General features: G+C 38.1%; 4 protein-coding genes and 2 pseudogenes across 6 annotated transcripts; 3 read left to right on the forward strand and 3 right to left on the reverse strand.

Moving 5' to 3' along the window:
* The first annotated feature begins 10,611 nt into the window (after positions 1-10,611).
* Positions 10,612-15,142, forward strand: LOC103940126 (putative disease resistance RPP13-like protein 1). The gene has a single exon (XM_018645710.2). The coding sequence runs from the start codon at positions 10,693-10,695 to the stop codon at positions 14,935-14,937; it is 4,245 nt and encodes a 1,414-aa protein (XP_018501226.2). The 5' UTR covers positions 10,612-10,692; the 3' UTR covers positions 14,938-15,142.
* Positions 15,143-16,612: 1,470 nt separating this feature from the next.
* On the reverse strand, positions 16,613-18,758 carry LOC125475537 (plasma membrane ATPase 4-like). 3 transcript variants are annotated; one of them, XM_048580380.1, is made up of 5 exons: positions 18,473-18,753; positions 18,081-18,184; positions 17,491-17,667; positions 17,225-17,388; positions 16,613-17,046 (listed from the first exon to the last, which is right to left on the reverse strand). In XM_048580380.1, the coding sequence occupies exons 2-5, from the start codon at positions 18,105-18,107 to the stop codon at positions 16,950-16,952; spliced, it is 465 nt and encodes a 154-aa protein (XP_048436337.1). In that variant the 5' UTR covers positions 18,108-18,184; positions 18,473-18,753; the 3' UTR covers positions 16,613-16,949. The 3 variants fall into 3 exon arrangements, with proteins under 3 accessions (XP_048436337.1, XP_048436336.1, XP_048436338.1); XM_048580379.1 differs by lacking the exon at positions 18,081-18,184 and having other exon boundaries at positions 18,473-18,746; XM_048580381.1 differs by lacking the exons at positions 16,613-17,046; positions 18,081-18,184 and having other exon boundaries at positions 17,053-17,384; positions 18,473-18,758.
* Positions 18,759-20,826: 2,068 nt separating this feature from the next.
* LOC125475575 lies at positions 20,827-24,667 on the reverse strand (annotated as a pseudogene).
* Positions 24,668-29,726: 5,059 nt separating this feature from the next.
* On the forward strand, positions 29,727-33,987 carry LOC103928530 (putative disease resistance RPP13-like protein 1). Its single transcript, XM_018642863.2, has one exon. The coding sequence runs from the start codon at positions 30,192-30,194 to the stop codon at positions 33,672-33,674; it is 3,483 nt and encodes a 1,160-aa protein (XP_018498379.2). The 5' UTR covers positions 29,727-30,191; the 3' UTR covers positions 33,675-33,987.
* An 876-nt stretch (positions 33,988-34,863) lies between these two features.
* LOC125475576 (putative disease resistance protein At3g14460) lies at positions 34,864-36,318 on the forward strand. Its single transcript, XM_048580547.1, has 3 exons — positions 34,864-35,869; positions 35,958-36,064; positions 36,190-36,318. The coding sequence occupies exons 1-3, from the start codon at positions 34,864-34,866 to the stop codon at positions 36,316-36,318; spliced, it is 1,242 nt and encodes a 413-aa protein (XP_048436504.1).
* Positions 36,319-38,238: 1,920 nt separating this feature from the next.
* LOC125475577 lies at positions 38,239-39,241 on the reverse strand (annotated as a pseudogene).
* Between the last annotated feature and the right edge of the window lie 22,789 nt (positions 39,242-62,030).

Here is a 62,030-nt window from a genome sequence, read left to right on the forward strand (position 1 = left end):
AAATTGAATGTTAAAAGGAGCTTCTGATTGAAAAGAGTCCCTTGCGTACAGAAGAACGTGTATTTGAATAAACTAGCTATTTGTCGTTGAGAATGGACTTGCAGATGAGAAAGCGCATGCGAAAAAAATTAGTTATTGGTTATTGAGAATGCAGTTGAAGAAAGAAAACCAAGAGTGCAGTTAAAGAAGGAAACCGCATGGGAAACACTTGTACATGAGAGAGCGCGTGCAAAAAAACTAGTTATTTGTTATCGAGAATGCAGTTAAAGAAGGAAAAGTGGGTGGGAAATACTAACGAGTGGCGGAGCCCATAAAATGCATCTTGTGGATTACTTTTTTCGTCTTTTGAAAATTTGGGACGTTTTTGCCATGATTTTAAGCTTGTTTGGATGTACTTTTAAAATGACTAAAAAGCCTTTTTGTTGAAAATGTTTTTAGAACCTATCTTTAGTAAAAATGCAAGTGAATTCTGGAAAAACACTTAAAGTGCTTCTTGAAAGAAGCATATAACTGGTGTTTCTTGCAGAAAACACTTCAAATACTTTTGAAACACAAAACCATTCTCTAAAATTAGTTTTCAAAAATGCAATTAAGGAAAAATTAATTATTACTCATCGAAAATGCACTTGTACATAAGAGAGCATGTGCGAAAAAAACTAGTTATTAGTTATCGAGAACGCAGTTAAAGAAGGAAAAATAGGTGAGAAACATTGGAGAGTGGCAGTGTCCATAAAACGCTTCGTCTGAATTACTCTTTTTTTGTCATTTGAAAATTTGAAACGTCTTTGTCATGATTTTGTCCACAAGGGAAAAACACTTCTCTCCTGGGCTTATTTTCAACAACGCACTACCTGAAACTCGATTTTAATCTCACTTTGTCCCTTGTAACTCAAAAATCGTTATTTTATTTCTCGAAACTCAAAATTCGCTCGATTTTGTCTCATGAAACCTGATTTTGGATCCTATTTTGCTCCCTAAAAGTCAAAAGTTGTCATTTTACTCTATAAAACTTAAAATTCATTCCACATTGCCTCAATTATGTTAATTCTGCTATGTGGGATGTTAACATGTAGTGGTGATTTATAATATTTTTTGTTAATTTCATCATTTTACTCTATAAAATTCAATTTTAATATTTTTGGATTGTTGGATGCTGACATGTTATTTCATTAGCACATGCAATATAGTCTTATTGAATTGTGAGTTCCACATATGTTTAAGAGACAACTTTTGAGTTTCAGGGAAAAGAGGGAGTCCACAAGTCAAGTGGAAAGAATTTTGAGAGTAAAATGGTGATTTTGATTTGCAGAGAATAAAGTAAGATTAAAATTAAATTTGGTAGCTAAAAATAAGCATTTCCTTTGATCAAATATAAAATTAAATTAATAAACTCCATTATTGCTCCACTATTGAAATTAGCTTACAAAATTCAACGTTTAAAGAAGCGTGTGATTGAAAAAGCCCCTTGCACTTGAGAGAGCGAGAGCGTGCAGAGAAATGAGTTTTTGATCAGCAATGTGGACGTTATTACAAGTGATCGAGTTTATAAACATTCTAGCCGGATCCAACCTAATGATCGCATTATGGAAGTTTCAAGCTGAAGAAAAGTTTTAAATTTTTAGGATTCTTTTTTTTTTTTCTTCCAAATCCCTATTAATTAGTTAAATTATTTCTTTGTGGGAGTTTTTTGTCTACTTTACTAGTATTGCTTTTGGGTCTAGTATAGAAATTAAATGAGGCTTTTTTTAGAAATATCTGCAAATCGAAAAAGAAAGAAAAAAGAAATGAAGAGGACATTGCTTCACCTGAAATTTTTTTTTTGAGAAAATTGTAACAATGATCTCTTAACTTTAATCTAATTGGAGCAATGGTCCCTCAACTCAAAATCCATGACCATTGATCCCTTAACTTATCCAAATGTGCAGCTATGGTCCTTTTCATCAACTCCATCAAATTTCCATCAAAATGACTCATGTTGGAAAGATCATTGCTACGAACTCAAAATCCATGACCATTGATCCCTTAACTCATCCAAATGTGCAGCTATGGTCCTTTTCATCAACTCCATCAAATTTCCGTCAAAATGACTTATGTTGGAAGGATCATTGCTACAACTAAGCTAAAGTTGAGGGACCATTGCTACAATTTTTCATTTAGTTTTCTATATTTGCCTCTTGATTCAGCTTCACGTGCGTGGCACATGACTAATTTTGACGGAAGTTTTAACGGAGTTGACGAAAATGACCATAGCTACACATTTTGATGAGTTAAGGGATCAATGGTTATGAATTTTTAGTTGAGAGACCATTGCTCCAATTGAGTTAAAGTTGAGAAACCATTGCTACAATTTTCTTTTTTTTTAGAACTCCTATCAATTCTAAAATGGTGTATCATTTAAATTTTGCCCGGGGCTTAAGGACAGGCCTTTTTCAGTAGTTCATGAGAATCAGACGGACCGGTGGTGAGAAGGCGAGGATATTATGAGGAGAACGGAGATGAATTAGAATGTAAGAAGCTATCAAAGTCTAAATGATCTTGATTAAAATGATGGTATAATTCAGATGGATCAAGACAACTAAATACAAATTTCTAGTGGCAATGAGTAGGTGAACCTCAAATATACAAATTGCCGAAATTTAATATATTTTCTAGTGGCAATGTGTAGGGATGAGTTTTACTTTGCTTTTGCTACTAAGACTAGTTCGTAGTGTTTTTTCATTTGTCATTTTCTTAGGGGCATTGCTTTACAGTTAAAAAGTTTAATTTAATTTTGTATTTGAGCAAAAGAAAAGTGCTTTTCCCTTGTGGACAAAGGACATGGATCCTCTCCTAATCCAATTCTGGGAATTCATCAATCCAGATCGTTGAAATTTGATTTAACGGTTAAAGATATTATAACTTTTAAATTGGGCCCCTGTTTGTAGTCGTTGAATCAAATTTCAACGGCCCGTATTGATGGATCCCTTGGATTAGGACAATTGGATCCGGAGAGGATCCATGTCCGTGGACAAAATCATTGTAAAGACATTCCTAATTTTTAACAGATGAACAAAATAATTTAGACAATGCGTTTTATGAGCTCCGCCGCTCTAGTGTTTCCCACCCATGGTTCCTTCTTTAACTGCAATCTCGATAACTCATAACTAGTCTTTTTGCACGCTATCTCATATAAAAGTGTATTTTTTACGACTAATAACTATTTTCTTCAACTGCATTTTAGATAACTAATAACTTGTTTGTTTTTTTGGGTTTTTTTTTTCCGCACATGCTCTCTCATATACAAACTTAATAATAAACTCTATTATCGCTCCACTGCTGAAATTAGCTTACGAAATTCAACGTTAAAAGCATGTGATTGAAAAAGGCCACTTGCAGATGAAAAAGTGCGTGCAGATAAACTAGTTGTTAGTTATTGAGAGTGCACTTGCAAACGAGAGAGTGTGTGCAAAAAAACTAGTTATTAGTTATTGAGAATGTACTTGAGGAAGGGAAAGTTGGTGGGAAATATTGGGAAGTTGCGGAGCCCATAAAACGTATCGTTTGAATTACTTTTTTTGTCTTTTGAAAATTTGGGATGCACCATGATTTTGTCCACAAGGGAAATGCACTTTTCTTTTGTTTGAATTACTTTTTTTGTCTTTTGAATAAGTTAAATGATAAACTCAATTATTGTTCCACTACTGAAATTAGCTTACAAAATTCAACATTAAAAGGAGCATGTGATTGAAAAAAGTCCCTTGTGGATGGAAGAGCGTGTGGGTGAGGAAGCTAGTTATTTGTTATTGAAAATGGACTTGCAGATGATAAAGAGCGAGCTAAAATATAAGTTATTGGTTATCGCGAATGAAGTTGACGAAGGAAAACCAAGAATGCAGTTAAAGAAGGACAAGCGAGTGGGAAACAAGAGTAATGCTAGTGAAGAAAAATTATTAGTCATCGAGAATGCATTTGAAGAAAAATTAATTATTAGTCATCGAGAATGCACTTGTATATGAGAGAATGCGTGCAAAAAAGCTAATTAGTTATCGAGAATCACTTAAAGAAGGAAGATTATCCATCCGACCCAAAAAAAAAAGAAGAAAGAGTGGGTGGGAAACAATTGAAAGTGGTGGAGCCCATAAAACGCGTCATCTTTTTGAAAATTTGGGACGTCTTTGCCATGATTTTTATCCACAATGTAAAAATACTTTTCTTTAGCTCAAAGGCAAAATTAAATTAAACTTTTTAGCTGTAAGGCAATGCCCCTAAGAAAATGATAAATGAAAAAACACTATGAACTCATCTTTTAGTAGCAAAAGCAGAGTAAAACTCATCCCTACACACCAAACTCTTCATCTTTCAGATTCCGATCCGACGACGACACAGTTGTGACCATGGGTGAGTTGGCGGGCAGAGCTTTTCTCTCATCTTTCCTCTTTGTTTTGTTTGACCGGATGGATCGCATTTTCCCTCACACTCTTTAATTAAAAAGAAAAATAAAAAGAAATATTAGTTAAAAATTTAGATGGTCAATTATTGAAGTGGCAAAGTCATTTTGCAATCAAGAATGGTAGTTGTATAGTATTGCCCCAATCCCAGCAGGTAAAAGAATGGTAGTTGTAGGCCCTGTTTGGCAGATCGGATAAAAGATCAGATAGGATTAGTTATACGGACTCGGGTGTTTGGCGTTCACTCGTACTATATAAGCGCCGGATTAATTTAACCGGTCGGATAGGATAACACGGTATACACCCGCTTAATAAAACCAACCAAAACGCCTGGATTATTTAGTCGGGGAAGAAGAATATGGAAGAGAAAGGGAGGGAGTTTGGGGGGTGTGGCGGAGAGAGCTGGGGAACAATTATTTGGGATTCTTCTGCAGTCAGGGAAGAAGAAGGGAGAGAGAGGGAGGGTGTTTGGGGGGTGCGGAGAGATCTGGGAACAAAAAAATGATTTCACTTTTTAAAATTTTTTTTTTTTAAGTTTGATTCCTCATATCTAGTATAATACCAAACACAATATAAATAATACGATCACTAATCCGATACTGCACCAAACACTCGACTAATTTAGTCAGTACTATCCGGTGGCTATTTATCCTATCCGACAGAAATAGTCAGTACAGTCCGAACTGCAGTATTGCCATCTCACCACCTATCTGATTCTCATGAACTACTGAATAGGGCCGGTCCTGAGGCCCTCGGCGAACATTTAAATGATATACCATTTATAAAAATGATATGATTTTTCAAAAGTTTTCAAGTGAATCGTCGTATAGTTTGAGCAATCTCCTCTTCATTTCATTTTTCATTTTCTTTCTTTTCAGATTTGTAGACTTATTTCTGAAAAAACTTCATTTAATTTCTATACTAGACCCAAAAGCAATACCAGTAAAGAGAGCAACAAAACTTCCACAAATAAATAATTTAACTAATTAATGGGGGTTTGGAAAAGAAAAGGAAACTAATTATATTTAATAGGTAAAGTCTAAAGTGAGAGCCTGAAATTTTAAAACTTATCTTCAACTTGAAACTGCCACAAAATCTGGCTACAATGCTTATAAACTCAATCAATTATAATAATTTCCACGGTGCATTCATTAATACAATGAATAAGTTAAATGATAAACTCAATTATTGCTCCACTACTGAAATTAGCTTACAAAATTGAATGTTAAAAGGAGCTTCTGATTGAAAAAAGTCCCTTGCAGACAGAAGAACGTGTATCTGAATAAACTAGTTATTTGTCATTGAGAATGGACTTGCAGATGAGAAAGCGCATGTGAAAAAAATTAGTTATTGGTTATTGAGAATGCAGTTGAAGAAAGAAAACCAAGAGTGCAGTTAAAGAAGGAAACTGCATGGGAAACACTTGTATATGAGAGAGTGCGTGCAAAAAAACTAGTTATTTGTTATCGAGAATGCAGTTAAAGAAGGAAAAGTGGTTGGGAAACACTAACGAGTGGCGGAGCCCATAAAATGCATCTTGTGGATTACTTTTTTCGTCTTTTGAAAATTTGGGATCTTTTTGCCATGATTTTAAGCTCGTTTGGATGTGTTTTTAAAATGACTGAAAAACCCTTTTGTTGAAAATGTTTTTAGAACCTATCTTTAGTAAAAATGCAAGTGAATTCTAGAAAAACACTTAAAGTGCTTCTTGGAAGAAGCATATAACTGGTGATTCTTGCAGAAAACATTTCAAGTACTTTTGAAACACAAAACCATTCTCTAAAATCGTTTTTTCTTTTGCTCAAATATGAATTCAATTAAGAAACTCTACTATTGCTCCACTACTGAAACTAGCTTACGAAATTGAACTTGAAAAGGAGTGATTGAAAAAGCCTTACACTTGAGAGAGCGAGCGCGTGAGGAGAAATTAGTTATTAGTCAGGTAGAATGCATTTGTATAAGAGAGAGCGTGTGCGGAACCAAAAAAAAAAAAAAACTAGTTATTAGTTTTCAAAAATGCAGTTAAGGAAAAATTAATTATTACTCATTGAAAATGCACTTGTACATAAGAGAGCATGTGCGAAAAAAAACTAGTTATTAGTTATCAAGAACGCACTTAAAGAAGGAAAAATAGGTGAGAAACATTGGAGAGTGGCAGAGTCCATAAAACGCTTCGTCTGAATTACTCTTTTTTTGTCATTTGAAATTTTGAAACGTCCTTGTCATGATTTTGTCCACAAGGGAAAAACACTTTTCTCTTGGGCTTATTTTCAACAACGCGCTACCAGAAACTTAATTTTAATCTTACTTTGTCCCTTGTAACTCAAACATCGTTATTTTATTTCTTGACTCTCAAAATTCGCTCGATTTTGTCTCATGAAACCTGATTTTGGATCCTATTTTGCTCCCTAAAAGTCAAAAGCTGTCATTTTACTCTATAAAACTCAAAATTCATTCCACATTGCCTCAATTATGTTAATTCTGTTATGTGGGATGTTAACATGTAGTGATGATTTATAATATTTTATGTTAATTTCATCATTTTACTCTATAAAATTCAATTTTAATATTTTTGGATTGTTGGATGCTGACATGTTATTTCATTAGCACATGCAATATAGTCTTATTGAATTGTGAGTTCCACATATGTTTAAGAGACGACTTTTGAGTTTCAGGGAAAAGAGGGAGTCCACAAGTCAAGTGGAAAGAATTTTGAGAGTAAAATGGTGATTTTGATTTACAGAGAATAAAGCAAAATTAAAATTAAAATTCATAAAACGTAGCTAAAAATAAGCATTTCTTTTGATCAAATATAAAATTAAATTAATAAACTCCATTATTGCTCCACTATTGAAATTAGCTTACAAAATTCAACGTTAAAAGAAGCGTGTGATTGAAAAAGTCCCTTGCACTTGAGAGAGCGAGCGCGTGCAGAGAAATGAGTTTTTGATCAGCAATGTGGAAGTTATTATAAGTGATCGAGTTTGTAAACATTCTAGCCGGATCCAACCTAATGATCGCATTATGGAAGTTTCAAGCTGAAGAAAAGTTTTAAATTTTTAGGATTCTTTTTTTTTTTTCTTCCAAATCCCTATTAATTAGTTAAATTATTTCTTTGTGGAAGTTTTTTGTCCGCTTTACTAGTATTGCTTTTGGGTCTAGTATAGAAATTAAATGAGGCTTTTTTTAGAAATATCTGCAAATCGAAAAAGAAAGAAAAAAGAAATGAAGAGGACATTGCTTCACTTGAAATTTTTTTTGAGAAAATTGTAACAATGACCCCTTAACTTTAATCTAATTGGAGCAATGGTCCCTCAAATCAAAATCCATGACCATTGATCCCTTAACTCATCCCAACGTGCAACTATGGTCCTTTTCATCCACTCCATCAAATTTTCGTCAAAATGACTCATATTGGAAGGATCATTGCTACAAACTCAAAATCTATGACCATTGATCCCTTAACTCATCCAAATGTGCAGTTATGGTCCTTTTCATCAACTTCATCAAATTTCCGTCAAAATGACTTATGTTGGAAGGATCATTGCTACAACTAAGCTAAAGTTGAGGGACCATTGCTACAATTTTTCATTTAGTTTTCTATATTTGCCTTTTGATTCAGCCTCACGTGCATGGCACATGACTAATTTTGACGGAAGTTTTAACGGAGTTGACGAAAATGACCATAGCTACACATTTTGATGAGTTAAGGAACCAATGATCATGAATTTTTAGTTGTGAGACCATTGCTTCAATTGAGTTAAAGTTGAGAAATCATTGCTAAAATTTCCTTTTTTTTTAGAACTCCTATCAATTCTAAAATGGTGTATCATTTAAATTTTGCCCGGGGCTTAAGGACAGGCCTTTTTCAGTAGTTCATGAGAATCAGACGGACCGGTGGTGAGAAGGCGAGGATATTATGAGGAGAACGGAGATGAATTAGAATGTAAGAAGCTATCAAAGTCTAAATGATCTTGAATAAAATGATGGTACAATTCAGATGGATCAAGACAACTAAATACAAATTTCTAGTGGCAATGAGTAGGTGAACCTCAAATATACAAATTGCCGAAATTTAATATATTCCTACTTTCTAGTGGCAATGTGTAGGGATGAGTTTTACTTTGCTTTTGCTACTAAGACTAGTTCGTAGTGTTTTTTCATTTGTCATTTTCTTAGGGGCATTGCTTTACAGTTAAAAAGTTTAATTTAATTTTGTATTTGAGCAAAAGAAAAGTGCTTTTCCCTTGTGGACAAAGGACATGGATCATCTCCTGATCCAATTGTCCTAATTTTGGGAATTCATGAATCCGGACCGTTGAAATTTGATTTAACGGTTAAAGATATTATAACTTTTAAAGTGGTCCCCTGTTTGTAGCCGTTAGATCAAATTTTAACGGCCTAGATTGATGGATCCGTAGGATTAGGACAATTGGATCCGGAGAGGATCCATGTCTGTGGACAAAATCATTGTAAAGACATTCCTAATTTTCAAAAGATGAACAAAATAATTTAGACGATGCGTTTTATGAGCTCTGCCGCTCTAGTGTTTCCCACCCACGGTTCCTTCTTTAACTGCAATCTCGATAACTCATAACTAGCCTTTTTGCACGCTATCTCATATGCAAGTGTATTTTTTACGACTAATAACTATTTTCTTCAACTGCATTTTAGATAACTAATAACTTGTTTGTTTTTTTGGGTTTTTTTTTTCCACACATGCTCTCTCATATACAAACTTAATAATAAACTCTATTATCGCTCCACTGCTGAAATTAGCTTACGAAATTCAACGTTAAAAGCATGTGATTGAAAAAGGCCACTTGCAGATGAAAAAGTGCGTGCAAATAAACTAGTTCTCAGTTATTGAGAGTGCACTTGCAGATGAGAGAGTGTGTGCAGAAAAACTAGTTATTAGTTATTGAGAATGTACTTGAGGAAGGGAAAGTTGGTGGGAAATATTGGGAAGTGGCGGAGCCCATAAAACGTATCGTTTGAGTTACTTTTTTTGTCTTTTGAAAATTTGGGATGCGCCATGATTTTGTCCACAAGGGAAATGCACTTTTCTTTTGTTTGAATTACTTTTTTTGTCTTTTGAATAAGTTAAATGATAAACTCAATTATTGTTCCACTACTGAAATTAGCTTACAAAATTCAACGTTAAAAGGAGAATGTGATTGAAAAAAGTCCCTTGTAGATGGAAGAGCGTGTGGGTGAGGAAGCTAGTTATTTGTTATTGAAAATGGACTTGCAGATGAGAAAGAGCGAGCTAAAATATAAGTTATTGGTTATCGCGAATGAAGTTGACGAAGGAAAACGAAGAATGCAGTTAAAGAAGGACAAGCGAGTGGGAAACAGAGTAATGCTAGTGAAGAAAAATTATTAGTCATCGAGAATGCATTTGAAGAAAAATTAATTATTAGTCATCGAGAATGCATTTGTATATGAGAGAATGCGTGCAAAAAAGCTAATTAGTTATCGAGAATCACTTGAAGGAAGATTATCCATCCGACCCAAAAAAAAAAGAAGAAAGAGTGGGTGGGAAACAATTGAAAGTGGTGGAGCCCATAAAACGCGTCATCTTTTTGAAAATTTGGGACGGCTTTGCCATGATTTTTATCCACAATGTAAAAATACTTTTCTTTAGCTCAAAGGCAAAATTAAATTAAACTTTTTAGCTGTAAGGCAATGCCCCTAAGAAAATGACAAATGAAAAAACACTATGAACTCATCTTTTAGTAGCAAAAGCAGAGTAAAACTCATCCCTACACACCAAACTCTTCATCTTTCAGATTCCGATCCGACGACGACACAGTTGTGACCATGGGTGAGTTGGCGGGCAGAGCTTTTCTCTCATCTTTCCTCTTTGTTTTGTTTGACCTGACCGGATGGATCGCATTTTCCCTCACTCAGAAAAACTAATCACACTCTTTAATTAAAAAGAAAAATAAAAAGAAATATTAGTTAAAAATTGACCCAATCAAGAATGGTAGTTGTATAGTATTGCCCCAATCCCAGCAGGTAAAAGTGTCGTCCCAAAAAAAATTGACGGATAAACCGCGTTGCATTTTTCCACTTTAATATTTTAGGATCAAAACAAAACTGATTGAAAAATCCCATGTGGAAAAAGTTGACGGATGTCTGAACGATCTGAAAGCTCTGAACTAGTAGCAAAGCGTCATTCAAGCAAAACTAGCTCATCCCCACAACCCAAACTCTTTCTTCATCTTTCAGATTCCTATCCGACGGCGACTCAGTTGTGACCATGGCTGAGTTGGTGGGCGGAGCTTTTCTCTCTTCTTTCCTCAATGTTTTGTTCGACCGGATGGCTTCCCGTCGCTTCCTCGATTTCATCTCTGGGAAGAAAAACGACAACGAGCTGCTCATGAGGGAGTTGAAGCTCAAGTTGCTCACTGCTAACAAGCTGGTTGACGATGCCGAGGAGAAGCAGATGACAAGACCGACCGTGAGGAGGTGGCTCGACGACCTCAAAGATGCTATCTATTGTGTAGGAGAGTTGCTGGATGAGATCAACACTGAAGCTCTTCGACGCCAGCTGGAAGGTGACGATGAGCATTCTCCTGCAGCTAGCAGCAGCACAAGCTGGATCACATCAGTATTCAAGTCTTCTTCTCCGTCCGATGAATTTCACGACTCTCTTGAACCGAAGATATCAAACATTCTGCGGGTGTTAGACCTCATTCTCAATGAAAAAGACGTTCTTGGTCTGAAAGAAGGAGTTCAACATAGACCACAAGACACAACTCGTCAAACTACTTCTCGGGTCGATGAGTCTGGCGTCTTCGGAAGGAAAAAAGAGACAGAAACTATTCTTAAAGCTTTGCGTTCGGATGACACGACTGGCGCTAAGATAGGAGTGCTTCCCATCGTGGGCATGGGAGGGATCGGGAAGTCCACCCTTGCTCAACGTGTGTACAAAGATGTCAAGGATGACTTTGATGTCCGAGCATGGGTTTGTGTCGGAGAAGAACTTGATATTCTTCAAATAGCGCAAACAATATATGGGAGGATCACGGATCAAACTTGCGGGATCACAGATCTGGATCTGCTTTCTGAAAGGTTGGAGAAGGTTTTGACAGGAAAAAAGTTCCTCTTCGTTCTTGATGATGTCTGGAGTGAGGATTATCTTCTTTGGAAAAACTTGATGACTCACTTCAATAGTTGCGGAGTACGCGGAAGTAAGATCATTGTCACAACACGCCAAGGACGCGTTGCATCTATCACCAGGCCTCTTTCAACACATTATCTACAGGGAATATCCGAGGACGATTCTTGGTCGTTATTTGCAAAGCATGCCTTCACGGAAGACAGTGTTATTCCTGCCCATCCGCATCTTGAAGCCATTGGAAGGCAAATTGTTAAGAAATGTCAAGGCCTTCCTTTAGCTATAAAATCAATGGGGGGCCTGCTATACTCTGTTTTGAATCCAAGGGAATGGGAAAAGATATTGAAGAGTGACTTATGGGAGTTGCGAAATGATAAGGTTTTGCCGGCTCTATGGTTAAGTTACCAATATCTACCTCCGCATCTCAAACGTTGTTTTGCTTATTGTGCAATATTTCCTAAAGGTTACAGATTTCAATCTTCAGAGTTAATTTTATGGTGGATGGCTGAAGACCTCTTACAACCCCACGGGAAGGAGGCATTGGAAGATGTTGGAAGTGATTACTTTGATATTCTAGTATCAAGGTCTTTCTTTCAACATTCAAAAGTGTATGGGAAGTCATGTTTCACCATGCATGACCTTATCAATGATTTAGCAAAGTTTGTATCTGGAGAGTTTTGTTTGAGATTGGAGGACGACCATCTGACAGTCGACAGAAATATATGCAGAGTTCGTCATGTTTCTTCCATGAACTTCTGCAATCAAAGCACTCAGAATCTTGGGGCGCTATATGAGGCTAAGCATTTGCACGGCTTTCTACGACTACATTCGGTACATTTTTTCAGATTGGGAAACAAACCGATTGATCTATTGCCAGTTCTACCATATTTAAGAGTGCTCAAATTAGAAGATCGGGATATTGTTGAGTTACCTAGTTCAATTGGCGACTTAAAACAATTAAGGCATTTGGACGTGTCTCGGACTCCCATAACAGAATTACCTGGTAAGGTGTGCAACTTGTACAATTTACAGACCTTGTTATTGGAATATTGTGATCGGCTGATTCAACTACCTTCCGAATTGGGGAGACTAATCAACTTGCGCCATCTCAATATCAGAGGAACAAAGATCAAACAGATGCCTGCAGGGATGTGTAACTTGAAAAATCTCCAGACATTAAGCGATTTTGTGGTGGACAAACAAACAGGTCAAAGGATTGGAGAGTTAAAAGAGCTTCAGCATTTGCGCCAAGATCTTACAATCTCGGGAGTTGGTAACATTGACCATGAGGGGAATGCTTTGGAAGCAGATATCATGAGCAACAAGGAGTATCTGGACAAACTTGTTTTGACATGGGGAAGAGGTTATGATACTAGTAATCATGATCCAGAAAATGACAGAGAAGTGCTCAACAACCTCCAACCTCATACAAACCTCAAACAACTTGAGATTATATCTTATGGGGGTTTAGAATTTCCAGGTTGGTTAGCAGATCCATCTTTCTCTAAACTATCTCATATTGTACTTAAAGATTGCAAACATTGCCGCTTATTGCCACCACTTGGGCAACTACGCTTCCTCAAGAATCTTTATATTCAAGGGATAAATAACGTGGTGGAGATAGATAGCGAGTTTTACGGTAATGATGCTCCGTTTATAGCTCTAGAAAAATTGTACTTGCGAAAGATGTGGAACTGCCAAAAGTGGTTATATTATGATGGAAGCAGAGGCAATACCACAATACTGTTTCCTAATCTTCGTGAGCTTGAACTGAGCAGATGTCCCAAGCTGACTGAGATAGTACCGTTGGAGAAGTTGCCAAGGCTTGAAAGGGTAAAATTGAGGGACCTGGAATCCTTCAGCGGTTCACTTGCACATGTGGAATCTGAATGCCCTAAATTCGTCTCCCTCGTTCACTTGGAAATAGAAAACTGCCCAAATTTTGTATGTTTTCCAGATGGAGGGATGGATGCACCCAAATTGGAGGAGCTGTGTATCTCTGAATGCAAGAAATTGAGGTCGTTGCCAGACCAAATGCATACCCTTCTACTGTCTCTTCGGATATTGAAAGTGTTTGACTGTCCAGAAGTGGAATCATATTACGATGGAAGCAGAGGCAACACCACAATACTGTTTCCTAATCTTTGTGAGCTTGAACTGAAAAGATGTCCCAAGCTGACTGAGATAGTACCGTTGGAGAAGCTGCCAAGGCTTGAAAGGGTAAAATTGAGTCACCTGGAATCCTTCAGCGGTTCACTTGCACATGTGGAATCTGAATGCCCTAAATTCCTCTCCCTCGTTCACTTGAAAATAAAAAACTGCCCAAATTTTGTATGTTTTCCAGATGGAGGGATGGATGCACCCAAATTGGAGGAGCTGTTTATCTCTCAATGCAAGAAATTGAGGTCGTTGCCAGACCAAATGCATACCCTTCTACTGTCTCTTCGGATATTGAAAGTGTTTGACTGTCCAGAAGTGGAATCATATTACGATGGAAGCAGAGGCAACACCACAATACTGTTTCCTAATCTTTGTAAGCTTGAACTGAAAAGATTTCCCAAGCTGACTGAGATAGTACCGTTGGAGAAGCTGCCAAGGCTTGAAAGGGTAAAATTGAGTCACCTGGAATCCTTCAGCGGTTCACTTGCACATGTGGAATCTGAATGCCCTAAATTCCTCTCCCTCGTTCACTTGGGAATAGAAGACTGCCCAAATTTTGTATGTTTTCCAGATGGAGGGATGGATGCACCCAAATTGGAGGAGCTGCTTATCTCTCAATGCAAGAAATTGAGGTCGTTGCCAGACCAAATGCATACCCTTCTACCGTCTCTTCGGATATTGAAAGTGTTTGACTGTCCAGAAGTGGAACCATTTCCTCAAGGAGTGTTGCTGTCAAATTTACAAGACCTTTCTTTTGAGTGTTGTAGAAAACTCGCCGCAAACCGCTCACTGTGGGGTTTAACAAGACTCAACTCTCTTAGAAAGTTGGAAATCAACTTCACTGAAGAAGGTGGAGAAGAAATGGGATGTTCGTTTCCGGATGAGGGGCTCCTGCCCACCGCTCTCACTGAACTCGCCATCCGCAAACATCCGAATCTTACAACAATCCAAGGCAAGGTGTTGAGACAACTCACCTCTCTTCAATACCTCACAATACAAGGATGCCCTGAGGTCCAGTGCTTTCTTGAAGAAGCGCCAAAATCTCTGAAAGGCTTGTTTATTAGTGAGTGCCCTAATATCAGGTGCTTGCCAGGAGAATGGCTTCCCACGTCTCTTTCTCATCTGTCTATCCGGGAGTGTCCGCTGCTAAAAGAACGATTCCGGAGAGAGACAGGGGAAGATTGGCCCAAGATTGCTCACATCCCCAACGTGTTTGTATTTTAGATGTTCTTGAAATTGGCTCTCTCTCTCTCTCAGGTGTAAGTGTATATCCAGCAGCACATGCTCTTGTTGTGCAGTGTTGAATTTGCCACAAACTCTTCCTAATGCAACAACAAAGGGGGAGCTGCTATAGCCCTTGTTGTTTTGCGATGGAGTAGTACTGTGTACATGATTACTAGGCTAAAACAATTTCATTAGCAGATCCCAATTTCATTCAAAACGCAAAGCTTAAATCCAACTACTGCTAAAATAAAATCACACCAAAAACTAAAAAGAATCATAAAATCGAAAAAACCCAAGAAATTCGAAGTTTTACGCTTTCAATTTGCGAAAAACAAGAACAAGCAGTATAATTTGTGGCAAAGGATGTGTAAAAATATGGTTTACACAAATCATCAAACATCTGGTGTGCATCGAGCACCAACCGCGAGGCTTTTGCCATCTAAACGACGCCGCTGCCATTTTTTCCCTCGCTTTCTAGGCTATGTACTTCTGACTGAAGGAAACTGACTCACTGGTTGTTGTTTTAACAGTGAGTCGTGACTGATATTAGGCGACATATCGTTTTAAGGGTCTCAAAGTTAAATCGGGGGATTAGCTTATGATGCGTGGACCCGGATCACCTCTAAACTATGCTAATCATTCTTGTTATACAGATAAATTTCTTATCCGGACGTAAATGTTAAAATTTCTTTCAAGGCCATCATTCTATTTGTTACGCTTTAGAATGAAAGTTGCGCCTTAACTTCGCTTGACTGTTGCTTTCATAATTTTTTTTCTTTTTCAATTTTGGACCTAATTTTAGACATGATTGCTTCTTTTTGTGTATTAAGAGATTCTACAAGCTTAAGCTTTATGATTGAACTCTCAGAATGTTCGGTGACTGAAATGTAAAACCTAAGTGAGGAATTGGTGTTGATCAACTGGAAAGATAGACCATGTGACAAAATTGATATTGGCACAAAAAATCAAACATTAAAATCCGAATAAGAGACGAACTACTTTGTTGTATATATTGTTTAATTAGAATCAATTACTCCGGAATCATCTCTACGATTATTGCATATATTATAGAAATGTAATTTCTAATTGTAACTTGTGTAGGATTCCTATCTAAAAAGGAATTGATATTGTGAAAACTACCAAAATGGAGTATGGTAGGGGTAGAGGAAATTTTCGATGGAGCGATGAAATGCGTAGCGATCGGAAAGTACTCTATATATTATAGTGATTTATATAAAGTAATACAAAGAATCATATTTCTACGCATATTAAACAATTGCCTCTATTTGGTTTGTCATCTCCACTCCTCGTTTGAAGTTGTTACAATTTTTTTAAAATCCTTTCTAGGGTAGGAAATATGAGAAAGGTTGCTTTTTGGCGTAAGATTGAACAATAATAAGAACTGAACCATGTAGGCTGCCCTATATTCAAACAAATTAATATATACCTCACGCCCAGAACTCAAGGTAAATATTTTTAGTAGATATTTTCGTGTCTAGAGTGTCACGGAACTGACTAAGCTTGGACAAGTTGAGGTTAAGACTGGGAAGCCGGTGAGATTAAACATGATTGTATTGATATGAATTAGATTATTGCGTATACAATAATACAGCTACAATAATTTAGTATCAAACTCGTCTTTCTTGAGAACCTAACGTAGAAATTCCAACACGAGTTTTGCAAATTTCATATTGGATCCTTCCTTGTTACTTGTTTTGTAGTATCCTACTCTGTACAGGAAATAATGCAAAAGCATACGCAGCAGCTTTCACATTGAAAAGCCGACATGTGAGTAAAAACAACCAAACTGTAAACTTCATGTTATTTGGCTACAAAAGAGGATAATCCTCTGCCCAAATTTAACATCAAAAGTAAACTAGTTGCAACCTAATCTAAAGACACAAGGTTATTGCCAAGCGCTTCATCATCATCGTCATTAATTTTTGCTACTCGCTCTTCACTTCAAGGTACAAACTTAAGTCTCTCTCTGTGTTTCCCTTTTGAAAAGCTCATCAAACTGTATAATGTTGTTGAATTGTATCGATGTCAAGTCCTTTCAGCTTCACAACTGACTCAACATGACCCTTCAGCGTATGCAACTCCCGAAGCCTGCAACAAAAACGAAAAGCTCTTTTAGAACTCAATTCTCACGTGGAACAAGTCCAACCAGCAAAGGAAAACAATGCAAGATGAAGCATTTTCCAGGAAACAAGAAACAGAACCGGCAGACATCATTACGGAGACAAGCATGATTCTATATCTATGTATGAGTGCAAATGGTCCTTACCTTGCAACCTCAGCCCTCCGCTTCGCTTGTTCTGCAATCTCGGAAAGCTCCCTGTAACTGTTCTTCTCATTGAAAAGGTTGTTCGTTTCAGCTGGCTGAAGACCGTGAAGGGTCCTCTGTGCTGCAGCCCACTGTGCTTCTCTCTCCTCTTTCCCATAATCTTTCTTTGTAGTGAAGGCAATATGGTGGGAAGACACAATAAGGTAAATTGTGGCAAGAAACATGAATCTAACTTATATTGTTGAGTAGCGCGGAATGCAACATACCTTATTCTCCAAAAGATTATTCCACGCTTTTCCGCTTTGAATGTATCGGATTGCGAATTTAAGAAAGTCAAGAGGGACATATGTACTGTGAAGCCAGATGACACCAGCCCACCCCCAGCCAGATCCTTTTATCCGTGCAAAACACCAGTTTGCATAGACTGCTATGAGAGTTGCAACCTGCCATTTTGCGGAAAGAGTTATTATAAGAAAAAAAAGGGAATATTATTTCGTCATACGCATACCAGAGCAACCAATTAAAACATCAAACAGGTTTTTAAGCTCGCTAACAGAGTAACATTCTTACTTTGAAAATGTACAAATTTCTAGATTAATCACCTTAACGTTATTGGAAATCACTACAAATTATAAACTTCAACACATCCTGGTGTATGTGTGTCTATCCAGCAGCACATGCTTTTGTTGTGCAGTGTTGAATTTGCCACAAACTCTTCCTAATGCAACAACAAAGGGGGAGCTGCTATAGCCCTTGTTGTTTTGCGATAGAGTAGGTACCGGGTACATGATTACTAGGCTAAAACAAGAGCAAATTTGAATTCGTCAATTTGTCTATTCGAATGTATATGTATAACCTTGCTCATTATCATTGTATGTATCATGTCGACTACAAATTCGATTAATGTCTGGCACTGTCAAGAACAAAAGTGAAGACTTTCCATTCTGCATCGCATGATCCCTGTCAAACTTCAACCATTAGCAGATCCCAATTTCACTCTAAACACAAAGCTTAAATCCAATTACTGCTCAAATAAAACCATATTACCAAAAACTAGAAAGAATCATAAAATCGAAAAAACCCAAGAAATTCAAAGTTTTACGCTTTCAATTTACGAAAAACAAGAACAAGCAGTATAATTTATCGCAAAGGATGTGTAAAAATCTGGTTTAGACAAATCATCAAACATCTGGTGTGCATCGAGCACCCAATCTCAGAGAAAGTCGAGAGAGAGAGAGAGAGAGTTACTTGGGGGATTGCATCGAGCACCCATCTGGTGTGCCCAACTGTAGCTCCGCCCATCGAATAGTGCAGACATTAACGGCGAAGTCCAACCCTTCCGCGTTGAACCGGGCGGCTTTTGGCACGTCCTTGTGCTGCTGCAGTAGCTACCTAAACGACACAGTGCCATTAGTTCCCTCGCTTTCTAGGCTACGTACTGCTGACAGAGGGAAACTGACTCACTGGTTGTCGTTTTAACTTTGAGTCGTGACTGATATTAGACATGTCCTTTTGAGGGTCTCAAAGTTAATAACATAAATTGGGAATTGGCATATGATGCATCGGCCCGGATATATATACAAGCTTACATTGGTCTCACCTCTCAACTGTTGTGATAATCCTTGTTATACAGAATAATTTTTTATCCGGATGTTAATGTTAAAATTTCATTCAAATTCAGTCATTCAGTTTATTACATTGTAAGATGAAAGTTACGTCTTAGCTTCGCTCGACTCTTGTTTTCATAATTTTTTTTTCTTTTTCAATTTTTGACCTAATCTTAGACATGACTGCTTCTTTTAGGGTATTAAGAGATTCTAGAAGCGTATGTTTTATGATTAAACTCTCAAAGTGTTTGGTGACTGAAATCTAAAATCTAAGTGAGAAATTTGTGTCGATTAATTGGAAAGATAGACGATGTGACAAAATTGATGTCCACACGAAAAATCAAATATTAGTGTCTAGATAAGAGATGAATTGCTTCGTTGTACATATTGTTAAATTAGAGTTAATTACTTAGGAATCATCTCCGTGATTATTGCATGTATTATAGAAATGTAATTCTAATTGTAACTTGTGTAGGATTTCCTATCTAAATAGGAAGAGGGATTGATATAACCCTACAAATATTAAACATTTGCTTATATTTGTATTGTATTCTTCTCCTACCTCCGGAGCTCTAGTGTTTGTTTCTCTATCCCAATTGTTGAAACACTACCACCACACTTCTCTTTACTCAGAGGCAATTGAACCAAGTGATTACTACATCAAACGCATAATTGCTGGTTTTTGTGTTGATCTTAAATTTGTTGTTAGGTTTCTTGGGTAGCAGTGGAACATCAAAGTGCATCACTCTCAAGCACCCACTCTTTGGAATCGACCTTCTATGCTAGGTTTCTCGAATGTCTCTCTTATTTTGTTTTTAATGTTTTTTTTTTTTTTTTTTTTTCCAAAACAAATCTGATTGCATCTAAAGCTTATTTGGTGTTTTTCTAAGAAAAAAATAAACGGGTTTATTGTTCTGATTTTATTTAATTGTATGAATTGCAAGTTAATTAATTTGTTCCTTTTATGGACCAAGAAAGTAAAAGGTATGGATCTGGCATTTTTTTTTTTTTTTTTTTTTTTACGAATTGAAGAATACAAAAGGCATGGTTTTAGCAAGTTGTATTGGAAGATGCAAGACCCAGGGGGGGAAAAGATAAAGAAAGTTATTCATGCATTAGTGTTTAATATTGATCAAATAGTGCATGAATTGTGTGGCAAGTATGCTAGGAAGAGAAACACCGATGGAATTTGGGGATGCAAGGATTGTGGAAAAACTGAAGGTAGCACTGCTAGTTCTTAAACCGTTAAAAGAGCAAAAGAGGAGGATTTTAGTAATTAAGGGTATATTCGTACTTTCATTCAACTTTTGGTTATAATTATCAACGACTTAAAAAGGTCGTTATAATTCTATAGAGGGATCAAATTTTGGTTATTTTTCCAAATTTCCCCTTGACTTTAACTCAATTGGAGCAATGGTCGCTCAACTAAAAACATTACAATTGGTCCATCAACTCATCAAAACGTGCAACTATGGTTCCTCAACTAAAAATTTATTACTATTGGTCCCTTAACTTTAATCCAACTAGAGCAATGGTCCCTCAACTTTAACTCAATTGGAGCAACGGTCCTCCCAACATAACTTGTTTTGACAAAATTCTAACGAAGTTGACGAAAAGGATCATAGCTACACATTTCGATGAGTTGAGGGACCAATGATGTTGGATTTTTAATTAAGAGACCATTACTCTAATTTGATTAAAGTTAATGAACCATTGCTACAATTACTCTTGTTTTGTCATCTCCGCTCCTCTTTTTGAAATTGTTACTATTTTTTAAATCCTTTCTTGGGCTGCCCTATATTTAAACAAAATAATATATACCTCACGCCCAGAACTTGAGGTACATACTTTTAGTACATATTTTTGTTCTAGAGCGTCACGGAAATGACTAAGCTTGGACGAATTGGAGTTAAGACTGGAAAGTCATATGAGATTAGGCATGATTGTATTGCTGTGAATTAGATTTTTGCATACACAGTAAGACTGCTCCAATAATTTAGAATCAAACTCATCTTTCATTAAAACCTAAAGTAAAAATTCCAACACGAATTTTGCAAATTTCATATCGAATGCTTCCTTATTACTTGTTTTGTATTCTCCTACTCTGTACAATAATAATGCAATAGCATACGCAGCAGCTTTCACATTGAAAAGCCGATATTTGAGTAAAAACAACCAAACTGTAAACTTCAAGTTATTTGGCTACAAAAGAGGATAATCCTCTGCCCAAATTTAACATCAAAAGTAAACTAGTTGCAACCTAATCTAAAGACACAAGGTTATTGCTACGCGCTTCATCATCATCGTCATTAATTTTCGCTACTCGCTCTTCAAGGTACAAGCTCAAGCCTCTCTCTCTGTGTTTCCCTTCTGAAAAGCTCATCAAAATGTATAATGCTGTTGAATTGAATCGATGTCGAGTCCTTTCAGCTTCACAACTGACTCAACATGACCCTTCAGCGTATGCAACTCACGAAGCCTGCAACCAAAATGAAAAGCTCTTAAACAATGCAAGACGAAGCATTTTCCCAGAAACAAGAAACAGAACCGGCAGACATCACTACTGAGACAAGCATGTTTCTTTATCTATGTACGAGTGCAATTGGTCCTTACCTTGCAACCTCAGCCCTCCTCTTGGCTTGTTCTGCAATCTCGGAAAGCTCCCTGTAACTGTTCCTCTCATTGAAAAGGTTGTTTGTTTCAGGTGGCTGAAGACCGTGAAGGGTCCTCTGCGCTGCAGCCCACTGTGCTTCTCTCTGCTCTTTTCCATAATCCTTCTTTGTAGTGAAGGCAGTCTGGTGGGAAGACACAATAAGGTAAATTGTGGCAAGAAACATGAATCTAACTTATAATGCCGAGTAGCGCTTATAATGTAGCAGAAAGCAACATACCTTGTTCTCCAAAAGATTATTCCACGCCTTTCCGCTTTGAATGTATCGGATTGCGAATTTAAGAAAGTCAAGAGGGAAATATGTCACTACACTGTAAAGCCAGATGACACCAGCCCACCCCCAGCCAGCTCCCTTTATCCGTGCAAAACCCCAGTTTGCATAGACTGCTATGAGAGTTGCAACCTGCCATTTTGCGGAGTGAGTTATTATAAAATAAAAATAAAAGGGAAATTATTTTGTCATACGCGTACCAGTGCAACCAATTGAAGCATCAAACAGGTTTTTAAGCTTGCTAACAGAGTAAAATTCTTGCTTTGAAATGTACAAATTTCTAGATTAATCACCTTAACATTAGTGAAAATTACTACAAATTATAAAACTTCAACACATCCAGTAGAGCAATTAGGTAAAATTGTAAAGGTACTCAGGTTGGCAAAAATGCTTACCAGTTGAGCAACCATGAAAGCTCCAAGTAAGAGAAGTCCAGGGCGTTCAACAAAAGACCAGCTACGAGACCTTGTGACGAAAATAAGAGCTTGGCTCACAATACTCACTTGTAAGTACAACGCCGCCATCATTTGCTCAGGCCTATCCCTCAAAGATCTCACATGAAACTTTTCCTGCATTATGAAAATAATTAAATAAAATCAGAAGAATGAACATATTTGCCAAAATAACTGTGACCTAAATAGCTTATGTATTAATGGAAAACAAAGAACTATATATTCCTACCGAGAAGAAGTCGGTATCATTCATAAGCCAGAAGAACACTACTGTCATTAGTGCCAAGTAACCTCCAAGGACAATGCCAGTAGCAAAGATCTCCCTCAGTTTCCAGCTGTCTGGCTGTGGAGATGGCTTCACTCGATCCTTTGAGATTGTCATGATAGTTCCTAGCAGATTCGTAAAAACAAAGTCAGACTCGTTTAAAACTATGGTGTTCCAATGGTAACTGATACAAACAGATAGGTGGATAATCTTACCGTCATTTAGGATGGCGATGATCAATACCATGAAGGGTGCAAAGTCAAACTTCCATATCAAAGCAATTAACATAAATCCAAACTGCATATAACTTAGCAACATGAGAACAAACCACAACCAAAAATAGGAAAACTCTAACATCTAAATACCGATCATTGCTTCACTTACCACTATACGTATTGTAATTGAAACAGCATAGATCTGCAAATAGAACAAACGAATTAGAATGACCTGAGAAGATTAACAAAAGAATTAGAACAATGGTCAATGACTCAATATCAAGTTAACAGCATTCATAAACCGTGCATATTTAATTAATAATGAAACAAAAAAATCAAAATAAAAAGTGGACAATTGTGATAGTGTCGCCAAACAAGTACTGAAGGCAGAGCGACATGCCCAATAACTTTCATGCTATGAGCAATCATGAGTCTAGGCTGAATTTAAACCAATAGCAATGGATTTGGAAATGCAAACTACTACCAAGAAATGTGGGGTTTATAAAAGCTTGGACCACAAAGCAATGATAAAGAAAAGAAAAGCAAGAGACCAATTACCTCCTTAGGATCAGAAAGCATTCCTACAATTGCAGCATCAATAGCATCCTGATTTTCAGTCCTAGAAGCCCTTGCTGCAAGAAGGATAACATGCTCTTTCTCCACACCCTTGGCAATGCTCTTTCTCCACACCCTTGGCAAACACTTCAATCAGATTTCTATGAACTGAGAGCTAGTTCAGGGTCAAGGTCCCAGTCTTATCACTGCAGAGAACGTCCATGCCAGCCATTTCCTCAATGGCTGTCATTCTCTTGGTCATAGCTCCTTTCTGTGCAAGCCTGTGGGAACCAATAGCCATGGTGACTGATAAAACAGTTGGCATGGCAATTGGGATTCCTCCAATCAAGAGAACCAGCAAATTATCAATCCCTTGCCTGTACTTGCGCTTCTGTATTGGGTACATTACTATTATCTCAATTAGTATCCCCACATCAATTGAACAAATGCAGAAGTTCCCGATGGCAGTGAGAACTTTCTGGAAGTGCCCAACTTGATTGGTGTTGTCCACCAGATGTGCAGCCTTGCCAAAGAAGGTGTACACACCAGTAGCGATAACAACTGCTTCAATTTCACCCTGTTTACATGTTAAGCCAGAAAACACTTCATCCGAAGGATTCTTAGTAACAGGAAGGGACTCCCCAGTAACGGCAGATTGATCAATTTTCAGAGGATCACCCTCAAGAAGGCGGGCATCAGCAGGAACAATATCTCCCAATTTGATACTGATTATGTCTCAGGGCACCAAAATTGAAGCATCTTGCTCAGTCCATCGACCATCTCTAAGAACCTACATCAGGTAACCATAAAAAATAAGGAAATATTCAAAAGAATATTTGCAGCACCAATATAAGCATTGTTCAACAATTTTATTTCTTCACATTAGTCTTGGGAACTAGACCAGCCATAAGGGCTGCAGCAGCATTACCAGTATTGTCTTCTTCAATGAAACTTATAGTAGAGTTAATGACCACAAGAACAACAATGCCAACAAAGTCCTGCCAATCAGGACGCCTTCCTGATGCCATCAGAGCAGCAACTTCCATGACCCATGACAAAGGATTCCGCATAAATCCCAAGAACTTAAGCAGTTTGCTCTCCTGTTTACAGAAGACGAAATCATCACCATGTCACACCAAAAAATAAATAAACCTGACGAGGAACAACAGATTTCAATATGTCAGAAATTATAACAAACCTTTTTCTCTTCTAGTCTGTTTGGTCCCAAGACTCGAAGCCTGTTGGCTCCTTCTTCTCCGGTCAGACCGTCTCTTGTACATTTCAGCTGCTCAAAGACTTCCTCTACCGGAATCCGTTCCTGTGAACCAAAATGAACAAATACACATGAATGAACAGTTTCACTTCTTAGGGGTAACTGCGTGCAACCAACTGTTTTCTGCAATACGAAATTCAAGCAATGCCTATTTTCTTTACAAGAAACTTTCAGATTACTTTAGTCTAAAGAAGGGAAAATTTTTAGGTGTACCGGGTACACCAAATTTTTTTGGTGTACCCTCACTCATTAGAATTTTTTTGGTGTACAAAAAGTGAGGGTGCACCAAATTTTTTTGGTGTACCCTCACCATTATGAGTGAGGGTACACCAAAAAAATTTGGTGTACCGGGTACACCGAAAAATTACTCCTAAAGAAGGAGGCAAAATTGCACTGTAGAAATGAACAGTGTTTTGGACCACATTTCAGTTTATTTACAAGCTTGCCACTAGGTGAAGGCGGCTGGGTTAGTTCGTTTTGGGCTGTGTTTGTTGGGCTTACCTCAATTGTTGATGAGGCCGGCCCTTTGGGTGTTCAAATGATGGGAATGCCCATCTAGGGTTAAGATCGGACGGTCCGGATTAAAAGTTTGGAGGGTACTTTTGTCATCTTAATTGTCGGGACTGATTAGGATCGATGGTGAGGGGATTGTAGGGCAGAAAGGAGGCCATTCTCAGTTTCTGCTACTCTCCACAAACCCTAATTTCTTCGTATCGTTCCAGTATTCAACGACAAACCCAAATCCCTAAACACAAATTTCTTCATTTTTTCCAGATGAGCAGATCCTCAAGTCCAAGATCGAGCTCCTTAACATGACCAACACGGTCGACTACGCCATGGACATCCACAAGTCCCTCCATCACACGAAGGTGATTAATTTCCATATTGGGGTTCCATTTTTCTTCATTTCTGGAATTTGGGTTTTAATTTCAGTAATTTATTTCTATTAATTTTAGTAAATTTTATTCCCCTTTTCTTTTCCTCTTTTTCTCTCCCATCTCTCTGTAACCATCCATCAAATCCCCTCATCCCTCCCTTTTCTCACTCTGTAATTTCCCTAAAATCCTTCACCGATTCTCTCTCACCATTCTCAATCTCACCGGCCGCGAGGTGTTCGAGGTCGATGAGACGATTGCTATTGAGTCGCAGACCATCAAGCAGATGGTGGAAGACGACCACGCCAATAATGTGATCCCTCTCCCCAATGTCACCACCCACATCGTCACCAAAGTCATCAAGTACAGCCAGAAGCATGTCGAGCGTCGAGACGGCGATAGCACCGACGTCGGCAAGAGCGGCGATTAGACTATCAAGAAGTTTGTCGGACTTCATTAACGAGATCAAAGATGATCAGAATGTTCTCTTTGATCTGGTCTTGGTGAGTATTGTGATCCCAACTCTTTGTTATTGTTAGTTCAATTTCTCTGTTCGAGTCTCTGCAGAGTTTTCTGGCACTCAAAAGCAGGAGTCGCTTCGGCTCTCGATTGTTCAGCAGCTGCACCAGAATCGATTTGATTTGATTAGGAATCTTAATCTGTTTGAATAATTATATATATTGTTTGGTTGTCTGCTATACAAATTACCACAAAACAAGAAAGATTTAGTCACAAGTAAATAAAACTATAATTCTCTCTTAATTAATGCTGCAAAATCTGTGTTGGGTCAATAATTGCAAGGTATTTTTTCCTAGAAACAATCAGATTATTGGATCTAAGTTGCCAATTGTTTTAATTTTGAGGCTTCAATAAAATCAACACCCACAACTGGAGGAGTCAAGAAGCCTGACTGCTACCGCCCTGGAATCATCGCTCTTCGGTAAGTTTTCAACACAATATAGTTCAAATCCTCTGAATCATGTTCTTGAATTTTACAATATGTATCGTGTTCTTTACATTTCGTTATCCAAACTCTATTCTTTGAATTTGGTTACCTAAATCGTGCCTAATATTTGATGTAGCCAGTGGCTTTGTTGTATGGCTAGCTGATGTGATTTGGGAGTGTTTTTAGTTAATGGGAGACAGGGGACAAAGGTGTGGGGCAGCGAAGTCAAGTGGGATTAGGAATTTAGGATAGTAGAGTATTTGCTAATTTATAGGATTAGAAGTCTTCCTTTATTTTTGTCTTGGTGTGATAAAAAAAATGGGTGAGTAATTTTAACTCCAGTTTAAGGTAATAACATGTGAATTGTTCTCAGGTATATTGGAACTCAATTTTTCATGATGCTCTTTCATTTTCTTCTCAGTGAAAAAACATACTAAAGCAACAACGTTATGGTGGTGGGAATAAGCATTTTCAGGTATGTATGGATGTGTGATATGAATTAGGTGACTGATGTTGAAGCATCAATCAATAAAAAACAGATAGGATCTCAGATATTATACATTAATCCATACATAATATTTTTGTTGTCCGCCCTGCGTCAAGGTGAGAAAGGCCTTCTTTATTTCGGCCTCAATTATTAATTGAAAACTCAATTCATATTTTTTCATAGAAATTCCGTCATTATGCACTGTTGTTTAATTGCTCTTTTTGGGTTTTCTAGCCAAAAAGTAAGTCACTGTATATTTATTTAGTTCCCCTGATTTTCTTTTTTAATTTATTTTTTGTTTGTTTTGTTGGGTGATGCAGTTTGAACGAATCAGGTTGAATTGAATAATCCTTGAAGTGACAAGAAGGAGCCGACTAAGCAAGTAATAATTCTTAATTACTTACATGTTTTCATTTTAATTTATGATTTGATTGGCCCTTATAGAAATTTCGAGTTCCATAATTACTGGACCATTGATATGTTATGAGTGTTCATTAGTGTAGGTGTGTAAATATAGTGTATGGGTGTTAAGTAATTCAAATGTTGTCGATGATCTTAGAAGGGAAGAGGTATCCCCTTCTTCCTTTTCTCTTGAGCTCCCTCTATTTAAAAACTAAAGCACGGCTGCCAGTTTTCTTATCCTTTAATCGCCGATCTCCTCAGGTTTGCCTCAAGCCGGCGAAGGAATCAGGGTAATGGAGCTCAGACTATCAGAGGTATATTTTCATATCCTTAAATTTTTATTTTATTTTATTAATTTCAACTGGATCTGAGAATTTCTAAGTCATGGATCTATGAATAGTTTGTGTTGAGTATCTATTTTTTTTTTTCATCAAATGGTCTCTGTAGTGTCTTTGTGTTTGTGCATTCATGTATGAAGATGATCTCTGCAAGTTCATTATTGTCCTGGGAAACCACCTAAATTATCGATTCCTTGCTTTCTATGTACATTGTTATCAAGTTCTATTTTCTAATTTTCTGATGTTGGGGTGGAGGGAGTGCTAATATAGTAATTTTGAGGTATTTTGTGTCTTTTGGGTAACTTTGTGATATGCAGTTGATTTTAGGAATTGATTTATGGTGGAATGCACTGACATAAGTTATTGTTTTTGTGCATAGAAGTTTGTCTCTGCTTCTCAGGTTCTTTGTCCCCGTGTTTATTAATTGTGTTTTTCTCTATTCATTTGGGCTGTCTCAATGATTGAAGATCTCAATCAAGGTTCTTTTCCTATCATTTCAAGCTAGATTAGCTGGTGAGTGATATGCTCTTTGTACTGGTGCGGTATCATTGGTGCTCGCTTGGTATTTTTCCAATCCCTATATATCTGCTCAACTCTTGGGTCAATTATTTGCCAGTAGGAATGTTTAATTGCGTGATCAATGATGTCGATTCAATTTGAAGAAGAAATAGGACTTTTGTTCAATAGGGATTTGAAATAGGGATTGAGACTCTCACATATGAGTAAGATGTCCCAATTGTTCATTGATTCTTAGGTGCTATGTCTTTTTAGTTGCTTTGTGTGGAAACTATTCATGCCTATTGCGACTAATACATTAAAGTCCCGCAGCAACGCGCGGGCATATTTTCTCGTGATTCCTATAATAGAAACATTTCCGTTTCAATATTTTTCCGAATCGTTTGTATGCAGCACCGAAATATGCAATTTCACATCTTGTGAAGCCAACCAGACTTAATCGCATTTGTCATGATTAAGTTCGGTGATCCACGCATACAATTATTTCAAACTAAAAACTTAATATAAGAATTCACCACTGCACCATTGTTTAATTGTAATTAGTAAACAAACAGTTCATGATATTTTAAGATTTTTCTTAGGTAAACAAAACCCTCAACAACTAGGATTCACAGATTAACAGTCAATAGAATCACGAAATACATGTGTTAACGGATGGGATCTGCTTTAACTCACTGCTCATGTACCTTAAAAATAACAAAGTCTAACAATTGATTTCAGGTTCCACCAAAACAAAAGACAATTGATTTCATGGACAAAAAGTCAAACATTTCTGTCTCCCTTTTGACTTCAAGACAGTCTGAATTAAAATAATTAAATACTTAAAAAATGATATTTCAACTGCTTACGAACACACTTTTGACCTTATCTAGCTTAAACCAAACAAGACCATGGGATAAGTGACAATCATGCATATCAACAACACACTTTGTTTAGTCTCTACGCGCCTATATTTAAGGACAATCATGCAATTATATATATATATATATAGCTGGTAGCTTTTCACACAGCATGCAGGCCCACTCCATCATCAATTCAATTCATCTGACAACATGCATAAACAACCTAGCCTACTTAGGTCTCATGTCTCACCATCACCCAAAGTCATCATCTTTATCGTCGCATGCATCCTGACCCTATCTAAATGAATTTCAAATTCATTTCTAGCTTCAAGTGTCGTAATACATCCCAAATCAATTTGAAAATTCGCATCTTATTTATCCGGTTGAAAAAGATGTTAAGATAATTATTATGATAAAAACCATAATATTATTCTTTAACAAAAACAAAACTTATCTCCACTTTTCTATCCGACGGTTGAGAACTATGCTCCCTCAACGGCCTTGATTACACACGGGCCGATGGGATAAATTTGAATCCAAACACAAGTATACATTTCTTTTTAATTATAGAAATTTTGAAGTGTAAAATGAAAATTTTCTTTCTTTTCAGATTTGCAAACTTATTTCTTAAGAAACATCATTTAATTTCTATACTAGTCCCAAAAGCAATACGAGTAAAAAGAAAAAGAAAATTTCCCGACAATTCCAACTTTTCTCTTCCTTTTGTTTAATCCACCCCTCAAAGGCTTGTGTTGTGCTTAATTGCTAAATCATAAAGTCCTAAGCACACTACAGTGATGGATCGCATTTTCCCTCACTCAGGGTTGGATTTTAAAAATTAATCACATTCCTTAATTAAAAATAAAAATAAAAATAATAAAAAGAAATATTAGTTAAAATTCTGGATGGTCAATTATTGAAGTGGCAAACTCATTTTTTCGATCACGAATAGTAGGTATAGTATTGTCCCTATCCCAGCAGGTAAGACCGTAGAAGTGTTGTCCCAAAAAATGTTAAAAATCTCCAACTGGCCGACCCCATAAACCGCGTTGCATTTTCCAACTTTAATATTTTAGCATCAAAACAAAACTCGTTGAAAAATCCCATGTGGAAAAAGTCGACGGATATCGGAACGATCTGAAAGCTCTGAACTAGTTGCAAAGCGTCGTTCAAGCAAAACTAGCTCATCCCCACAATCCAAACTCTTTCTTCATCTTTCAGATTCCGATCCGACGACGACTCAGTTGTGACCATGGCTGAGTTGGTGGGCGGAGCTTTTCTCTCTTCTTTCCTCAATGTTTTGTTCGATCGGATGGCTTCCCGTCCCTTCCTCGATTTCATCTCTGGGAAGAAAAACGACAACGAGCTGCTTATGAGGAAGTTGAAGATCAAGTTGCTCACTGCTAACAAGCTGGTTGACGATGCGGAGGAGAAGCAGATGACAAGCCCGACTGTGAGGAAGTGGCTCGACGATCTCAAAGATGCTATCTACTGTGTAGGAGAGTTGCTGGATGAGATCAACACTGAAGCTCTTCGACGCCAACTGGAAGGTGACGATGACCATTCTCTTGCAGCTAGCAGCAGCACAAGCTGGATCTCAAGATCAGTTTCTGCGTCCGATGAATTTCACAACTCTCTTGAACCGAAGATATCAAAGGTTCTGCGCGTGTTAGACCTCATTCTCAATGAAAGAGACGCTCTTGGTCTGAAAGAAGGAGTTCAACATAGACCACAAGAAAGAAATCGTCAAACTACTTCACGGGTCGATGAGTCTGGCGTCTTCGGAAGGGAAAAGGACAGAGAAACGATTCTTAAAGCATTGCGTTCGGATGATACGACTGGCGCTAAGATAGGAGTTCTTCCCATCGTGGGCATGGGAGGGATCGGGAAGTCCACCCTTGCTCAACTTGTGTACAAAGATATCAAGGATGACTTTGATGTCCAAGCATGGGTTTGTGTCGGAGAAGAATTTGGTATTCTTCAAATAGCACAAACAATATATGGGAGAATCACAGCTCAAACTTCCAAGATCACAGATCTGGATCTGCTTTCTGAAAAATTGGAGAAGGTTTTGACAGGAAAAAAGTTCCTCTTCGTTCTTGATGATGTTTGGAATGAAGATTATGATGATTGGAATAACTTGATGACTCACTTCAATAGTTGCGGAGGACATGGAAGTAAGATCATTGTCACAACACGACTCGGACGCGTTGCATCTATCACGGGGACTCTTTCGACACATTATCTACGGATAATATCTGAGGACGATTCTTGGTTGTTATTTGCAAAGCATGCGTTCACAAATGCCAGTGTTGATGGCGCACATCCGGAGCTTGAAGTCATTGGAAGACAAATTGTTAAGAAGTGTCAAGGCCTTCCTTTAGCTATAAAATCATTAGGAGGTCTATTACACTCTAATTCGAACCCAAAGGAATGGGAAAAGATATTGAAGAGTGACTTATGGAAGTTGTCGAACGATAAGATTTTACCGGCTTTATGGTTAAGCTACCATTATCTTCCACCACATCTCAAGCGTTGTTTTGCTTATTGTTCAATATTTCCAAAAGGTGACAAATTTACAAAATCAGGGTTGACCTTATTGTGGATGGCCGAGGACCTCATACAATCCAACGAGGAGGGCGTATTGGAACCGGAAGAAGTTGGAAGTGATTACTTTGATATTTTATTATCACGGTCTTTCTTTCAACATTCAGGTGAATTATGGGGTGAGTCATATTTTACCATGCATGACCTTATCAATGATTTAGCAAAGTTTGTATCTGGAGAGTTTTGTTTGAGATTGGAGGAAAATCAGTCGCCCAACAAAAATTTATGCAGAACTCGTCACTTTTCATTCATGAAATTTGGAGGTCGTGGCATTCAGAAATTTGAGGCTCTGGATGAGGCTAAGCACTTGCACACCCTTCTACAACTTCAACACAGACCAGATTGTGGAGGTAATACGTTGGTATTGGACTACACACTTGTTGATTCATTACCAAATCTACCATGTTTAAGAGTGCTCAAGTTATCTGCTATCGTTGAGTTGCCTAGCTCAATTGGCAACTTAAAACAATTAAGGCATTTGGACGTGTCTGGTACTTCCATAATAGAATTACCTGAGACGGTGTGCACCTTATACAATTTACAGACCTTGTTATTGTTTGGTTGTCGTTGTCTGATTCAACTACCATCCAATTTGGGAAGGCTAATCAACTTGCGCCATCTCAACATCCATGACACAGAGATTCATAAGATGCCTGCAGGGATGTGTAATTTGAAAAATCTCCAAATATTAAGCGATTTTGTGGTGGACAAACAAACTGCTCAAAGGATTGGAGAGTTAAAAGAACTTCAGCATTTGCGCGGAACACTTTTAATCTTAGGAGTTGGTAACGTTAAGGGGAATGCTTTGGAGGCAGATATCATGAGCAACAAGGAGTATCTGGACCAACTTGTTTTGACATGGGGACGAGGTTATGATGCTAGTAATCATGATCCAGAAAATGACAGAGAAATACTCAACAAGCTCCAACCTCATACAAACCTCAAACAACTTGAGATTATGTCTTACGGGGGTTTAAGATTTCCAGGTTGGTTAGGAGATCCATATTTCTCTAAACTATTTTCTATTCAACTTACAGTTTGCAAACATTGCTGCTTATTGCCACCACTTGGGCAACTACCCTCCCTCAAACAACTTCATGTTCGATGGATGAATAATGTGGTTGAGATTGGTAGTGAGTTTTACGGTAATGATACTTGTGGGATTACTCCATTTAGATCTCTACAACAATTGTTCTTCATAGATATGTTGGAGTGCAAAAAGTGGTCATATTACGATGGAAGCAGAGGCAACACCACAATACTGTTTCCTAATCTTCGTGAGCTTGTACTGAGTAGATGTCCCAAGCTAACTGAGATAGTACCGTTGGAGAAGCTGCCAAGGCTTGAAAGCGTACAACTGTGGGACCTAGAATCCTTCAATGGTTCACTTGCACATGTGGAATCTGAATGCCCTAAATTCCTCTCCCTCGTTCACTTGGGAATACACAACTGCCCAAATTTTGTATGTTTTCCAGATGGAGGGATGGATGCACCCAAGTTGGAGGAGCTGCGTATCTCTCAATGCAAGAAATTGAGGTCGTTGCCAGAACAAATGCATACCCTCCTACCGTCTCTTCAGAAATTGGACGTATTCGGCTGTCCAGAAGTGGAATCATTTCCTCAAGGAGGGTTGGCGTCAAATATACAAGACCTTTCTTTTCAGTGTTGTAGAAAACTCGCTGCAAACTGCTCACTGTGGGGTTTAACAAGACTCAACTCTCTTAGAAAGTTGAAAATCAACTTCACTGAAGAAGGTGGAGAAGAAGTGGGATGTTCGTTTCCGGATGAGGAGCAGCTACCCACCACTCTCACTAGTCTCTCCATCCTCAATCATTCGAATCTTACAACCATCCAAGGCAAGGTGTTGAGACAACTCACCTCTCTTGAATGCTTAATAATAGACAGATGCTATGAGCTCCAGTGCTTTCTTGAAGAAGCGCCAAAATCTCTGAAAAACTTGACTATTAGGGTGTGCCCTAATATCAGGTGCTTGCCAGGAAAATGGCTTCCCACGTCTCTTTCTCGACTAGAAATCCAGTGGTGTCCGCTGCTAGAACAACGATTCCAGAGAGAGACAGGGGAAGATTGGCCCAAGATTGATCACATCCCCAGCGTGAGTATAATATAGATGTTCTTGAAATTAGCTCTTTCTCTCTCTCTCTCTCTCTCTCTCTCTCTCTCTCTCTGGTGTGTGTCTATCCAGCAGCACTTGCTCTTGTTGGGCAGTGTTGAATTTGCCACAAACTTCATAATGAAACAACAAAGGGGGAGCTGGTATAACTATTGTTTTGCGATAGAGTAGGTACATGATTACTGGGCTAAAACAAGAGCAAATTTGATTTCGTAAATTTGTCTATTCGAATGTATATGTATAACCTTGCTCATTATCATTGTATGTATCATGTTGACTTTAAATTTGATAGGGCCATCAAGTTTAGCTCCTCCTAATGCCATTAAATTCGTCACTGTTTGATTAAAGTCTGCCGCTGTCAAGAACAAAAGTGAAGACTTTCCATTCTGCATGGCATGATCCCTGTCAAATTTTAATCATTAGCACATCCCAATTTCATTCTAAACACAAAGCTTAAATCCAATTACTGCTCAAATAAAACCATAATACCAAAAACTAGAAAAAATCATAAAATCGAAAAAACCCAAGAAATTCAAAGTTTTACGCTTTCAATTTATGAAAAACAAGAACAAGCAGTATAATTTGTCGTAAAGGATGTGTAAAAATATGGTTTAGACAAATCATCAAACATCTGGTGTGCATCGAGCACCCAGTCTCATAGAATGGAGAGAGAGATTGAGAGAGAGAGAGTTACTTGGGGGATTGCATCGAGCACCCATCTGGTGTGCCCAACTGTAGCTCCACCCGTCGAATAGTGCAGACATTGACGGCGAAGTCCAACCTTTCGGCGTTGAACCGGGTGGCTTTTGGCACGTCCTTGTGCAGCTGCAGTAGCTACCTAAATGACACCGCTACCATCCTTGATTATTGTATGTATTATACAAAAGTAATTTCTAATTGTAACTTGTGTAGGATTTCCTATCTAAAGAGGAAGAGAGATTGATATAACTCTCTCTCTCTCTCTCTCTCTCTCTCTCTCTCTCTCTCTATATATATATATATATAGGGTAAATCGCCAAAATGGTCCCTGAGAATTACCTGAGACGGTGTGCATCTTGTACAATTTACAGACCTTGTTATTGTTTGGTTGTCGTTGTTTGATTCAACTACCATCCAATTTGGGAAGGCTAATCAACTTGCGCCATCTCAATATCCGTGACACAGAGATTCATAAGTGCCTGCAGGGATGTGTAATTTGAAAAATCTCCAAACATTAAGCGATTTTGTGGTGGACAAACAAACTGCTCAAAGGATTGGAGAGTTAAAAGAACTTCAGCATTTGCGCGGAACACTTCTAATCTTAGGAGTTGGTAATGTTAAGGGGAATGCTTTGGAGGCAGATATCATGAGCAACAAGGAGTATCTGGACCAACTTGTTTTGACATGGGGACGAGGTTATGATGCTAGTAATCATGATCCAGAAAATGACAGAGAAGTGCTCAACAAGCTCCAACCGCATACAAACCTCAAACAACTTGAGATTATGTCTTACGGGGGTTTAAGATTTCCAGGTTGGTTAGGAGATCCATATTTCTCTAAACTATTTTCTATTCAACTTACAGTTTGCAAACATCGCTGCTTATTGCCACCACTTAGGCAACTACCCTCCCTCAAACAGCTTCATGTTCGATGGATGAATATTGTGGTTGAGATTGGTAGCGGGTTTTACGGTAATGATACTTGTGGGATTACTCCATTTAGATCTCTACAACAATTGTTCTTCATAGATATGTTGGAGTGCAAAAAGTGGTCCTATTACGATGGAAGCAAAGGCAACACCACAATACTGTTTCCTAATCTTCTTGAGCTTGTACTGAGCAGATGTCCCAAGCTAACTGAGATAGTACCGTTGGAGAAGCTGCCAAGGCTTGAAAGCGTACAATTGTGGGACCTGGAATCCTTCAATGGTTCACTTGCACATGTGGAATCTGAATGCTCTAAATTCCTTTCCCAAGTTCACTTGGGAATACACAACTACCCAAATTTTGTATGCTTTCCAGATGGAGGGATGCATGCACCCAAATTGGAGGAGCTGCATATCTCTCAAGGCAAGAAATTGAGGTCGTTGCCAGAACAAATGCATACCCTTCTACCGTCTCTTCAGAAATTGGAAGTGTTCAGTGGTCCAAAAGTGGAATCTATTCCTCATGGAGGGTTGCCGTCAAATTTACAAAACCTTCGTCTTGACTGTTGTAGAAAACTCGCTGCAAACTGCTCATTGTCGGGTTTAAAAAGACTCAACTCTCTTTAGATATTTGAAAATCTTTTTCACTGGAGAAGGTGGAGAAGAAATGGGATGTTCGTTTCCGGATGAGGGGCTGCTGCCCACCGCTCTCACTCATCTCACCATCCGCAATCTTCCGAATCTTACAACCATCCAAGGCAAGGTGTTGAGACAACTCACCTCTCTTGAAGACCTCACAATATACAGATGCCCTGAGCTCCAGTGCTTTCTTGAAGAAGCGCGAAAATCTCTGAAAAGCTTGACTAATAGTAAGTGCCTTAATATCAGGTGCTTGCTAGAAGAATACCTTCCCACGTCTCTTTCTCGACTGAAAATCTGGAGGTGTCCGCTGCTAGAAGAAGGATTCCGGAGAGAGACGGGAAGATTAGCCCAAGATTGATCACATCCCCAGCGTGAGTATAACATAGATGTTCTTGAAATTAGTTCTCTCTCTCTCTCTCTCTCTCTCTCTCTCAGGTGTATGTATCCAGCAGCACATGCTCTTGTTGTGCAGTGTTGAATTTGCCATAAACTATTCCTAATGCAACAACAAAGGGGGAGCTGGTATAGCCCTTGTTGTTTTGCGATGGAGTAGTACTATGTACATGATTACTAGGCTAAACCAGAGCAAATTTGATTTTTTCAATTTGTCTATTCGCATATATAACCTTGCTCATTGTCATTGTATGTATCATGCTGTCTCGATCGTCACTGTTTGATTGATGTCTGGCACCGTGAAGAACAAAAGTGAAGAGTTTCCATTATGCATTGCATGATCCCTGTCAAACTTTAATGATTAGCAGATCCCAATTTCATTCAAAACACAAAGCTTAAATCCAACTACTACTAAAATAAGACCACATTACCAAAAACTAGAAGGGAACATAGAATCGAAAAAACCCAAGAACTTCGAAGTTTTACGCTTTGAATTCACGAAAAACAAGAACAAGCAGTATAGTTTGTGGCAAAGGTTCACACAAATCATCAAACATCTGGTGTGCATCCAGCACCCAGCCTCAGAGAAAAAAGAAAGACATAGTTTACTTGGGGGATTGCATGAGGGAAAGCTTGAGTGAGCCGAACTGTAGCTCCGCCCATCGAATAGTGCATACATTAACGGTGAAGTCCAACCCTTCGGCGTTGAACCGGGAGGCTTTTGGCACGTCCTTGTGCAGCTGCAGTAGCCACCTAAACGACTCCGCTGCCATTGTTTCCCTCGCTTTCTAGGATATGTACTTCTGACTGAAGGAAACTGACTCACTGGTTGTCGTTTTAGCCGTGAGTCGTGGCTGATATTAGACGACATGTCGTTTTGAAGGTCTCAAAGTTAAATTGGGGGATTAACTTGTGATGCATGGGCCCGGATACATATACTCAGCTTATATTGGTCTCACGCCTAAACTATGTTGTTATACAGAAAATTTTCTTATCTGGACGTAAATGTCGTTCGAGGTCGTCATTCAATTTGTTACATTTTATGATGAAAGTTGTGTTTTAGCTTTGGTTGGCTCCTGTTTTCATAATTTTTTTCTTTTTCAATTTTTGACCTAATTTTAGACATGATCGCTTCTTTTGGGGTATTAAGAGATTCTATAAGCTTAAGTTTTATGATTGAACTCTCAGAGTGTTTGGTAACTGAAATCTAAAACCTAAGTGAGAAATTTGTGTTGATCAACTGGAAAGATAGACCATGTGACAAAATTGATATCGGCATGAAAAATCAGACATTAAAGTCCACATAAGAGACAAACTACTTCGTTGTACATATTGTTTAACTAGAGTCAATTACTCCAGAATCATCTCCGTGATCAAAAAATACTCTATATTATAATGATTTATCTAAATTAAACAAAGAATCATATTTCTACGCATATTAAACAGTTGCCTCTATTTGTTTTGTCATCTTCACTCCTCTTTTGAAGTTGTTACAATATTTTAAATCCCTCCTAGGGTAGGAAATATGAGAAAGGTTGCTTTTTTGCTTAAGATTGAACAATAATAAGAATTGAACCATGCGGGCTGCCCTATATTCAAACAAATTAATATATCCCCCACGCCCAGAAATCGACGTAAATATTTTTAGTACATATTTTCGTGTCTAGAGTGTCATGGAAATGATTAAGCTTGGACAAGTTGTGGTTAAGATTGGGAAGCTGGGTGAGATTAAACATGATTATATTGCTGTGAATTAGATTATTGCATACAGAATAACATAGCTGCAATAATTTAGAATGAAACTCATCTTTCTTGAGAACCTAACGTAAAAATTCCAACATGAGTTTTGCAAATTTCATATTGGATCCTCCCTTATTACTTGTTTTGTAGTCTCCTACTCTATACAGTAATAATGCAAAAGCATGCGCAGCAGCTTTCACATTGAAAAGCCGATATTTGAGTAAAAACAACCAAAATGTAAACTTCATGTTATTTGGCTACAAAAGAGGATAATCCTCTGGCCAAATTTAACATCAAAAGTAAACTAGCTGTAGCTGCAACCTACTCTAAAGACACAAGGTTATTACTAAGCGCTTCATCATCATCGTCATTAACTTTTGCTACTCGCTCATCCAGGTACAAGCTCAAGCCTCTCTCTGTGTTTCCCTTTTGAAAAGCTCATTAAACTGTATAATGTTGTTGAATTGTATCGATGTCGAGTCCCTTCAGCTTCACAATTGACTCAATATGACCCTTGAGCATATGCAACTCACGAAGCCTACAACCAGAATGAAAAGCTCTTTTAGAACTCAATTCTAACGTGGAACAAGTCCAACCAGCAAAGGAAAACAATGCAAGATGAAGCATTTTCCAGGAAACAAGAAAGTGAACCGGCAGACATCATTACGGAGGCCGCATGTTTCTTTATCTATGTATGAGTGCAAATGATCCTTACCTTGCAACCTCAGCCCTCCGCTTGGCTTGTTCTGCAATCTCGGAAAGCTCCCTGTAACTTTTCTTCTCATTGAAAAGGTTGGTTGTTTCAGGTGGCTGAAGACCGTGAAGGGTCCTCTGTGCTGCAGCCCACTGTGCTTCTCTCTCCTATTTTCCATAATCTTTCTTTGTAGTGAAGGTAGTCTGGTGGGAAAGACACAACAATGTAAATTGTGGCAAGAAACATGAATCTAACTTATATTGTCGAGTAGTGCTTACAATGTAGTAGAACGCAACATACCTTGTTCTCCAATAGATTATTCCATGCTTTTTTGCTTTGAATGTACCGTATTGCGAATTTAAGAAAGTCAAGAGGGACGTATGTCACTATGCTTTTTTGCTTTTATTCATGGGTTGCTAGCTCAAATATAGTGCAATCTAACGTTTTGATGCATACTTGATTCGGTCTCATATGCGATATGTTGTAATTCTTTCTAATTTCATTGTTTATCTATCTATCTGTGTTGATCAGGCGGTATTGGAAACAGTTGCGAGAGTAAAGTCGAAGAAAAATGAGACGAAAGAAGAAAAGTACATGCTTCTCACTTCAATTCAGTACAGTTTTTCATATATTCTTTGTCATTTGAATCTAGCCATTATGGCATGTTCTCACTAACTCTGTTGTAGTATAAATAGGTCGTTTCAACTACATGATCTGGATAATGATAATAGAGGAGAAGATACACCAACACTGGTTGATACAATTTATTACTTTCGTATTTGAATTGCATTTTAAAGACACAAAAGATACAATTTGTAGTGTGTTTCATTCATATTTTAATTTCTACACTATAGTTCGAGTGCCAAAAGTTTAATTGGAATTTGTCAAAAACACTATATATGTCATTTGACTTTTTTAGTGTTTGGGTTTGAAGCTGGTGTTTTCTATTGTTTGCGTTTGAAGGGGGTATGTGACGTGCATGTTAGCAATTGGCTCTCAACCCATTTCATTTCAAGAGAAGAATCCCAATGTCATTGGATGCTTGTGGTATATTTGTTTCTATTTTTCGTCTTTTTTATTATATTTTTTTCATGTCATTATTTTAAAATATTTTGTATGTTGTCACTCAATTCAACATAAGAGGGTTTTTCATACTCAAGACTGCAGGTTAGCATTCATTGACAAGTATTGATTAGGATGTAATCCTCTACCGCTTTTGGCTAATTTTGTGTTTAAAATGATTTAGCTAATGTTGATTAGGATGCAAGTCGTTCATAGAAATTTTGCTTCTTTCTTTGTTCGTTCACTTAGAAAGTTCTGTAATTTTCTAAAGGAAATTCCTTAAATGATTGAAATTTGGCAGGAAAAGAACCACAGTTAAGACTATGAAATACAGTTTTGTACTCAAGGTAAGCAATTTGAACTTTTTGGGTTATTGAAATCAGAGTATTGAATTACAGTTTCTGTTTAGATGCTTGGAGAGATAGGAAACTGCAATTTACTGTTGGATATGCACCATAAGAAACTGCAGTTTACATTTGGACTTAATTCTTCACTGATGATATGTTGTGATGGGGTTTAGTAATTTTCAGTATTCTTATTCTTTTTAATCTGCAAAATCAAATAACCCATGGAATTTATGACATACAATCTGTTTCCTTTCAGTTGGGCTGAAATGATATTGATTGTGCCGTTATAAAGCTCCTTTTTATAGTTAGGTTGAAAATCATATTAATAGATTATTTATTTGGTTGGTCTGATATGTAACAGATGGGATTGTTTTGTTTGATGTTTGAATCAAAATTTGATCTTTTTTTTGTGTGAAATTACAATGAAATCGCAAATTTGTGAAGTATATCTTAGATTATTTGGTTGGTCCGATCTGTAACAGATGAGATTGTTTTGTTAGATGTTTGAATCAAAATTTTATCTTTTTTTTGTGTGAAATTATGATGAAATCGCAAATTTGTGAAGTATATCCTAGATTATTGGTTGCATAGTCACCTTCCCACAACTATTACATTGTCTCTTGATTGGATGAATTTTTATAATTTCCAGGATCTACGGTTGCAATGCTTTTGATGCTGATAGGAGCATATTCATGCGACTTAAATGGCTTGTTCTCGTGCATTTACGTTATGTTTCTCTCGTTATTTTAGTCCTTTATGCTTCTTTTGTGTGTTTTCAGGTTCTAAGGGCTTAGGGAGCAAGAAAGTGCATTTTGAGGCTATTTGGGGCATTTTTGGGCATGGATTGGATAGCTTAATCATGGAGCAAAGAGGATGGACGAAATTGAAGCCTTGTATGCTCTTTGGGGAAATCAAACAAATCCTTTGAGCCATGGAAAACCTCTAGCCCAATCAAACATATTATGCCATGCAAACCAACCTATTTTAGGCCCATTCTATGTACTTAAACCCTAGCCCTTTAAACTAGCCTACTTATCACTTATCACTTCCATTCACTTATCACTCACCACTTATCATATCATTCACTTAACATATCATTCAATTATCATATCATTCAATTATCATATCATTCAATTATCATATCATTCACTTATCATATCATACACTTATCACTTATCACTTCCATTCACTTATCACTCACCACATATCATTCATTTATCACTTAACATATCATTCACTTATCACTTATCATAACCACTCACTTATCACTTATCATACTCATAATCATCTACACATTTCAACCATTTAAACATATGCATTTCAACTCACATGCACACCCACCTCTTTCCACCTAATCCACATGCTTTCATAACCTAAAACACATGCACATGCACCACTAATTCCTTCATCATTCAAACACACTCTCCCATTCTCCCTTGTGCCGTGCATTCCCCCTAATTCCATCCTACATTCCACAAACAAGTCACATGCATTACACCCCACATCCCTTTAATCCTTCAAACATGCATCCATAATCAGTTCTTCATCCTTGCACATGCATTTCCCCCTTTAACAATCCCATACCTTGACATTATTCTTTCATCAACCATCACACTTCATCATTGCAGCCACTTCACCCTAATTGTCAATCACATACTTTCCCATTGTATAATTAATTCACATGCATCTTTAATCATGCTTTCACAAGCTTTCACAAACAAACAAGCATCATTGTCGTGGCATTCCCTTGCCTTTCCTGCATCACCTTTTGCATTTTTAGCTTCCACTCACATGCATTTGCAGCACCATAAGCACCTTTGCCGTGGCCTTCATGCACAATTCCAGCACACACACATGCAATCACAACATTCACATGCAAACACATGTTTTTCCAACAACCAAATCAGCCAACACATGCCACAAAGCCAACCTTGCCGTGCATCTCTTCCACTTTCCAGATTTCACATGTGTCCTAGCTGTTTTTCCATCATTCCTCCACACAAACACCTTAAACAAACAGCCACATTCTCATCCACTCCTCCTATAAATACCCTTGCATTCATTCATTCATATCATCTCATTTTTCATACACAATTCACCCACAAACACATCCCTTTCTCCCTAGCCGTGAGTCTCTCCATTTTCTGCACCATTCCCTTCCATTTCTCCTCCATCTCATCCATTTCCATAATCCCCCAATCCATTCAACACACCAACAACATCCCTTAGTCCTTGTGCCACAACAAAGAAGAAGATAAGAGGGCCTAAACGTTCATACAATTCATGTTTGAGTTGTTGGAATGTTTACGCGTTTCTTTGATTTCAATGTTTAAATTCAATTCTCTTTGTTTTGTAATATAAGGAATGGAAGAGAAGAGTGCCTAAACGTTCATACAATTCAAGTTGAGTTGTTGGAATGTTTAAGTGTTTCTTTGATTTCAAAGTTATGAGGAACTAAACCCTTTTTGGCTAGGGGTGATTTCAATACCATGATTATTTACGTAATATGAATTGATGAATTCCGGTTATGAACTCTTGATTCGTGAATGCAATTGGCTTAACTATTTGATGATTAACTTATTTGTGTTTGTTGATTGAGGGTCGACACTTAATTAGCATGCATGAATATGTGGCTAAAGTTTAAGAAGGTTTCACATAATCGTTACTAACTTATACTTGAAAGTAGTGAAGGTCGCTTGTCACGATCGCGTTAAGTTTAATTCTTAGCATGAGTAACATGATGTCATAGTTGCAAATGCTTTGTCAATGCTTATGGTTTTCATTATTCTTAATGATCTTCGATTGTATCTCTATTATGATGACATGTAGGGAACTTTTGAGAATATTTTGGGTTGTCGAATGATGCCATCCAATCCAATAATATAAGGAAAATCTGAGGGTTAACTAGTGATGTCACGGTTAATTTGGGGCATTGTCGTTCATAATTCAATGAAGGAATAACTGGAAATTGATTCATATGCATAAATATCATGTGTGGAGAAAGAACCTCTAGCTAATTCACCAACCATCTTATTTCATCAATTACATTCTGTCTAGTTATTAACTTGTTTCGTTATTTCAATTTTCATCAAACCTCAATCCCCCTGTTGCTTTAATGTTCAATATAGTTAGAAATCAATTTAGTTTGTGTTTTTAAAGCATTTTGATTCTTTTGGTTTGTCTTAGTGTTTTAACGTTTAGTTTCACATTCTTTGAGTCTAGTTTAACGTTTTATATTGTTTTTACGTTTTAGTTTAAATTCGTCCAAATCCAATTCCCCCCTATTTCGTTGAAGTCTTAGTCTTAATCTTTCTTATTTTTAGTTTTGCTTTCTTCGAGCATTAAATAGTGTTTTATATTGTGTTTTTATGTTTTTAAGTCAATTTAGAAGGTTTTAGCAAGCCCTCCTAATCCCCGGTCTAGAACGATCCCTCACTTATCCATTCTACTACAATTGTCAAACGAGGGTTTAATTCGAGTGTCAAGTAATTCTAGCATCAAATTTTGGCGCCGTTGCCGGGGATTAGCAACTTTGCTAGTCCCTTGTCTTTATTTTTTTATTTTTTATTTTTTTGTTCTTTTTCGTGCATTCTTATTTCAGATTCTTAGTTTGTTTGTTTTCTTGTTTTAGGTACTAGTTTATGACTCGGAGTTCTCATCCGATTCGTGAACATATCTCGAGCTTTAATGCTGATTTCGAGCGAAAATTGAGACGAAAAAGAAAGAACTCAGAACCTAGCGAATCAAGTGAAAGTTCCGAGTCCGTTTCTGAATCCGAAGAAGAACCCAAGATAACAGTGGGTGAAGAAGACATGGCAGCAGACAACCGAACAATCAAGGAGCTTTCCGCTTCGGGATTGGCCAATGCCGCCCCATTATGCATTCAATACCCCGTGGCTGCCCAAGGCAAGACCGATGAATTCGAGTTGAAGTCCAGTTTGTTACACCATATTCCGAAGTTCCATGGCTTGTCTATGGAAGACCCCAACAAACACTTGAAGGAGTTCGAGATGGTTTGTTCGAGCATGACCCCCGTCACTGTGGATGAGAGTATATTGAAGATGAAGGCCTTTCCATTTTCACTTATGGACAAGGCCAAAGATTGGCTCTACGAACTAGCCCCGGGAACTGTGACTTCGTGGGAGAGTATGAAGCGTGCTTTCTTGGAGAAATTCTTCCCTACTTCGAGAGTGATTCTCCTACGGAAGAAAATTAGTGGTATTCAACAGAATCATGGAGAGACATTCCCGGCTTATTATGAGCGCTTCAAGGGCCTTGTAGCTTCATGTCCTCAACATCAAATGAAGGAGGAACTTCTCCTTCAATATTTCTATGAGGGCCTCCTTCCTATCGAACGTCAAATGCTTGATGCATCAGCGGGAGGAGCATTGGTGGACAAAACACCAAGGGATGCCAAGATTCTCATAGCCAACCGAGCGCTCAACGCTCAACAATATGAAGGAGTGGGCCAAAGGGAAGCCCCACGGCAACAAAGTGTAAATGAGGTGAGTGCTATTTCTGAAATTCAATCACAACTTGCTAATCTTACTTCTCTTGTTTCTCAGGTTGTGATTGGTCCAAAAGCACAAGAACACCAAGTTTGTGGCGTGTGCTCAATTCAAGGGCATCCATCCGACAAGTGCCCTCAATTAATCGAGAATGGTGGGTGGGAATCTGCCAATGCAATTGGTTTCCAAGGACAAAATCAAAACAACCCATACTCGAACACTTACAATGCCGGATGGAGGGACCATCCAAACTTCAAATGGAGGGAGCCACAACAAGCTGCCCAACAAGGAGGATTTAGGCCAAACCCCCCTGGTTTTTATTCCAAGCCGTATGCACCCCAACAACCCCAACAACCTTCGGCATCATCTCATTCAGGTACGTCCTTGGAAAGTGATCAAGCTATGCAATTACTAACCTCTATTTCGCAGGGGATGCAAAATCAAAACAACCGGATAGCAAATAACGAGAAGGAGATGATGGATATGAAGAAACAAATAGGGCAGATTTCTGAGTTCCTTGGACAGATTAGAGAGCAAGGAAAGCTTCCTAGCTCAACCACAGTCAATCCAAAGGGAGGATTCGAATTCGTCAAGGCCATCACCCTAAGGGGTGGAAAAGAAGTTGGTTACGAGCCAAACAATCCCAAATCTGCCCAGAAAGTAGAGGAAGAGACGACACAACCTGAGGAAGTGTCTAGCTCACCCACGGAAAGGATGAAAAACCCAATGCCGCAGGCCCCCAATCACCCTAACTCGGCCAAATCAGGTAATTTAAGTTCAAATTCATGTACTTCACGTCCTAATCTGCCCAATGTACCTTTTCCTCGCAGGTTCATGCAAGATAAAAAGGAAGAAAGCGAGAAGGACATTCTTGAAACGTTCCGAAAGGTGCATGTTAATATCCTGCTCCTTGATGCAATAAAACAAATTCCAAAGTACGTGAAGTTTTTGAAGAAGATTTGTACAACAAGGAAACAGATTCAGGAAAAAGAGGTGGTTCATGTAAGTGAGAATGTCTCTGCCATCTTGCAACGCAAACTACCTCCCAAATGCAAAGATCCAGGTAGTTTCACTATCCCTTGTGTAATTGGAAATACAAAGTTCGAACATGCCATGCTAGATTTAGGTGCTTCAATTAATGTCATGTCATATTCTGTTTAAGCATCGATGAATCTAGGGGAGCTTAAAAATGATGGTGTTATTATCCAACTAGCCGATCGATCTAATGCATATCCGAAAGGAGTTTTGGAGGATGTTTTGGTGCAGGTAGACCATTTGATTTTTCCTGCAGATTTCTATGTGCTTGACATGGAAGATTCGGCACACTCTCCATCATCACCACTCTTACTTGGACGACCTTTCATGAAAACAGCTCAAACCAAGATTGATGTGGCCAAGGGAGCAGTCACTATGGCCTTTGGTGGTGATATGATTAACTTTGAGATTCCTGAATCGATTGAGAATACTAATGATGTTCGTTCTTGTTGTGCCATTAAACACATAGGGACGGAGTATTCAACAAAGATCAAGAAGGATGTTTCTCGAACTACCACCGAGAAGGAACTTGGAGTAGAGCACAAGGAGTGCACGACTCCAACCTTGAAAGCACCACAATTGGCCATGAACAACCCTTGTGCATCCGTCCATTGTGCTACCACTTCTTTGCCATACAAAGGTAAGCCACCTATTCCAAATTCGATTCCCATTTCAACTAATAGGTTGTTACCTCATGTGGTGCAGGTACCTAATCGAATTCAACGTCGTGGGAGAATTCGTGTTGATGTAGAAAAGCAAAACACGACAATAAGAAAGGATCATTATCCCACTCCATTCAAGGACCCAAAGCATGAAGTGGTTCGTCGGACAGATTGTAGTTGCACCCCTCCATGCCGTGGGGTTCCATAAACCTTCAAGGGAGCATCGTCCGGCTGTACGACGTAAAAGAAAGCGCTTCGTGGGAGGCAACCCATGCATCCAAATAGAGAAGAACTTGAAAACCCCTTTAAGAGACTTATTTTTATTCCTTTCCTTTTCTTTACTGCCTTTACTTTGCTTTCTTTATCGTATTTGTTTATTTGCTTGCTCTTTTGTGACTTTATGCTTAAAACATTGAGGACAATGTTTGATTTAAGTGTGGGGGGGTAAACAATTTGTTTTTTTTGCATGAATTTCGTGGGATTTATTCACCTATCACTTAGAATGTTGTTTCTTGCTGTTTTAAGCGTTTTTAGAGTGTTTTAGTGTGTTTTATAGTGTCTTGACATAAAACTCCGAAAATTTGATGAAAATTTGAAAAAAAAAAAAAAAAAAATTTTTTTGAAAAACCCAAAAAGATGTGTTTTTAGAGTCATTTGAGTCATTTTGGTGTTTGTTTGTGTCTTAGGTAACCCAATACAGTGAATAAAACAAAGTTTGTCATTGATTTTTCGAGAAATTACAATTGTATCTAAACATGGCAGAAAGATGGAGCCTTCACAAGGGTTGTGTACGTGAGGCCCCACTACGTGGCAACACTCTCGGAGCAGAAGGCATCGGAACAGGAGGTCTCGGAGCAGAAGGCATTGGAGCAAGAGGCATCAGAGCGGAAGGCATCAGAGCGGGAGGCACCGAAGATAGATCATTCAAGGCCCCAAACCTTGGTGGAACGCTGGATGACCCAGGAAAGAGGTGCCTCTGGAAGAAAGCTGCAAGCCTTTGACGGTCATCAAGCTCATCAAGTTTCCTCTTCATGCCTGACGAATAATTGTTGGCAAGCACGTGCAAACTTCGGTTCTCATACTTAAGCTGTTTGATCTCCTGCTTAAGACTCTCCACCTCCGCCATCAAGGATTCAACCTGACGGGAGCGAGCAAGAAGGCGTTGGCCCATGTTGGACACAGAGCCAGCGCACTGAACACTCAGAGCCAGGGATTCTTGAACGGCCAACTCATCGGACCGTCCTGAAAGCAGCTGACTGTCTTTGGGAGTGAGGAGGTTCCGAGCCACTATCGTAGCCGTTGTGGGATCCGTCATCACAGAGTCCTCATCTGTAAGAGGGCCATGGGAAGATAAGAAAGACGGGCACTATACCTTACCCTGACGAGGCGCGACCGGATCACTGCTTAGACTCAAATCTAAGCAAAGGTTCGATGGGTTGGATGAGCTAGCCATTGTTCAAAAAGTTAATAGAGAAGGGTTGGATGGAGTGAAATCTCAAAGGGCCGGAGACGATTTCTGGGCAATGTTCAAGTGTGCATGCTAGAGGTGATCGATCACCTCTATTAAAGGAGAGGCGTTCACCGATTCAGAAATGAAGAGACACCACTCTTCAAAACCGAAATTTCCGGCGTGAAGATCGCCAGCTCGTCAGACGCAATCCCAGCTTTTCAGAAGACGCGTGAAAGGCGAGAAATCAGCTGCACACTTTAGCCGACAAGCGTGGGAGACAAAGCCGAAAGCTCCCGGCTTTCCAGAAAGCGTGTGCATCTTTGTCGAATGCTCCCGGCTTTGCAGAAAACGCGTGCCACTTGTCAAAAGATCTCAGAAAGAGCCGCATCCGCACTACTACGTGTCGTTCAGAAAGCGAAGGGGCGCCTGCTCAGAAATCGAAGAGGCGTCACTATTTCAAAAAGCCGGATTTGCGGGATCAAAACGTTTGTCGACAACGGTAAAAGAACAGTACCACCACTTGCTATTGAATTCCCTATATATGTCGACCTTCGTTTTTTTATGGCAAGACAGAACTGAAGAAAATGGCCAACTCTTCCTCACCTCTGAGGGTGCACTCCCAGCAAAGCCTTTCAAAATACTCAATTTTTTCTTCTTCCCCAAATATGATACCAGATGCCTGGAGTACAGATGACCCAGGAGGAAACGGTAGATGGAAGCATGTGCTGATTCATTCACCGCTTCTTCAAAAGCAAAGGTATCTCATATCATCAAGGTCAAAAGCAAAAGTATCTCATATCATGCTCTTTCCCTGTCCTTTTCTTTGTCCTTGTTCTTACTCGCATGGCAAAGTGAAAGAAGCAATCAGCCGGCACTTGGAGTCAGTCTTCCGATCTGGAACCAACTGCCTGGAATCCCTTCCCTGATTGCTTACCTAGCGTTGCTCTCGAGTAGTCATCTTCAACGGTTGATACACTTCCAGAGAAGGGACCACTTCTGCAAAGGGAAGCAAGTAAGGCAAGTGAAAATGATACATTGAAGCATGTGGAGACAAGCTGCAACTGCATATGCTGAGCTATCCTCTAACCTTCTTCAATACGAATTGGAGAGATTGAACAAAGAAACAGATAAAAGGAGGAAGCTCAAGACCTTCGGGGGAGACCAAAAGAATCATGCTGCTCAGTTCAAGAGTAGCACAAAGGAAAATCAACGAGTGGAGGAGACCACAAAGAATCCTCCAGCCCAGTTCAAGAGTAGCACAAAGGAAGCTCAAGACCTTCGGGGGAGACCAAAGGAAGCCTCCAGCCCAGTTCAAGAGTAAGCCTGTGGAATCACCAAGATCAACCCACCCATTCAACAAAGGAAGACCGAGAAAGCACTCCAATTCCAGATTTGCGTCCCTAAACTCTTCTCTTTGTTAGTTACATTCTGCCATGTTTAGTATGTTTAATTGCTGTTTATATGTTTGCTTGTGTTTAGTGTGGTTTTAAGCTTAAAACATTAAGGACAATGTTTGATTTAAGTGTGGGGGAGTTACTAAAGTGTTTTGATGCAAATTCTTAGGGTTTTATCCACCATAACTTCAAATGTTGTTTCTTGCTGTTTTTAAGTATGTTTAGCGTGTTTTGACTTAAAATTTTGAAAATCACATAAAAATTTGAAAAAAAAACATGTTTTGAAAAGCCTAAAAAGAGTGTTTTGAGTCGTTTTTGTGTCATAGGTCACCTTCCAACACAATGATAAGGATTTGGTTTCTAATTGCATGACTGTTAAAAAGAGTTATAAACATAGAGAAAAGTTTGATTTACTCTTGGTATATGCTTGGTTATGGTTATAATGTATGACTTCACATGCAATCATAAAAGAAAAATTAGTTATGTAACATGCTTGAAGGAAGGAAGTCAAACAAACGCTACAACCCTGAGAGACTTGAGCCTATAACGTTCTTTGGAGAGTATAATCTGTGATTTCTTGTTTTCCAAAGTTGTTGCATGATCTCATTATTCTTTGCTTGGTTACTACTTAGAAGGCGTTTCATCATATAGTTCCAAATGCTAGAACTCATGCCCATTTCATTCAAAGCATGTTATTGATTTGCATAACATATATCAAGATGAAGTTGTGTAGTTGCCACCATATCCAAATAGCCTCACTTCCCATATTTCGTATATGTTGTAAGTTTTACCCCCGTTGAGCCATGTTAGCCCATGTTCTTTGTTAACCCACTTTATCTTCACCTAACCTAGAATATGACCGTCCTTACCCTTGTTCTTAAAAGATAGTGAGCATGACTTAAATGAATTCCTTTTGAGTACATTATGCAAGAAAATGAGTGTGGGGGAGTAAAAGTTTGTTCTTACGTTTATATGTATGTTTTGAGATTCAAAAAAAAAAAAAAAAAAAAAAAAAAAGAGTGAAAATAAGTAAGAATGAACTAACGAGCGTTGATGGTTGAAGAAAGGGTCCAAAAAGTGAATATGGCCCTAAAGTTTTGTGTGACTTTCCCTTGGGTGTTCAAAGTTGACTTCTGCGTTCTTAAGGGAATTCTAAGTGCCTGATTCAATACTTTGCTCACTATTGCTTTAAGAATGTTTGTTTACCCTTCACCTTTCATTGTTAGCCAATACCCTAGCCCTGTTACAACCCTTTGACTTCTATCTTGAGTGTTATGTATTTCAATTGTGGAGTTTGAATTTGGTATGAGCATATGGTGTCACTGGTTCTCGCGTCTAAGTAGTAGCATTCCATTCATGAGATCATATCTAAACATGCTTATTAACTCCAAAAATTGCGTTCTTTGTGATACATATATGTGAGTGTTCGTTTTCATGTTTACATCAATCTTCTCACATATGACTAGATTAGGGTGTGTAGTTAGAAAATCTGAGTGAAAATTGAGTGCATATCTTGTAAGGAATTGAGCAAATTCTCTAAGGCATGTTACTACATTCAAAACATGGTTTTAAATGCTTAATTGCGAACTAGTATGTGGTGACTATGATTAAGAATGTACTTAAGGGTAAAGATGGCTAAAATCTGTGGGAATAATGATTTTTAACTTGTCATGTACATTGGAAATCCCTGAGACGATTGTTGGAAGGTTTAGGTCGTGTTTTTCTTGTTCAGTGTCGTTTTGTTTTTGGTTTCTTTTGTTTTGTTTTGCTCGAGGACTAGCAAAAGATAAGTGTGGGGGAGTTTGATAGGAGCATATTCATGCGACTTAAATGGCTTGTTCTCGTGCATTTACATTATGTTTCTCTCGTTATTTTAGTCCTTTATGCTTCTTTTGTGTGTTTTCAGGTTCTAAGGGCTTAGGGAGCAAGAAAGTGCATTTTGAGGCTATTTGGGGCATTTTTGGGCATGGATTGGATAGCTTAATCATGGAGCAAAGAGGATGGACGAAATTGAAGCCTTGTATGCTCTTTGGGGAAATCAAACAAATCCTTTGAGCCATGGAAAACCTCTAGCCCAATCAAACATATTATGCCATGCAAACCAACCTATTTTAGGCCCATTCTATGTACTTAAACCCTAGCCCTTTAAACTAGCCTACTTATCACTTATCACTTCCATTCACTTATCACTCACCACTTATCATATCATTCACTTAACATATCATTCAATTATCATATCATTCAATTATCATATCATTCAATTATCATATCATTCACTTATCATATCATACACTTATCACTTATCACTTCCATTCACTTATCACTCACCACATATCATTCATTTATCACTTAACATATCATTCACTTATCACTTATCATAACCACTCACTTATCACTTATCATACTCATAATCATCTACACATTTCAACCATTTAAACATATGCATTTCAACTCACATGCACACCCACCTCTTTCCACCTAATCCACATGCTTTCATAACCTAAAACACATGCACATGCACCACTAATTCCTTCATCATTCAAACACACTCTCCCATTCTCCCTTGTGCCGTGCATTCCCCCTAATTCCATCCTACATTCCACAAACAAGTCACATGCATTACACCCCACATCCCTTTAATCCTTCAAACATGCATCCATAATCAGTTCTTCATCCTTGCACATGCATTTCCCCCTTTAACAATCCCATACCTTGACATTATTCTTTCATCAACCATCACACTTCATCATTGCAGCCACTTCACCCTAATTGTCAATCACATACTTTCCCATTGTATAATTAATTCACATGCATCTTTAATCATGCTTTCACAAGCTTTCACAAACAAACAAGCATCATTGTCGTGGCATTCCCTTGCCTTTCCTGCATCACCTTTTGCATTTTTAGCTTCCACTCACATGCATTTGCAGCACCATAAGCACCTTTGCCGTGGCCTTCATGCACAATTCCAGCACACACACATGCAATCACAACATTCACATGCAAACACATGTTTTTCCAACAACCAAATCAGCCAACACATGCCACAAAGCCAACCTTGCCGTGCATCTCTTCCACTTTCCAGATTTCACATGTGTCCTAGCTGTTTTTCCATCATTCCTCCACACAAACACCTTAAACAAACAGCCACATTCTCATCCACTCCTCCTATAAATACCCTTGCATTCATTCATTCATATCATCTCATTTTTCATACACAATTCACCCACAAACACATCCCTTTCTCCCTAGCCGTGAGTCTCTCCATTTTCTGCACCATTCCCTTCCATTTCTCCTCCATCTCATCCATTTCCATAATCCCCCAATCCATTCAACACACCAACAACATCCCTTAGTCCTTGTGCCACAATAAAGAGGAAGATAAGAGGGCCTAAACGTTCATACAATTCATGTTTGAGTTGTTGGAATGTTTACGCGTTTCTTTGATTTCAATGTTTAAATTCAATTCTCTTTGTTTTGTAATATAAGGAATGGAAGAGAAGAGTGCCTAAACGTTCATACAATTCAAGTTGAGTTGTTGGAATGTTTAAGTGTTTCTTTGATTTCAAAGTTATGAGGAACTAAACCCTTTTTGGCTAGGGGTGATTTCAATACCATGATTATTTACGTAATATGAATTGATGAATTCCGGTTATGAACTCTTGATTCGTGAATGCAATTGGCTTAACTATTTGATGATTAACTTATTTGTGTTTGTTGATTGAGGGTCGACACTTAATTAGCATGCATGAATATGTGGCTAAAGTTTAAGAAGGTTTCACATAATCGTTACTAACTTATACTTGAAAGTAGTGAAGGTCGCTTGTCACGATCGCGTTAAGTTTAATTCTTAGCATGAGTAACATGATGTCATAGTTGCAAATGCTTTGTCAATGCTTATGGTTTTCATTATTCTTAATGATCTTCGATTGTATCTCTATTATGATGACATGTAGGGAACTTTTGAGAATATTTTGGGTTGTCGAATGATGCCATCCAATCCAATAATATAAGGAAAATCTGAGGGTTAACTAGTGATGTCACGGTTAATTTGGGGCATTGTCGTTCATAATTCAATGAAGGAATAACTGGAAATTGATTCATATGCATAAATATCATGTGTGGAGAAAGAACCTCTAGCTAATTCACCAACCATCTTATTTCATCAATTACATTCTGTCTAGTTATTAACTTGTTTCGTTATTTCAATTTTCATCAAACCTCAATCCCCCTGTTGCTTTAATGTTCAATATAGTTAGAAATCAATTTAGTTTGTGTTTTTAAAGCATTTTGATTCTTTTGGTTTGTCTTAGTGTTTTAACGTTTAGTTTCACATTCTTTGAGTCTAGTTTAACGTTTTATATTGTTTTTACGTTTTAGTTTAAATTCGTCCAAATCCAATTCCCCCCTATTTCGTTGAAGTCTTAGTCTTAATCTTTCTTATTTTTAGTTTTGCTTTCTTCGAGCATTAAATAGTGTTTTATATTGTGTTTTTATGTTTTTAAGTCAATTTAGAAGGTTTTAGCAAGCCCTCCTAATCCCCGGTCTAGAACGATCCCTCACTTATCCATTCTACTACAATTGTCAAACGAGGGTTTAATTTGAGTGTCAAGTAATTCTAGCATCAGATGCATGCAATGAAGTGGATGCTACTACTCTTATGAAGCTTCTTTGGCACGGTAATTTGAAGTTGTATATCATTTTTTTTTTGTTCACGAAATTCATTATCTTGCTATCCTGGCAATTAGCAGTGTCTAACAACTGGTGAAGTGTATGAATATATGTGTGGAAGTTTGAATTGTACAGATGAAAGTGAACTTTAACAACTCTAAATTAAATTTCTTATTAATTTCTTTCATTTGTGTTCGACTATTTTACTTTTTTGGTATATAGGTACAACTATTGATCAAAAACCACATAAAATACCTAACGGCCGAAAAACTGTTTGTGTTAGAAGAACAGAACATGATGTAAAGCTTAAATTTTGGGCACTTAAATATATGTTTTCTTTTTCAATTGCAATCACTCAGTATGAAAGTTCAATTGGATTTGTTCTGGTCTCCAAGAATTTTTCTTTCTTTGGTAATTGGTTAATTTATGTGGCAGGAGTTTAGTTTTTGCTTTTTTGCCTATGTATATATGATTTGAAATGGACAGTTCAATTTGCTATATATAAATTTGTAGTCGAAGAGTTTGAAGGAGAGGTGAATTAGAAACAATGGGGGGAAGAGTGATGGAGTTGAGGAGTTAAGAGTTAACGGGTTATACTTGAATTTCTATATGATGTCCCTAGTATTGCGAGATCATTGAGACTAACTATCTGGTTGATTAATCACTAATTTGATATATTTGTGCTTCGAAAATTAGCTACTTGAACAAGTACTGAGCACTTTCTATGTTTTTTATTAATTGCTGAAATAGGTGTCTGCCCTGCATGACACATATTTTGCCATCTTAACTACAAGGGAAAAATATGTGTGAACTGCATGTTGCTTCTGTTTCTTCTGGAAATTGAACTTTTTTGGCAACCATGTCTTTGTGATCAAGAACGTTCAGTTTCTTCCTACTAATTGTGCAATGTCTTTACATGTTAGCTCAGTTGAATGTATATAAAAGGCCAGCTGCTTATGTTATCGACCTCATTAACTCAAGTGTCTCAGGTTCATTCATGATTGTGTTGAATTTATTTAGGTTAAATGTGTTTTATTCATGTAACTATGCCTAAAACAGTTGGTTCCCACCGCAACGCGCAGACTTATTTTCTCGTGTAAACTAAACTGAAGTTGTATTTACTAGAAATACATAAAGGGAACTAAACTGAAGTTGTATTTTTTTTTTCTAATTACAGAAAATTTGGAGTGTTAGTAACAATTCCCATACAAAAATTGAAAATGGGTGAAGGGTGGGTTAGCCGCCTTGTTACCAAATGTTGAAGAGCTAAACATATGCTCGATGAGATGTGCAAATTAGAGACACGGGAATGGGGGTGGGTGGATACTATAGCATTGTTCCATTACACTTATTTATTTAATTGGTACCAACTTCACTGATTGTCATGTAGGTTAGGCTTGCCAAGGAGTTATATGGGAGTCAGATCAAAGAAATTCGTTTTATCCTTCCCTACAGCTTAATCGTCTCTTTCAAACTTTATTTTGGATTGGTTGGTGCTTTTGTTCCCCTGCATATACTGTGTTTTTGGGTATTTATGTATCAGTGGAATAATATTTTGATAATACTATTTGAGGGTTGCTAAACATATTTGTAATTATATGTCAGCGTATATTCCCTGCCAGTCCCTTTTAGAGTTCTTGTATGAGTTCGTGTGGTTGAGTGTTATCTTGGTAGCATGCATGATTCTATATCCTCAAAAGTAAATGTATTTCCATCATCCTGAAGAACGTGATTTTCCTTTTGCATCAAGGTTGTTGTGAAGCTTAAACATGCGGAGCTTGTTTCCGTGCTTCCAACTCATGTCAGTGATAGCATAACCAGTGTGCCAACCCAGAAAAACCAGTCCAAATATATCATCCATGAACAAAAAGGAAAACGGGAAGGTCCAACTACCCTCTTCTATGTTAGAACCAGAAACTTGCAAAGAATTACTGTAATGCAAAGTTCGAAAGCCTACAGAAACCAGGGAGAATTATCTTATTCATGAAAGCAATTATCATGGCTATTAAATAGCCTTACACTTGAATAGAAACAAGAAATAACAGCCCACAATTTTACAGGTCCTATAATCGTGGTAAAGACTACGTCAAAACAAGAAAATGCAGCTTGTCCCTCAAGTATAGGGATTATTGGACTCCTACGTGATTAACAACCCTAAAAACTAGGAACCCTAGCAGTAAACCTTATCAGTTAACGGCTAGAAAACTCAACAACTTCAACATCCTCCTCTAAATTGAACCACAGATATTCAGTTTACTCCTGGAAACTTGCAAACACCCAGCAAATCTCACATCTTCAGGGACATATTGACCTTCGGTGGTTTTGTTAAGACATCAGCAACTTGTTCCTGAGATGAACATTGCACCAGCTCTAAAACTCCATTCTTGACAAAGTCTCGAAGGAAATGAAACCTTACATCAATATGTTTGCTTCTACCATGCATCACAGGATTCCTTGAAAGTTTGATGGTCGAAACATTATCGCAATACACCAAGGTAGGACTATATTGCTCCTGATTAATGCTCTTCACGATCCTTCTTAACCAAACAACTTGGCATGCACTCGATGCTGCTGCTGCTATGAACTCCGCTTCAGTCGTGGATAACGTAACTACTGGCTGCTTCTTTGAGGACCAAGAAACAACACCCGAACTCATCATAAATACATAACCTGAGGTGCTCTTCCTATCATCTTGATCACCTGCGTAGTCATTATCGGTGTACCTAATAAGTTCCTCATTTCCTCCCTTCTTGTAGAGTTTCCCCAAATCAACAGTCCCTTTAACATACCTTAGAGCTCTTTTTGCTGCCTGTAAGTGAGCCTCAGTTAGACGCTCCATGTATTGACTGATCAAACTCACAATAAACATTAAATCAGAATATGTAGCTGTTAGATACATGAGGCTTCCCACCATCTGTTTGTAAACAGTGCTATCAATTTCTATTCCTCCTTCATTATTTGTGAGTTTGAAACCAGGAACTGCAGGATTTAGTACTGGGTTACATTGATCCATGTTGAACCTCTCCAAGACCTTTTGAGCATATTTTCTTTGACCGATAAAGATCCCATCAGAACCTTGTATTACTTCAATACCAAGGAAATATCTCATTTTCCCAAGGTCAGTCATGTCGAACTCAAACATCATAGACTTCTTAAATTGTTCAAACATTATTTCATCATTATCAGTGAAAATAAGTTCATCGACATAAAGGCACACTATCAAGACCTTACCTCCCTCCGCTGTCTTGATGAACAAAGTATGCTCATAAGGGCATTTGTTGAATCCTTCCTTGATGAAATATGACTCTATACGACTATACCAGGCTCGGGGGGCGTGCTTAAGTCCATATAAAGCCTTTTTGAGTTGATACACCTTTGACTCCTACCCTTTTTGTTCATATCCGGGTGGCTGATCAACAAACACTTCTTCATCTATCTCCCCATGCAAAAATACAGACTTGACGTCAAGCTGATAGATTACCCAGTTCTTTTGCACAGCAAGAGAAATTACCATTCGAATGGTGTCTAGACGAGCAACTGGTGCAAATACCTCTGCATAGTCGATCCCATATTGTTGACAGTAACCTTTAGCAACTAGTCGAGCTTTATACTTATCCACTTCTCCATTCTCATTAAACTTCGTCTTGAACACCCACTTTACTCCAATAGTTTTTCCTCCTGGTGGCAGCTTCATCGTATTGTTCTTCTCAATGGCTTGAATCTCCTAATCTATAACTTGTCTCCATTTCTCAGACTTCATTGCATCTTTGAAGGTTGTGGGATCTTAATCAATGAATAATGCCAAGTGAGCCATGCCATCATTTTCTTCATCAGATAAACCCTGACCTGTTTCATAATCCCTCATCCAAATTGGTGGTCTTCAAGTTCGTCCCATGCGAGATGAGATTTCATCAATTTGACTGTCCTCTTCAACCATCGAGTCACCGTGATCTGACTCAGTTTTAGTTTCTTCCATCACTTCATTACTTTCAGACTCGAGATCACTTACCACCCTTAGAGTGCTATTTTCTTCATCAGTATCCCACTCGAGATCTGCCACTATAACTTCCTTGTGACTGCCATCCCAACTCCATTGTTGATCTTCTTCAAACACAACATCTTGGCTTATAATTATTTTCTGTAAAACAGGATCAAACAATCGATAAGCCTTGGATTCCTCACTTACCCCAAGAAATATGCATTAACAACTTTTGGCATCGAGCTTCACCCTTTTGTTATCAGATACATGAGCATGAGCAATGCAGCCAAAAATTCTGAAATGATCCACATATGGTTTGCGTCCGTTCCACGCTTTGTAGGATTTGAACGTACCTAATGCTTCTGACTTCTCCACCAAGAAGTAAACCCATGTTTTTCTGCTGAAATCGTCTATAATGGTGATAAGATACCTTTTATTGTTGTTCAAGATAAGGTTAATTGGTCCGCATATATCAACATGCACCAATTGAAGTACCTTAGAGGCTCTCTATAGACTTTCTTTGGGAAATGGATCTCGATGTTGTCTGTCTACCAAACAATCTTCACACACCCTTTGAGAGGTTGCGAACTGAGGCAATCCCTCCACCATTTGCTTCTGTTGAAGTACTTTAAGCCCATTCCAACTAAGATGCCCATAGCGATAATGCCAAAGTCGTGCTTGATCAGTTGTTTGAGAGGAAAGACATTTTTGTTCCTTTGGTGGACATCAAGCCAATATTGTAAACATTCTATTATAACTCATTTTGGTCTCCATGATTAGACCTCTCTCAGAGTGAAAGATCTTGCACCTTCCATGTTGGATAAGTATTGTAAGTCCATTCTCTTGCAACTGACCGATACTTAACAAATTATTCTTCAAATCTGGCACGTAGAACACACATGTGATCACATGTATAATGCCATTCACCTCCATTCGCACGTTTCCCTTACCTTGCACAACCAAGCTGGAATTATTTCCAAGCTTCACTGATTCTTTGAAACTACTATCAAACTCACTAAACAGTTCCTTCTTGCCCCACATATGATTGATGCACCCAGAGTCTAGAAACCATGTGTGTTCCATTGTTGCCTTCTTAAATTCCACAAGTCACATTAACAACATCTCTTCCTTTGCCTCTGCATAATTCGCCTTCTCTTCCTAGATTTCTTAGGGCACTCCCACTGAAAATGCCCTAATTCATGACAATTATAGCATTATAGGGTTGACTTATCGAACCCTAGCCTTCCTTGTCCTCTTCCTCTTCCTCGATAACTTCCTCGACCTCGTCCTCCTTGCTGGACTCCATGAGTAACTTGGAGTGCTTGTTCATCCTCCACATGTCGGCTTATCCTGTCACACCCCAATCCCGACATAGGTCCAGTATTGACACGTGACGTCACCAAAAATCCGTATCTATCATACCCCACCTCCGGGATATGGGCAAGCACAACTCAATAATCGAATCGTATAGTTATTTTTTTGTATGCATTATGGCTGCATCTAACCTCCCTGTTAGACTGCCTACGTACCCTAGATAGGGATCAAGCCATTCATAGTTCGTCATGCACAATAATTGACATATAACACAGTCCGATTAAGTCGAAAGACATAACATTTCTCAATCAATCAATAGAACTTGACAAGCATGAAATTACTCGACTCAGGTTTACATAACAAACCCACCTGAAAATCATGATTTCCCCTCCATCTAAATATAAATCATTATGTCGCAACATGATACCGCAATTCACCACATATATCATTTCTAGAACCAACGAAGCACAATACCATTCTCTAGCCACATTTATCAACAAGTCTAATCATAACAATAACCATGATATCCAACATAACAATCCCACATGACGATTAACATTTCCATTTCATCCATCACATAATTCATCATGTTTCCCACATAAAATCGCATTTCATAGTGTGTAACATAGTTAAGAATTAACAAAGTACACATTATTCTCTAGAAATATTAATCAACTAAAATACTCATGATAACCACACTCATATCCAATGTCATTCCATAATCACATCAATCAATAATGTCAACCATCACATCATCAATAACACATACAACATGTCGAAATGCAAGGCTAGAGCAACACAATTTGGTTGAAGACTACATCTTTGGAAAAGGGAATTTTGGACCACCCAACGGACCAAGGCACCAAAGGGGATTCCGGACCATCACTCAACGGAATCTAAACAGAACTCAGTTCCAGACCACCCAACCGAATTGAACGGAAGTCCAAGAAGCATAACAACGGCTCGAAGGAACAAGACATGATTCAAGTTACCCAATTCACGAAAACTCAACGAAATGAAGCAATATCGAGCACAAATCCACATCACAATGGGTTATCGTTCAATTACTAGACCTCACATCTCCCAAGCAATTCAATATGCATTTCAATCACATGTCACAACCATTTCCAATACACAAGTCAAATCACATGTCACTTCATCATACCAATCACTATACTTCCAACATTATATCTCAATACATAGCTTGTAACATATCAAGGAATCACGAAGCACAATATTAATATTTAATTACGTTAATCAATCAGTGAGATAACATATCATTTCACGAATTTAATTAAAGAACTCTACATAATTCCCAACTTGGGTTTTGAATAATAACATGGTAATTCTGATTTATTTTCACAATATATATTGTGGGTAATTCCCATCTACTCGAATTTAGGATTCTAAGATCACCTTACGGAATGAAAGCAAGGATTCCAGACCACTCAACGGAATCCAACAACATTGGGTTCCGGACCACTCAATGGAACCAAAATATCAAGCGGTTTCTCATAATCTACCCAGACCTGTCATATGTAAAGTCAATGCCAATATTATGGAATTGGTGCACTGGCAAATTAGGCACTCAGATAAGCTGAGAGGCTCGGGTGAGGGACAATAAAATAAGCATGTGATACAATAATAAAACCAACCATCAATCAAAATTTATAAACCTTGAATACAAATCTTTCATAAGAAATCAATACCAAACTTTTGAAAACTCCGAGGGAGTCACCCAGACATCCAAAAGTTCATTTCAAACAACCATAACATCTCACACCCACATTCACATACACACAATGAAAGTAGAATTAGGGCGACACAGTTCATCTAAAGCCTACACCTTTGCAACCATCTCAAACTAAACTCAATGAACTAAGGTGGATACAATCCCGGACCATCACTCAACGGGATCGCGAAGTAAAAGGGATTCCAGACCATCACTCAACGGAACCCAAACCAAGATACGATTCCTGACTATCACTCAACGGAATCGCGGAGTGGAGTAGGAAAGATTCCGGACCAGCACTCAACGGAATCCAAACCAGCATACGATTCCGGACCATCACTCAACGGAATCGCGGAGTACATTGCATAACCACCAATCAATGAAACAACACATGAATCAAGTTACTCAAGTTATAAAGGCTCAACGAAACAAGAAATGAAATAAGGAAACGAGCATTGACACATGTTTCAAAGCAACAAACCCCATGACAATGGGTTAACGGTCCACCACTAGCCCTCACCTTCATCAAATCAAGCCACTCATACAAAACAATCCATATTTCCAATATGCACGTCAAATCACATATCCCGATCATCATCAGTACACAAGCCAAATCATGTTTAATAAACATAGGTCTATGGCTAAATATATATATATATATATATATATATATATATATATAATCACATTTCAATAAAATCACATTATAAGACCAAGTCAAATTCACATATGATGCCAATATAAGAAATCAAGGTAATAACCATATCACATTTGTTCAAGTCACTCTCTAACCAATGTAGGCCCACTAGACTTCACTTAAGTCTCCCATAGTACTAATTTTATTATTTAGAACGTTCCGAGACATGTTGACCATAATTCAACTCTCGGTCAACGATGGGGTCCACAACGATCCGCAAATCAGATTTATGATCCATAACTTCCCAAAGTCCACATTATGCTTCGAGAATAACATACTAAAGTTTCATTATGATCCAATGGTCGGATTGTCGTCAATCACACAAACAAATGGCGGTCCAAATTGATCACCACACCAAACAATTGAATCTTTGGAAACCGAGCTAGACATAGGTTCACATGGTCACTAG

The sequence above is a fragment of a genome, unplaced genomic scaffold (assembly GCF_019419815.1).
Source record: "Pyrus x bretschneideri cultivar Hongxiangsu unplaced genomic scaffold, Pyrus_bretschneideri_v1 Contig15, whole genome shotgun sequence".
Lineage (NCBI taxonomy): Eukaryota > Viridiplantae > Streptophyta > Magnoliopsida > Rosales > Rosaceae > Pyrus > Pyrus x bretschneideri.

Coding starts and splice junctions, on each gene's coding strand:
- LOC103940126 (XM_018645710.2), top strand. CDS start 10,693: ATGGCTGAGTTGGTGGGCGGAGCTTTTCTCTCTTCTTTCCTCAATGTT.
- LOC125475537 (XM_048580379.1), bottom strand. CDS start 18,526: ATGGGCGGAGCTACAGTTGGGCACACCAGATGGGTGCTCGATGCAATC. Junction 17,668..18,472: donor TGCTCGATGCAATCCCCCAA/GTAACTCTCTCT, acceptor GCAAAATGGCAG/GTTGCAACTCTCATAGCAGT. Junction 17,047..17,224: donor CGGAGGGCTGAGGTTGCAAG/GTAAGGACCATT, acceptor TTTTTGTTGCAG/GCTTCGGGAGTTGCATACGC.
- LOC103928530 (XM_018642863.2), top strand. CDS start 30,192: ATGGCTGAGTTGGTGGGCGGAGCTTTTCTCTCTTCTTTCCTCAATGTT.
- LOC125475576 (XM_048580547.1), top strand. CDS start 34,864: ATGTGTAATTTGAAAAATCTCCAAACATTAAGCGATTTTGTGGTGGAC. Junction 35,870..35,957: donor AAACCTTCGTCTTGACTGTT/GTAGAAAACTCG, acceptor TCACTGGAGAAG/GTGGAGAAGAAATGGGATGT. Junction 36,065..36,189: donor TTACAACCATCCAAGGCAAG/GTGTTGAGACAA, acceptor CCTTAATATCAG/GTGCTTGCTAGAAGAATACC.